The sequence below is a fragment of the Aquarana catesbeiana genome, linkage group LG04 (assembly GCF_042186555.1).
Source record: "Aquarana catesbeiana isolate 2022-GZ linkage group LG04, ASM4218655v1, whole genome shotgun sequence".
In the NCBI taxonomy this organism is placed as follows: Eukaryota; Metazoa; Chordata; class Amphibia; order Anura; family Ranidae; genus Aquarana; species Aquarana catesbeiana.
In genome coordinates, this window is record NC_133327.1 from 28,758,621 (window position 1) to 28,830,709 (window position 72,089).

At 44.4% G+C, this 72,089-nt stretch overlaps 1 long non-coding RNA gene across 1 annotated transcript; it reads right to left on the minus strand.

Moving 5' to 3' along the window:
* Nucleotides 1-12,124: 12,124 nt before the first annotated feature.
* Nucleotides 12,125-38,758, minus strand: LOC141141338 (uncharacterized). The gene is made up of 3 exons (XR_012244050.1): nucleotides 38,603-38,758; nucleotides 36,425-36,546; nucleotides 12,125-15,082 (listed from the first exon to the last, which is right to left on the minus strand). It is a non-coding gene; the product is annotated as an uncharacterized lncRNA (long non-coding RNA).
* Nucleotides 38,759-72,089: the final 33,331 nt, after the last annotated feature.

Consider the following 72,089-nt stretch of genomic DNA (forward strand, 5'->3'; position numbering starts at 1 on the left):
TCTAGGCTGTGCCTGAAATTAAAAAAAAAAAAAAAAAAAAAAAAGATCCTGGCTTCGATCGTAGCGGTGAGTCGGTAGAAGCACCGGAGGGCGGCGGGAGGGGGGGATGTCCCCTCTCGCCTCCCGTAAGAACGATCAAGCAGTGTAACAGCCGCTATGATCATTCTTATGGTGTAGGGAATTGCCGGCTAAAAAAGATGATATCTGAATGATGCCTGTAGCTGCACTCATCATTCAGATATCCCCGCACAAAGTCAAGGATGTTGTATGACGGAAGGCCGGAAGTGGTTAAAACGCTTTTTTTTTTTTTAACACAAAGTTGTCCATTTATACAATATTTCTAACACATAGCATGTACATACCAAAAATGACACCCCAAAATAGATTCTCCTACTCCTCCTGAGTACGGCGATACCACATGTGTGAGACTTCCACAGCCTGGCCACATACAGAGGCTGGGTATGGCTGAGCATGGCTGGGTATGGCTGAGCATGTCCGAGTATGGCTGAGCATGGCTGGGTATTGCAGAGTATCGCCGAGTATGACTGGGTATGGCAGAGTATGACTGGGTATGGCAGAGTATGGCTGGGTATGGCAGAGTATGGCTGGGTATGGCAGAGTATGACTGGGTATGACAGAGTATGGCTGGGTATGGCAGAGTATGGCTGGGTATGGCAGAGTATGGCTGGGTATGGCAGAGTATGGCTGGGTATGGCAGAGTATGGCTGGGTATCACCGAGTATGGCTGGGTATTGCGGGGTATTGCATAGTATTGCGGGTTATGGCAGAGTATTGCAGATTTTTGCGGGGTATTGCAGAGCATGGCTGGGTATGGCAGAGTATGGCAGAGTACGGCAGAGTATGGCTGGGTATCACTGAGTATTGCAGAGTATGGCTGGGTATCACTGAGAATTGCAGAGTATGGCTGGGTATCGCTGAGTATTGCAGAGTATGGCTGGGTATCACTGAGTATTGCAGAGTATGGCTGGGTATCACTGAGTATTGCAGAGTATGGCTGGGTATCACTGTGTATGGCTGGGTATTGCGGGGTATGGCAGAGTATTGCGGGATATTGCGGGGTATTGCAGGGTATGGCAGAGTATTGCGGGGTATTTCAGGGTATGGCAGAGTATTGCGGGGTATTTCAGGGTATTGCAGGATATGGCAGAGTATTGCGGGGTATGGCAGAGTATTGCGGGGTATTCCAGGGTATGGCAGAGTATTGCAGGGTATTCCAGGGTATGGCAGAGTATTGCGGGGTATTCCAGGGTATGGCAGAGTATTGCGGGGTATTCCAGGGTATGGCAGAGTATTGCGGGGTATTCCAGGGTATGGCAGAGTATTGCGGGGTATTCCAGGGTATGGCAGAGTATTGCGGAGTATGGCGGGGTATTGTGGAGTATGGCGGGGTATTGCGGAGTATGGCGGGGTATTGCAGGGTATGGCAGAGTATTGCAGGGTATTCCAGGGTATGGCAGAGTATTGCGGGGTATTCCAGGGTATGGCAGAGTATTGCGGGGTATTCCAGGGTATGGCAGAGTATTGCGGGGTATTCCAGGGTATGGCAGAGTATTGCGGGGTATTCCAGGGTATGGCAGAGTATTGCGGAGTATGGCGGGGTATTGTGGAGTATGGCGGGGTATTGCGGAGTATGGCGGGGTATTGCAGGGTATGGCAGAGTATTGCGGGGTATTGCAGGGTATGGCAGAGTATTGCAGGGGTATTGCAGGGTATGGCAGAGTATTGCAGGGGTATTGTGGGGCATACCAGAGTACTGTGGGGCATTGCAGAGCATTGCAGGGCATGCAGAGTAGTGGGGATGGCTGAGCATGGATGGCTGGATGTCTCTGTGCAGCACTGTGGGCACTACACATGCAGCCCACAATGCTGCAGCCATCCATCCATCCCCCTCTCCGCTCACAGTGTACCGATCGGTACACAGAGGGGAGGAGAGGAACCGGCGTCATCAGATGACGCCGGTTTGTTTACATGTGATCGCTCCATCATTTGACGGAGCGATCACATGGTAAACGCCCGCGATCAGCGGCCATTTACCGGGATCTGTGATGCGCCGGGTCCTCAGGACCCGGCGGTCACGGATGCTCTTGAGTGCGCGCCCTAGGCGGTGCGCGAGAGCAGAATTCCGGGAGGACGTCCCTGGACGTCCTCCCAGAGTTAAACAACCGCCCTGTAGCCGTCATTTGGCTATGGGCCGGTTATTAAGTAGTTAAAGCCACAAGCAGTTTTAAATGACTTTTATTCCTTTAAAAATGTCATTTTGTACAGGGACTGTTCTAAGCTGTTCTGTTTACATTTTTCTTTTCTTTCTTCATTTTCAAAAACAAATAAGAGCTGCAAAATACTCACCATGCCTCTCAACAAATAGCTTGGGGTGTTACTGTAACAGAATACAGAATTCGGCGGGGATTCCTCCTTACACTTCTTTATCCACCTATCTGCAGGGATTGTGATGTCGAGGTCCTGTGTGGCAGGTGAGATGCGGTGGAGATGGGCAGTTGTGGTGGTTGGTGGTTAGGTCTTTTTGGCCGGTACATATACTATAATCCTCTCATTTGATATTTATTATTATTATTTAGTTCAGGTACTTATATAGCGCTGTCAATTTACGCAGCACTTTACATATACATTGTACATTCACATCAGTCCCTACCCTCAAGGAGCTTACAATCTAAGGTCCCTAACTCACATTCATACAAACTAGGAACAATTTTAGACAGGATCCAATTAACCTACCAGCATGTCTTTGGAGTGTGGGAGGAAACCGGAGTACCCGGAGGAAACCCACGCAGGCACAGGGAGAACATGCAAACTCCAGGCAGGTAGTTTCGTGGTTGGGATTTGAATCAGCAACCCTTCTTACTGCTAGGTGAAAGTGCTATCCACTACACCACTGTGCTGCCCTGATATTGATCATTCTAGGGGGAGCTGTACCCACGCTAACCCCTGCCTATAATATACCGCTGAATTGTGGGTGGGGGCACCTTCAGCCTATCAGGGGACAGGTATGTGACCAATTTGAGTCACCAGGTGGACTTTGTCCACTTGGATGGGTGTGACTTGTTCTGGTGGGTGTCGTTTTAGGTGTGGGCATGTGGATACATATAGAGGTAACCATAGGAGACAAGCCACTGACCACTTAGGCTCTGAGGAAGAGGGTAAGTTCTTCCACCCCAAACTCACTCATCCATGTTTTTATGGACCTTGTTTGTGCACTGGTGTTGGAACAGGAAGGGGCCATCTCCAAACCATTCCCACAAAGTTGGGAGCATGAAATTGTCCAAAATGTCTTGGCATCCTGACACCTTAAGAGTTTCCTTCACTGGAACTAAGGGACCAAGCTCAACCCCTGAAAACCAACCCCACACCATAATCCCCCCTCCACCAAATGATTTGGACAAGTGCACAAAGCAAGGTCCATAAAGAGATGGATGGGCGAGTTTGGGGTGGAGGAACTTGACTGGCCTGCACAGAGTCCTGACCTTAACACGATAAAACACATTAGAATTAGAGCGGAGACTGCGAGCCAGGCCTTCTCACCCAACATCAGTGCCTGAACTCACAAAGCGCTTCTGGAAGAATGGTCAAACATTCCCTTATGCCCCGTACACACGGTCGGACATTGATCGGACATTCCGACAACAAAATCCTAGGATTTTTTCTGACGGATGTTGGCTCAGACTTGTCTTGCATACACATGGTCACACAAAGTTGTCGGAAAATCCGATCATTCTGAACGCGGTGACGTAAAACACGTACGTCGGGACTATAAACAGGGCAGTGGCCAATAGCTTTCATCTCTTTATTTATTCTGAGCATGCGTGGCACTTTGTGCGTTGGATTTGTATACACACGATCGGAAATTCCGACAACGGATTTTGTTGTCGGAAAATTTTATAGCCTGCTCTCAAACTTTGCGTGTCGGAAAATCCGATGGAAAATGTGTGATGGAGCCTACACACGGTCGGAATTTCCGACAACAGGGTCCTATCACACATTTTCCATCAGAAAATCCGATCGTGTGTACGGGGCAATAGACACATTCCTAAACCTTGTGGACAGCCTTCCCAGATGAGTTGAAGCTGTTATAGCTGCAAAGGGTGGGCCAACTCAATATTGAACCCTACGGACTAATGCCCCGTACACACGGTCGGATTTTCCGATGGAAAATGTGTGATAGGACCTTGTTGTCGGAAATTCCGACCGTGTGTAGGCTCCATCACACATTTTCCATCGGATTTTCCGACACACAAAGTTTGAGAGCAGGCTATAAAATTTTCCGACAACAAAATTCGTTGTCGGAATTTCCGATCGTGTGTATACAAATCCGACGCACAAAGTGCCACGCATGCTCAGAATAAATAAGGAGATGAAAGCTATTGGCCACTGCTCTGTTTATAGCCCCGACGTACGTGTTTTACGTCACCGCATTCAGAATGATCGGATTTTCCGACAACTTTGTGTGACCGTGTGTATGCAAGACAAGTCTAAGCCAACATCCGTCAGAAAAAATCCTAGGATTTTGTTGTCGGAATGTCCGATCAATGTCCGACCGTGTGTACGGGGAATTAGACTAGGATGCCATTACAGTTCATGTGTGTGTAAACGCAGGCGTCAAAATACTTTTGGTAATATAATGTATATACCATAAATGTAAATATGGAGAGAGAGAGATGGAGAGAGAGAAAGAGAGAGAGAGAGAGAATGAGAGAATATCTATAGATAGATAGATAGACAGATAGATGGATAAAGATATATAGATAGATACAAAGATCCCAACTGTCACTGATTTGGAGAGACTGTCCCTGATTTGGAGCAATGTCCCTCCGTTGCTCTTTCCCCCTCATTTGTCCCTCATTTTGGTCTAATCTATATAGTTGTATATAAAATGCACTTTTTATCTTTCAAAAAGTGTTTCCCAGAACTAAACTTTTCATCCAAAATCTAAATTGCTGCATTTGTAAATTTTAAAAGCCAATATAAAGGAATACTAGCGGTAAAAAAAAGCCTTTGTGGATTTAATTAACCTTTTTTTTGGTTAATTGTCCTTTAGGGGGTGTGGCAGGAGGCGTGTCCTATGCCTACATACGTTTGCTAGTAGGTGTCCCTCATTTCCATCTCAAAATGTTGGGAGGTATGTAGATATATAATTATTTAGTTAGTTATCATACATGTTCATACATGTAATTACATGTACTTTTAAATTTTGGTTTCACTTTTTAAACTTGGCAGCACTGTAATCTCACAATATCTCATGATACCACATGTGTGAGACTTTTTGGGAGCCTAGCTGCATACGGGCCCCCGAAAACCAGGCACTGCCTTCAGGCTTTCAAAGAGTGTAAATTTTTGATTTCACTACTCACTGCCTATCACAGTTTCGGAGGCTATGGAATGCCCAGATGGCACAAAACCCCCCAAATTACCCCATTTTGGAAAGTAGACCCCCCAAGCTATTTGCTGAGAGGTATAGTGAGTATTTTGCAGACCTTGCTTTTTGTCACAAAGTTCTGAAAATTGAAAAAAGAAAAAAAAAATTACATTTTTCTTTTCTTTCTTCATTTTCAAAAACAAATAAGAGCTGTAAAATACTCACTATGCCTCTCAGCAAATAGCTTGGGGTGTTACTGTAACAGAATACAGAATTCGGCGGGGATTCCTCCTTACACTCCTTCACCCACCTATCTGCAGGGATTGTGATGTCGAAGTCCTGTGTGGCAGGTGAGATGCGGTGGAGATGGGCAGTTGTGGTGGTTGGTGGTTAGGTCTTTTTGGCCGGTACATATACTATAATCCTCTCATTTGATATTGATCATTCTGGGGGGAACTGTACCCACGCTAACCCCTGCCTATAATATACCGCTGAATTGTGGGTGGGGGCGCCTTAAGCCTATCAGGGGACAGGTATGTGACCAATTTGAGTCACCAGGTGGACTTTGTCCACTTGGATGGGTGTTACTTGTTCTGGTGGGTGTCGTTTTGGGTGTGGGCATGTGAATACATATAAAGGTAACCATAGGAGACGAGCCACTGACCACTTAGGCTCTGAGGAAGAGGGTACACCCTTGAAATGCATCAGCCGTTTGTGATGCCATCTGACCCCTCCAATATCAGGTATGGGTTGCAGGCGTTCAAAGACGCAGTCTCACCTATTGATAAGCCTCTTTTACACGCTAGTTTGTGAGTATGAGTATTGCTGTTATAGCTTTTAATAAAATCTACCATTAGTAATGCACAAGGTAGGTGCGCTCTCCTTTCCTCCTTTTTTTGTTTCAGATTTAAGAATACCCATTGTTCTGAGGATGGCAGCAAGACTGCAGGCACTGTTTGATTCAGAGGGTTGGTCGCACCACTTATTCATAGACTAAGCACCCAAGTGCAGGAGATTATTGTTGTTGTTTTGCTGTCTACCAACAAGAAGGTACCATTCCTCCCACTGACACCTACAATGGGACAATTTTTCTTCCAGTGACACCATTGATAGGGCACTATTCCTTCCACTGACACCAATGATGGGGCACTATCCCTCCCACTGACACCAGCAATAGGGAATAATTCCTTCCACTGATATACACAATTAGGCACTATTCCTCCAATTAATACCAATGATGGAGCACTATTCCGCCTTCTACTGACCATGAACACTATGTAATTTTTTTTTACTCCCGCTGACACTGAGGCATTTTTTATTCCCACTGGCTACTCCGGCCCCCCTAAAGTTTGAAGAAAAGTCAACCAGCCCTTTGTTTAGAAAGTTTGCAGACCCCTGGTGTAGAAGAAATGGATTAATTGAGGTTGGAAGCTCTAAAGATGATGTAAAACTTCTTTTAAATGTTCTGTGTTTTGGCACAAAGACGCACTATTGCAGTTTACATATAGAAAAGCATATTTGTGGTAGATAAATTTGTTTCAAAATAAGGACAGAACACTTTATTTTTATATATTGTGTAAAGTAAAATATTTATGCATTATTTGAACCCCTTTAAAATGATAAGGTTATGAAAATGTATTATAAAAAAGCCCTTAATGTTTATATATAACATTTAGCAGATGGTCTTGGTCATTGTGTAATGAGTAGGTCTTTGTAGGGTTGCACTTATTGGGGTAATATTATGAGTACTGACAATAAATCATCAGATTCCAGCTCCTCTTATAATTGGATGATCAGATAAGTGATATGCTATATTCAACTACACACTGGTGCTCATTTATTAGATTTGAAACTTTACACCATAAATTATTTTAAAGGGAATCAGTGACTTGGGTTCATACATTGCCAGGAGAGAAATCATGGTGCACTGGCTTTCTACCAAAACCCTTTCCCTGGGATTACTTTCAACTATTAAAATACTGACGAGGAGGGAAAGAGTTGATAAGTGGACATTACATACATGACATTAAACATATTAAACATATGGAGGACCTTACCAGTTCCCTTAAGGGCACTGATGAATGAAACACTTTGTAACTCTTGGTTTCAATGGATAGACTTCATCAATGCAGAGGAATATTAACGCTACTTGAACTGAGAAATGTTGAAACTTACCACCACAGATTCTCTCTCCCCCCCCCCCCCCCCCCAAAAATATTGTTCTTCCTTCTCAATCTCCCTCTCCTTCTCATCGCAGCACACAACCATTCTGTCACAAACGGCCAGTTTATGAATTAGAGATCTGAAGATATCACTGGTCGTTACACTGAAATATCTCCGTCCCAGATTCTCCAGCTCAGAGGTGGAGAATCTGGGAGAGAAGCTGGTGCGTTTAGAGGAATAAGACTTCTTTCTTCCTATATATCAGCACTAGTGGGTTAAAAATCAATATACATAATATATATACTATATTATCAAAAGTATTGGGATGCCTGCCTTTACACGCACATGAAATTTAATGGCATCCCAGTCTTAGCCCGTAGGGTTCAATACTGAGTTGGCCCACCCTTTGCAGCCATAACAGCTTCCACTCTTCTGGGGAGGCTGTCTACAAGGTTTAGGAGTGTGTCTATGGGAATGTTTGACTATTCTTCCAGGAGCACATTTGTGAGGTCAGACACTGATGTTGGACGAGAAGGCCTGGCTCGCAGTCTCAGCTCTAATTCATCCCAAAAGTGTTCTATCGGGTTGAGCTCAGGACTATGTGCAGGCCAGTTAAGTTCCTCCACCCCAAACTCGCTCATCCATGTTTTTATGGACCTTGTTTGTGCACTGGTGTTGGAACAGGAAGGGGCCATCTCCAAACCATTCCCACAAAGTTGGGAGCATGAAATTGTCCAAAATGTCTTGGCATCCTGACACCTTAAGAGTTTCCTTCACTGGAACTAAGGGACCAATCTCAACCCCTGAAAACCAACCCCACACCATAACCCCCCCTCCACAAAATGATTTGGACAAGTGCACAAAGCAAGGTCCATAAAGAGATGGATGGGCAAGTTTGGGGTGGAGGAACTTGACTGGCCTGCACAGAGTCCTGACCTTAACATGATAAAACACCTTAGAATTAGAATTAGAGTGGAGACTGCGTGCCAGGCCTTCTCTCCCAACTTCAGTGCCTGAACTCACAAAGCGCTTCCGACATTCTTCTCACAAAGAATGGTCGAACATTCCCATAGACACATTCCTAAACCTTGTGGACAGCCTTCCCAGAAGAGTTGAAGCTGTTATAGCTGCAAAGGGTGGGCCAACTCAATATTGAACCCTACGGACTTAGACTAGGATGCCATTACAGTTCATGTGTGTGTAAACGCAGGCGTCAAAATAGTTTTGGTAATATAGTGTATATACCATAAAGAGAGAGAGAGAGAGATAGAGAGAATGAGAGAATATCTATAGATAGACAGATAGATGGATAAAGATATATAGATAGATACATAGCTCCCAACTGTCACTGATTTGGAGAGACTGTCCCTGATTTGGAGCAATGTCCCTCCGTTGCTCTTTCCCCCTCATTTGTCCCTCATTTTGGTCTGATCTATAGAGTTGTATATAAAATGCACTTTTTATCTTTCAAAAAGTGTTTCCCAGAACTAAACTTTTCATCCAAAATCTAAATTGCTGCATTTGTAAATTTTAAAAGCCCATATAAAGGAATACTAGTGGTAAAAAAAAGCCTTTGTGGATTTAATTAACCTTTTTTTTTTGGTTAATTCTCGTTTAAGGGGGTGGGGCAGGAGGTGTGTCCTATGCCTACATACGTTTGCTAGTAGGTGTCCCTCATTCCCATCTCAAAATGTTGGGAGGTATGTAGATATATAATTATTTAGTTAATTATCATACATGTCCATACATGTAATTACATGTACTTTTAAATTTTGCTTTCACTTTTTAAACTTGGCGGCACTGTAATCTCACATTATCTCATGAGATTCCAGGCAGCCCACCTTCTTCTATACAGATCTCGGCCATTTTCAGAGGAAAAACGTCTCCTCTGTTCTTCCTCTGAGAACTGAGGTTCTCGGATTCATAAACAGGCTGCAGAGGAAATCATTTTCCTCTGAGAGCTCCTGAGAACTGAACTGAAAGAAAATGTCTCAGTTTAATAAACGTACACTTTGATCATTTTCCCTTTATTTGTATGTATTAAAACATAGCTCCCAACTGTCCCTGATTTCGAGGGACTCTCACTGATTTGGAGCAATGTCCCTCTGTCCCTCATTCCTCCTCATTTGTCCCTCATTTTGGTCTGAACTATATAGATGTATATAAAATGCACTTTTTATCTATCAAAAAGTGTTTTCCAGCGCTAAACCTTTCATCTGATTTCTAAAATTTGTAAATTCCAAAAGCCAACATAAAGGTATGATAGTGGTAAAAAAAAAGCACTCGTGGGTATAACCAATCTTGTTTTTTTTGTCCAATTCTCCTTTAAGGGGGCGTGACAAAGGGTGTGTCCTATGTCTGCATACTTTTGCTGATAGGTGTCCATAATTCCCATCTCAAAAAGTTGGGAGGTAAGTTAAAAGGCATTTAGGTGTTCAATGATGTTATAGCAACTTCCTGCCATGTGTTCTCTGCTTCTGTTGGTCTCCTTGTACTAATTATGAAATGTACCAGCCAGAGGCAGAAACAGAATGCAGAGCATACTTATCAGTCACAGTGGAATATGTGTACTTGGACAGATCAGAGAAAAGCAAAGCATTATTTATGTCAGATTACCCAGCTATGAACTAAACATTTTGGGAAAAAAGCGTGTGAAAAGAGAAAGTTTTGCAGTTATTTTATGTTTGTCTGTTAGCAATTTTGTTTTACATTTATGAATGGATTTCTGTTTGTTAGGAAAACCATTCATAGTTCTGAGCTTGGAATGACTACACTGGACTGATAAGTCACCATTGTCCTCACTTCAGCTTTCTACATTCATATGAATGTTTTTGGTCACCTTACATAACCAATAGTTCAGAAGATAGTCAAAGCCATTTATACCAGTGATCCCCAGAGGCTGCTGCTCTGCAAGTTGGAGATGGAGAGGAGTGCTCTCAGATCAAGACAGCACCACCACCATGTTAAAAGAGGTTACAGGATTTGCCTACCCACATTTTCTGCTGCCAGGACCGGAGCAGTCTAGGGAGCAGGTAGTGTGAACTGGAGCTTCACTGGCAGGAAGGAGAAGATGGAGGGGAAGAGCACAGCCAACACCTCCTCCTAGTTCCCACTTCCAGAACTTGGGTGAAAGGAGTAATGATGCAACTGTCACTATGCTTGTCAGCCTGTAGTAGAGGGACTTTGTCACACAGCATCCCTTTTCCGCACAATAAACCACTGTGCCAGGAGCAATTGCCCCTCTTGCCCCTCCCCCAGTCCCTACCTTTGTTTTAATTTTCGAATTCTAACTGACTTCTCAATGTCCAAAAGTGTCAGCACCTTTAATTTGACCTGGCGACACTGTAGGTAGCATCCTAGCTGGTTCACCAACTTTCCTCTCTTGCTGGTTCTAGTGCCCTCTGTTCTGTTTCTTAGGTTTCAGTACATCCTTCTCCAAGAGAGTCAGTAGGCCTTGTAACAACAAGGTTCACCCCTGGATCTCGATCATTGGTATCTTCCATCAACAGGAGGACAGTTCAAGGACCACTTCAGGTCTATCTCCAGAGCAAATGGAAGGCCCCACAAAGGCTTTTGGGCCTAATAGCATAGTTAGGTCCAACAGACCCTTCCCAGGCCTCAGGCTGGAAGAAGTGAGAAACCATAAGGCCTGTTTCAAATATTTACTGTATTTCCTCCCCCAGCATGCACCAGTGGCCATGAATCCCCTACTGGGTTGGCAAAAAGAAATATAAATATTCATTAGTCAGTCTTGTTATGAAATCTCATTTACCAGTGGTACCTACTGGCAACAGTGAGAAGTCACAACCCCACTGAATTTAGGGAAAGCCCAAGTGAAAAACTATACAAATTAGTCTAGAATGATTGCCACACAGTGGAAAACTAAATGTGGGTAGTAGTCCCTGTTTAAGATAGTGGGCTTCAGGAGGTTGGAAAATAGCAGACCTACCTGGCAGAACACAAGAGGAAAACGAAAGGGGCAAAAAAGAATTGGTAAGCTGAAATATACAGTGGAACCTTGGTTTATGAGTAACGCGTTTGTTTTTTTAAATTCTGACTTGGTTTGCGAGTGTTGTCTTGTAAAAACGAGCAGAATTCAAGCAAATTGGTGGTGCAGTACCGCATTTGGCCAGAGGTGCGGGGGCACTCGTAGTGGTTCGGAGCCATTCGGAAATACTTAGAATGACTCGGAAATACTCGGAAACACTCCGTTCCCGAGTGTTTCCGAGCCTTTCCGAGTTCAGCCGAGCTGTCCCCAAGTATTTCCGATGCTCTCTGGCGCCCCCCACCTCTGGCCATATGCTATATTGCATATAATAGAATTTAATGCGGAACAAATTATGTTCGCTTCCATTGACTTCTATGGGGAAACTCACTTTGATATGCGAGTGCTTTGGATTACAAGCATTCTCCTGGATTATGCTCGAAATCCAAGGTTCCACTGTAATCGTTTTTTGGTTTTGAGTTTAATGCCACTTTTACTGTAATGGTTACAGACCCAGGAAGCTTGTTATTTTGCTGTCCAGCCATATATTACACAGAAATAAGAGACTCTCAGCCCATCTTTTGCTATACGGTGATTATATTTTTATTTTTATACAGGAAAAACAAAGAGGAAATGTAAGACATATAAAGGGTTATGCAAATATCTTTGTCCTCAATGGGGAGATTTCCCCTCACTTCCTGACTGGTTGATGGGTGAAGACTGAACAGGAAGTGAGAGGACATTTCCCTTAACCAGGACACAGAAGCAGTTTTTTTTATTTTTTATTGCTTTTGTTCTCAGGATGGAGATTTCTCTCTTGCTTCCTCTTTCATAAGTTAAAATAGGGAAGTGAAAGGAAATCTCCCAGATAGGGACATAGACAGCAATAATAAACCAGACAGAGGCTTTAGCCCTTCCCTTCTATATCTTAAAGTGCTTGTAAACCTCAGGGATGAAATTTGAACAAAGCATATCCCTCTATAGTATGTATTTGTCTCAATCTAGACTGACATTTCTGTCTGCTGTCTCGTTCCTCTGCTATCTGCATGAGTCACTTCTGACAAGTTTTCCTGAAATCAAAAGGTAAAAAGGTGACAGAGGAGAGAGCTCCAGCACACCGCCTGTAATTGACAGTCTCACCTCTGTGCTGTATGAAGGGAGTGTATCACTTCTTCCCTCACATAATCTCTCACTTAGCGCTGCAGAGTGTAACTTCAGCTCCCCGCACCCTGTTTTCTGACAGCTCAGACAAGCATTAACAATTCTGGACTTTGAAAGCATGTAGAGAAGAGAAGACTCCAGATAAACAGGTACAGCTTATGTAGGATGATTTGTTTCATCTCTGTGTATCACCTGAGACTAGTCACTTCTCTGGGTATATGTAAGTGTTTACAACCACTTTAAACGTAACCACCAGCCGCTGCAGTTGTACTGTGGCAGAATGGCACGGCTGGGCAAAGCGACGTTTTGTAACGTCGCTTCGCCCTGTGGCCACTAGGGGCTGCTCGCTCCCTGGAGCCGATGCAAGTGCCCGGCGGTCACGATCACTGCCGGGCTCCCACGATCGCTGCTGACACACGGAGAACCGGGATCTGTGTGTGTAAACACACAGTTTCCAGTTCCCTGAGGGGAGAAGAGACAGATTGTCTGTTCATACAGAGTATGAACAGCGATCTGTCATCTCCCCTACACCCCTTCAGTTAGAACACACACTAGGGAACACAATTAACCCCTTCATCGCCCCCTAGTGTTAACCCCTTCACTGCCAATGACATTTTTACAGTAATCAATGCATTTTTATAGCACTGATCGCTGTATAAATGACAATGGTCCCAAAAATATGTCAAAATTGTCCGACGTGTCCACCATGTCGCAGTCCCAATAAAAATTGCAGATTGCCGCCATTACTAGTAAAAAAAAGTTTATAATAAAAATGCCATAAAACTATCCCCTATATTGTAGACACTATAACTTTTGCGCAAACCAATCAATATACGCTTATTGTGATTTTTTTTTTTTTTTTTTTTTACCAAAAATATGTATAGGAATACGTATCGGCCTTAACTGAGGAAAAAATAGTTTTTATATATTTTTGGGGGTTATTTATTATAGCAAAAAGTAAAAAAATTTGCGTTTTTTTTCAAAATTGTCGCTCTTTTTTTGTTTATAGCGCAAAAAATAAAAACCGCAGAGATGATCAAATACCACCAAAAGAAAGCTCTATTTGTGGGAAAAAAAGGATGTCAATTTTGTTTGGGTGCAACGCCGCATGACCGCGCAATTGTCAGTTAAAGCGACACAGTGCCGAATCGCAAAAAGTGCTCTGGTCAGGAAGGGGTAAAATCTTCCGGGGCTGAAGTGGTTAAAATGCTTTTGAATGAAGCTGGGTTTTCAGAGATGCGATAGAATAATTCCTTAGGGTAGCAATAAGCGTAGTTCTATAAAGCCTAACAACATATTTACCGTAACTTCAAATAGTTTGTTTGGGCCAAGCTAGTCTAAATTAGTTATTTCCTTGAATAACAGATATATCTGCAGGGAGCGCTGTATAAACCTTACATTGCATCAACTACATACAGTATACAGCAGTGTGTATTGGAAGCAGTATTGGCATTTCCCATCCTTTTTCTGTAACAAAGTCCATTTGGGCTAAGTACTGCTCGGCCATATACAAGAACTTTGTATTATAATAGAATACAAGGTTTCCTCTGATTGGCCGAGGTGGAGATCAGGATATCGTCCACCTACCTCTCCATCTCATTCATAAAATGAGGTGGACTGGAATGTACTCATTCATAAAATACAAAAAGTCCTGCGAATGGCCGAGCCAACCCAGTTTTGTTCTGGGAATGGGATGGAAAGTCCCTGCCCTACTGCTGTTAATAAAGGAAACAGTTCATTTGGGCCAGCTTCACCCAAACAAATAATTTAAAGCCACCCATGATAAACAATGAGCTGGACTTGGATTCCTTCTCATCTAATTAGTACAGTGACCTTTATTCTTATATTCAAAGCATTTGCGGCATTTGTTGGGAAAGCAGCGATACACATCCATCTTGTAATTCATTTTTGCCAAACCATCCCAAATTTTCTCTTTTCCTATTTTTTTGTTTTTGATATCCATACCATATACTAAACTGTATACAAATGCTTTGTTGTTGTTATATTTATCAAACACCGGAAGTTTCTGGATAATATTCCTGTTGTTCGTTGTGTTGGTGCATATGCCCACACATGGGGTGTTAAGACTGTAGAAGATGGCACAGGTTGCATTAGGATTAGTATTCACCAATTGCTGGACAGCGGAGACATCGGATCCATTTGGTGGAAACAGCAGACGATATTCAGCATGAAAGCCAGGGGCGCCATAAGTTGCCAAAACCATTTGTCTTCCTGTGTAGATTTTCTGCTCATTATTTAAGGCATCAGTAATTCCAGCGGCATCTTCATTTTGCAAGATTTGGAGATTGTTGTTATTGGAAGAGAGACTGTCACATTCTTGTTTGGAGAAAACAGCAACATAGGCATATTGCCTTGTATCAGCCCTAAATATATTTAAAATGGATTAAATGATTAAAAAAGAAAACATTTTTGTAAGCCTTCAGTTTAAACTAGCTAAAGATATTCCCAATTTGCATCAAAATGAAAGGTGTGCTAAATTGGCTTTTTTTCTAAATCAGCAGCACCCTGAGTAGAAAAGCCTGACCTCTGTCAACATGTTGCAGAGAAAAAACATTGCTCTCTGTGTGGAAGCAGTGGTCTGTCTGCAGAGGTCTTTAGCGTAACCCTGCTGAGTCAAAACCAGAGCTTTACAATCTCATAGTTCCCAACTGTCCTGAATTTCCCAGAACATTCCCGGGATTTAGACCTTTTTCCTGATTTTAGCATTTCCCGGGAAATGTGTGTTTTCCAGATTTTTCGCAGTCACCGCTAGAGGTCCACGGCCAGCAGTGGCAATGTCTCAGCTGGCCTCAATTTTACAGAAGACCAGAAGTAACGCCGAGGAGAAAGAGGAAGCGGAGCCGGCCGGGTGGCTGCCAATAGAAATTGAGCTGCTGCCCACACCCCGCTGCCGGTCTGTCTGTGACCTGTTGTGGGAAAGGCCGCAGGGTCAGTTTCTATTGGCAACCACCCAGCCGGCTACGCCTCTATTTTGTTCCACTGGGTCTGTTACTTATGGTCTTCTGTAATGGTGAAGACTCCGCTGCTGGGATACCTGCTGTAAAGGGGGATCCACTGGGGACACCTAATGTAAATGGGGCTCCACTGGGGGATACCTGATGTAAAGGGGGCTCCACTGGGGGATACCTGATGTAAAGGGGGCTCCACTGGGGGATACCTGATGTAAAGGGGGCTCCACTGGGGGATACCTAATGTAAAGGGGGCTCCAATGGGGGATACCTGATGTAAGGGGGGCTCCAATGGGGGATACCTGATGTAAGGGGGGCTCCACTGGGAGATACCCGATGTAAGGGGGGCTCCACTGGGGGATACCTGATGTAAAGGGGGACACTGCGGGGGGGACCTGATGTAAGGGAGGGCTTCACTGGGGGACACCTGATGTAAAGGGGGCTCCACTGGAGGACACCTGATGTAAGGGGGACACCTCTAGGGGAAACCTGATGTAAAGGGGGCTCCACTGGGGGACACCTGATGTAAGTGGGACACCACTAGGGGATACATGATGTAAAGGGGGCTCCACTGGGGGACACCTGATGTAAGTGGGACACCACTAGGGATACATGATGTAAAGGGGGCTCCACAGGGGGAAACCTGATGTGAGGGGGACATGGCTGGAGGATACCTGATGTAAAGGTGGCTCCACTGGGGGACAGCTGATGTAAAGGGGGCTCCACTGGGGGACACCTGATGTAAGGGGGACACTGCTGGGGGACACCTGATGTAAGGGGGGGGCTTCACTGGGGGACACCTGAAGTAAAGGGGGCTCCACTGGAGGACACCTGATGTAAACTGTCCACCAAATAGAGCTTTCTTTTAATGGTATTTAATCACTGCAAGGTTTTTTATTTTTTGCTAAAAAAGGAAAAAAAAATACTGAAAATTAAAAAAAAACTTTCATAGTTTGTTATAAAATTTTGAAAACAGATAATTTTTCTCCTTCGTTGATGTGCGCTGATGTGGCTGCACTGATGGGCACTGATAGGCTGCACTGATGGGCACTGATGAGGTGGCACTGAGAAGTGGCACTGATGGGTGGAACTGATGGACACTGATGGTTGGCACTGATGGGTGGCACTGAAGGGCACTGGTAGGCACTGGTAGGTGACACTGATAGGCAGCACTGATCAGCAGCACTGATGATGAGACACTGATGGGCATTGATTGGCAGCAATGGTGGGCATTGATAGGTGGCACTGGTGGGCAAAGGTAGGTGGCACTGTGGGCAGTGGTAGGTGGTACTGGTGGGTACTGATAGGTGGCACTGGTGGGCACAGACAAGGCAGCGGTGGCTCGCTGTGTGAGGGACTAATGTCCCTGACAGAAGCAGGTGATCAGCTTTTTTTTCCCTCACGCTGACAGCGTGAGAAAAAAAAAAAAAGATTACGATCTTCTGTTTACATCACGTGATCAGCTGTCATTGGCTGACAGCTGATCACGTGGTAAGGAGCGCTGACAGCACATGCTCGGGAGGACGTCTATTGATGCCCTCCCAGCAAATAAGGCCCGCGCTGTAGCCGTCATTCAGCTATAGCACAGACGGGAGGTGGTTAAAGTGTTTCATAAAAGTCCTAAAAGTGCTAAATTGCTGCATTTGTAAATTTCAGAAGCCAGTATAAAGGAATAGTAGTGTTAAAAAAGTGGGTTTAATGAATCATTTTTTTGTACAATTCTCTTTTAAGAGGGTGTAGCAGGGGGTGTGCCTTATGCCTACATTCTTATGATAATAGGTGTCCCTCGTTCTCCTCTCAAAAAGTTGGGAGATATGCAATCAGGATGGTTCATGAGTTTCACTTACTGCAAAACTATAGGTCTGATTAAGCAGAGAGACATATCATTCCAGCTAAAGGCCTGCACCCAATGTCGGAGGAATGAAAGGGAGGTATGCCTGTAATGGGATCATAGGCGTGCGCACAGGGTGTGCCGGATGTGCCTGGGCACCCTAATCCTCCCCTGTGCCAGCCAGGGGTTTATTCTGGTGAAATTGCTGGGTTCACTAATGAACACCCACTAGCGGTGACAGTGCTGCCAGTGAGACAATTCTGATTGATATGTATACTCCTAGAGACTGACCTATGAGAACTGCAGCTGCGGAGTAAGCTGACAGCTGGCCGCATTTCCTGATGCTGCCTCTAAAGTTCCGGCAGCAGATCTCTTACTGTAGGTGGCGGAGTGATACAGCTGCGCTCCGCCTGCCCTCCAGTGCCTCTTCTGCTGTCATAGGATAGGAGGTCAGCAGCATCTAGTGGGGAGCATGGCCGAATCTAGAGGGTAGATTTCACTTCCCTTACAATACTCAGCCAGCAGAAATCCCCCTTTCTCCCCCCAAATGGTACAAACAGGTGAGGAGAGAGGGCTCGATCCACTTTGGCTCCTCCAGCCCCCATCTCCTGTGTCTGCCCCGCTGCTGGAAGATCTATGGGGGCTGCTACACTGATTCCCCTGTGTGATCCTGCAGATACCAGCCTTCGGTGAGTGAACAGTCCCCCATCTCCCTCCCCTCTCTCCCTCATCTGCCCCCCCCCTCCCCCCTTCCAGGAGCTGACAAGTTGATTTCTTGTCCAGCTAGCACTTAGGGATTACTTAACTCTGATGTCAGGGGGCACTGTGCCATTCTCCAATGTTAGGGGCACTGTGCCATTCTCCAATGTCAGGGGCACTGTGCCATTCTCTGATGTCAGGGGGCACTGTGCCATCCTCCAATATCAGGAGCACTATGTCATTCTCTGATGTCAGGGGCACTGTGACATTCTCCAATGTCAGGGGAACTGTGCCATTCTCTGATGTCAGGGGGCACTGTGCCATTATCTGATGTCAGGGGGCACTGTGCCATTCTCTGAAGTAAGGGGCACTGTGCCAGGATTCTAATGTCAGGGGCACTGTGCCAGGATTCTGATGTAAGGGGGCACTGTGCCATTCTCTGATGTAAGGGGCACTGTGCCATTCTCTGAAGTAAGGGGCACTGTGCCAGGATTCTGATGTCAGGGGCACTGTGCCATTCTCCAATGTCAGGAGCGCTGTGCCACTCTCTGATGTCAGGAGCACTGTGCCATTCTCTGATGTCAGGAGCACTGTGCCATTCTCTGATGTCAGGAGCACTGTGCCATTCTCTGATGTCAGGGGGCACTGTGCCATTCTCTGATGTCAGGGGGCACTGTGCCATTCTCTGAAGTAAGGGGTACTGTGCCAGGATTCTGATGTAAGGGGGCACTGTGCCATTCTCTGATGTAAGGGGCACTGTGCCATTCTCTGAAGTAAGGGGCACTGTGCCAGGATTCTGATGTCAGGGGCACTGTGCCAGGATTCTGATGTAAGGGGGCATTGTGCCATTCTCTGTTGTAAGGGGCGCTGTACCGGGATTCTAATGTAAGTGTGCACTGTGCCATGCTCTGATGTAAGGGGCATTGTGTCATTCTCCAATGTCAGGGGCACTGTGCCATTCTCTGATGTCATGGGGCACTGTTCCATTCTCTGATGTAAGGGGGCACTGTGCCATTCTCTGAAATAAGGAGCACTGTGTCAGGATTCTAATGTCAGGGGCACTGTGCCAGGATTCTGATCTAAGGGGGCACTGTGCCATTCTCTGAAGTTATGGGCACGTGCCATTCTCTGAAGCAAGTGGCACTGTGCCAGGATTCTGATGTCAGGGGTACTGTGCCATTCTCTGATGTAAGGGGGCATTGTGCCATTCTGTGATGTCAGGGGCACTGTACCAGGATTCTAATGTAAGTGTGCACTGTGCCATGCTCTGATGTAAGGGGCATTGTGCCATTCTCCAATGTCAGGGGCATTGTGCCATTCTCTGATGTCAGGGGGCACTGTGCCATCCTCCAATGTCTGGAGCACTATGTCATTCTCTGATGTCAGGGGCACTGTGACATTCTCCAGTGTCAGGGGCACTGTGACATTCTCCAGTGTCAGGGGCACTGTGCCATTCTCTGATGTCAGGGGGCACTGTGCCATTCTCTGATGTCAGGGGGCACTGTGCCATTCTCCGATGTCAGGGGCACTGTGCCATTCTCCGATGTCAGGGGCACTGTGCCATTCTCTGATGTCAGGGGGCACTGTGCCATTCTCCAGTGTCAGGAGCACTGTGCCATTCTCTGTTGTAAGGGGCGCTGTACCAGGATTCTGATGTAAGTGTGCACTGTGCCATGCTCTGATATAAGGGGCATTGTGCCATTCTCCAATGTCAGGGGCATTGTGCCATTCTCTGATGTCAGGAGCACTGTGCCATTCTCTGGTGTCAGGGGCACTGTTCCACTCTCTGATGTAAGGGGGCACTGTGCCATTCTCTGAAATAAGGAGCACTGTGTCAGGATTCTAATGTCAGGGGCACTGTGCCAGGATTCTGATCTAAGGGGGCACTGTGCCATTCTCTGAAGTAAGGGGCACTGTGCCATTCTCTGAAGTAAGGGGCACTGTGCCAGGATTCTGATGTCAGGGGCACCGTGCCATTCTCTTAGGTAAAGGGGCACTGTGCCAGGATTCTGATGTCAGGGGCACTGTTCCATGCTCTGATGTCAGGGGCACTGTGCAAGGATTCTGATGTAAGGAGGCACTGTGCCATGCTCTGATGTAAGGGGGAACTCTGACCCTCTGTGGGCAATCTGGTTCTAACTGACACTGGCTGGCAGGGTCACAAACTGACACTGATGTCACTAGTGACACTAATACATTGATCAGTGATAATACTGTACACTGTCTAAACTATGTGGCATGTTCACCAATGCCAGGAGCATGGCGGACAAGATGGGTGAACTAGAGATACTGTTGTACAAGGAGGATTTGGATTTTGTGGGAATTTCAGAGACCTGGTTCAACAGCTCTCATGATTGGCTGGCAAACATTCAAGGGTATACACTTTACCGCAAGGATACAGAGGGTAAAAAAGGGGGAGGGGTATGCCTATATATCAAGAATAATGTACAAGTGAATGTGAGAGATGACATCACTGAGGGAGCTAGGGAGGAGGTGGAATCCTTATGGGTAGAGCTCCAAAGGAATGAAACTAAGGGGAAAATAATACTGAGAGTATGCTATAGGCCCCTAACCTGAGGGAGGAAGTGGAGACAGATCTCCTATCACAATTTGGATTAGCAGCAAGGATGGGAAGTGTTATAATGGGGGATTTTAATTATCCAGACATAGACTGGGTGGAGGGAACCGCGCATTCATTTAAGGCTCGCCAGTTCCTTAATGTCTTGCAGGACAATTTTATGGGTCAGATGGTAGACGCACCAACTAGAAATAAAACATTACTGGTTCTACTAATTACCAACAATACAGACCTGATCACGGAGGTGGAAATACAGGGCAATTTAGGTAACAGCGATCACAGGTCAATTATTTTCAGTATAAATCACACAAATAGGAAACCTAAGGGGAATACAAAGACACTGAATTTCAAAAGAGCCAACTTCCCTAAACTACAAACCTTGCTAAAAGGCATAGATAAAATATTAGGAACAAAGAATACGGAGGAGAGATGGGTTTGCTTTAAGAGTATATTAAATAAGGGCATTAGCCAATGTATCCCATTGGGTAATAAATTTAAAAGAGCGAACAAAAGTCCTGGATGGCTTAACTCCAATGTAAAAATGCATATAAAAGCAAAGGAGAAGGCCCTCAAAAAATACAAGGTTGAGGGATCATCCTCAGCATTAAGACTTTATAAAGAATGCAACAAGAAATGTAAGGGTGCAATTAGGACGGCTAAGATAGAACATGAAAGACACATAGCGGAGGAGAGCAAAAAAAATCCCAAGAATTTCTTTAAGTATGTAAACAGTAAAAAAGGGAGGACAGACCATATTGGCCCCATAAAGAATGAGGAAGGACATCTGGTTACAAAGGATGGGGAGATGGCGAAGGTATTGAATTTATTCTTCTCCTCAGTCTTCACGAGTGAATCGGGGGGCTTCAGTAACCAAAAATGCAGTGTTTATCCTCATGACACAACACAGGAAGCACCTCCATGGTTAACAGAGAACAGAACTAAAATTAGACTTGAGAAACTTAACATTAATAAATCACCGGGACCAGATGGCTTGCATCAGAGGGTACTTAGGGAACTCAGTCAAGTTATTGCCAGACCGTTGTTCCTAATATTTACAGACAGTCTACTGACTGGAATGGTACCAGTTGATTGGAAAAAAAGCCAATGTAGCACCAATATTTAAAAAGGGCCCAAAATACATCCCTGGGAATTACAGACCAGTTAGCCTAACATCAATAGTATGTAAAGTCTTGGAGGGGATGATAAGGGACTATATACAAGATTTTAGTAATGAGAACGGTATCATTAGCAGTAATCAGCATGGATTCATGAAGAATCGTTCTTGCCAAACCAATCTACTAACCTTTTATGAGGAGGTGAGTTGCCATCTAGATAAAGGAAGGCCCGTAGACGTGGTGTATCTGGATTTTGCAAAAGCATTTGACACATTTCCCCATATACGTTTACTGTACAAAATAAGGTCCGTTGGCATGGACCATAGGGTGAGTACATGGATTGAAAACTGGCTACAAGGGTGAGTTCAGAGGGTGGTGATAAATGGGGAGTACTCAGAATGGTCAGGGGTGGGTAGTGGGGTTCCCCAGGGTTCTGTGCTGGGACCAATCCTATTTAATTTGTTCATAAACGACCTGGAGGATGGGATAAACAGTTCAATCTCTGTATTTGCAGACGACACTAAGCTAAGCAGGGCAATAACTTCTCCGCAGGATGTGGAAACCTTGCAAAAAGATCTGAACAAATTAATGGGGTGGGCATCTACATGGCAAATGAGGTTCAATATAGAAAAATGTAAAATAATGCATTTGGGTGGCAAAAATATGAATACAATCTATACACTAGTGGGAGAACCTCTGGGGGAATCTAGGATGGAAAAGGACCTGGGAGTCCCAGTAGATGATAGGCACAGCAATGGCATGCAATGCCAAGCTGCTGCTAACAAAGCAAACAGAATATTGGCATGCATTAAAAAGGGGATCAACTCCAGAGATAAAACGATAATTCTCCCACTCTACAAGGCTCTGGTCCGGCCGCACCTGGAGTATGCTGTCCAGTTCTGGGCACCAGTCCTCAGGAGGGATGCACTGGAAATGGAGCGAGTACAAAGAAGGGCAACAAAGCTAATAAAGGGTCTGGAGGATCTTAGTTATGAGAAAAGGTTGCGAGCACTGAACTTATTCTCTCTGGAGAAGAGACGCTTGAGAGGGGATATAATTTCAATATACAAATACTGTACTGGTGACCCTACAATAGAAATAAAACTTTTTTGCAGAAGAGAGTTTAACAAGACTCGTGGCCACTCATTAAAATTAGAAGAAAAGAGGTTTAACCTTAAATTACGTAGAGGGTTCTTTACTGTAAGCGCGGCAAGGATGTGGAATTCCCTTCCACAGGCGGTGGTCTCAGCGGGGAGCATTGATAGCTTCAAGAAACTATTAGATATGCACCTGAATGTCCGCAACATACAGGGATATACAATGTAATACTGACACATAATCACACATAGGTTGGACTTGATGGACTTGTATCTTTTTTCAACCTCGCCTACTATGTAACTATGACACTGACTGGGAAAGGGTTAACATCAAGGGGCAATAAGGGGTTAACCGTGTGTCTAACAATGTGTAAAGTGTGCTGCTTTTACTTACTAATCTGGCTGTTTTTTCTCCCTGCTTTTCAGGGAGAAGATAGGGCCAGATCATGACTCCTATGTACACAGAGTTCTGTGTGTTTGTGTGAAATAAATACACTATATATATATATATATGTATATATATATATATATATATATATATATATACACAGCCCTCAAAAATTCTACTCGCCTGTTCGCATTTTGCGAGTGGATTTTGAGGGCTGGCGAGTGTGGGCTGCCTGGGAGCGGTGGGGGGGGGGCGAGTACTGCCGGCAGCCTGGATGGTATGGGAGCAATTCTCCCAGCGATCGTAGGGGAAGAGAGAAGAGAGCCGCCGCCTGGTTGATTAGAGCGCGGGGAACATAACAGCTTTCATTTCAATAGCTGTGTTGTCCCCGCCACGCGCCATCATATACAGCCCCTCCCCCCTATCCGGGCAACTTTGATAGACAGATCCCCGTCCTAGGATTGGACGGGTGATCTTTCTATCAAAGTGCCCGGACAAGGGGGAGGGGCTGTATATGATGGCACGCGGCGGGGAACACACAGCTATTGAAATGAATGCTGTTATGTTCCCCGCGCTCTAATCAATCAGGCGGCTGCTCTCCTCTCTCTTCCCCTGCACAGGTAGGCTGCACGGGGGACACAGTCTGCACTGGGGGGGGAAGTCCGCCCTTGGGAGGACACAGGCTGCACTGGGAGGGGCACAGTCTGCACTGGGGGGACACAGTCTGCCCTTGGGGGGGACACAGTCTGCCCTGGGGGGGGACACAGGCTGCACGGGGGGGGCAGGCTGCACTGGGGGGGTACACAGGCTGCACTGGAGCTGGAGGGGCAGTCAGCACTGGGAAGGACACAGTCTGCCCTTGGGGGGCACAGGCTGCCCGGGGGGGGCACAGGCTGCCCTGGGGGGGACACAGGCTGCACTTGGGGGGGAACAGTCTGCAGTGGGGTGGGGGGGGCACAATCTGCCCTTGGGGGGACACAGGCTGCACTGGGGGGATACAGGCTGCACTGGGGGGGACAGACTGCACTGGGGGGGGCACAGACTGCACTGGGGGGGACAGGCTGCACTGGGAAGGACACAGACTGCACTGGGGGGGACACAGTCTGCACTGGGGGGGACGCAGACTGCACTGGGGGAGACCCAGGCTGCACTGAGGGGGCACAGGCTGCACTGAGGGGGCACAGGCTGTACTGGGGGGGCACAGGCTGCACTGTAGGGGGCACAGGCTGCACTGGAGGGACACAGGCTGCACTGGGGGATGACACAGGCTGCACTGAGGGGGGATGACACGGGCTGCACTGGGGGGTATGACACAGGATGCACTGGGGGGTGACACAGGCTGCACTGGAGGGGGAGGGGGCGACACAGGCTGAACTGGGGGGGACACAGGCTGCACTGGGGGGCGATGACACAGGCTGCACTGGGGGGGACGACACAGGCTGCACGGGGGGGTGACACAGGCTGCACTGGGGGACGACGACACAGGCTGCACTGGGGGGACGCAGGCTGCACTGGTGGACACAGGCATTGGTGGACACGGGTAGGCTGCATTGGTGGACACGGATAAAGTTATTGTTAACCACTTCAGCCCCCTTCCTGACCAGAGCACTTTTTACAATTTGGCACTGCGTCGCTTTAACTGCTTATTGCGCGGTCATGCAATGCTGTACCCAAACGAAATTTCCTTACTTTTCTTCCCACAAATAGAGCTTTCTTTTGATGGTATTTGATCACCTCTGCGGTTTTTATTTTTTGCGCTATAAACGGAAAAAAACGAAAATTTTGAAAAAAAGTGATATTTTCTACTTTTTGTTATAAAAAAAATCCAATAAACTCAATTTTAGTCATACATTTAGGCCAAAATGTATTCGGCCACATGTCTTTGGTAAAAAAAATGTCAAGCGTATATTTATTGGTTTGCGCAAAAGTTATAGCGTCTACAAACTAGGGTACATTTTCTGGAATTTACACAGCTTTTAGTTTATGACTGCCTATGTCATTTCTTGAGGTGCTAAAATGGCAGGGCAGTACAAAACCCCCCCAAATGACCCCATTTTGGAAAGTAGACACCCCAAGGAAATTGCTGAGAGGCATGTTGAGCCCATTGAATATTAATTTTTTTTTGTCCCAAGTGATTGAATAATGACAAAAAAAAAAAAAAATTACAAAAAGTTGTCACTAAATTATACATTGCTCACACAGGCCATGGGCATATGTGGAATTGCACCCCAAAATACATTCAGCTGCTTCTCCTGAGTACAGGGATACCACATGTGTGGGACTTTTTGGGAGCCTAGCCGCGTACGGGACCCCGAAAACCAATCACCGCCTTCAGGATTTCTAAAGGCGTAAATTTTTTATTTTACTCCTCACTACCTATCACAGTTTTGAAGGCCATAAAATGCCCAGATGGCACAAAACCCCCCCAAATTACCCCATTTTGGAAAGTAGACACCCAAAGCTATTTGTTGAGAGGCATGGTGAGTATGCAGCTTTCATTTGTTTTTGAAAATGAAGAAAGATAAGAAAAAAAATTTTTTTTTTCTTTTTTCAATTTTCAAAACTTTGTGACAAAAAGTGAGGTCTGCAAAATACTCACTATACCTCTCAGCAAATAGCTTGGGGTGTCTACTTTCCAAAATAGGGTCATTTGGGGGGGGGGGGGGGTTGTGCCACCTGGGCATTCCATGGCCTCCGAAACTGTGATAGGCAGTGAAGAGTGAAATCAAAAATTTACGCCCTTAGAAAGCCTGAAGGTGGTGCTTGGTTTTCGGGGTCCCGTACAAGGCTAAGTTCACAAAAAGTCTCACACATGTGGTATCCCCGTACTCAGGAGAAGAAACAGAATGTATTTTGGGGTGTAATTTCACATATTCCCATGGAATGTTTGAGCAATATATCATTTAGTGACAACTTTGTGCAAAAAAAAAAAAAAATGTGTCTCTTTCCCGCAACTTGTGTCACAATATAAAATATTCCATGGACTCGACATGTTTCTCAGCAAATAGCTTGGGGTGTCTACTTTCCAAAATGGGGTCATTTGGGGGGTTTTGAACTGTCCTGGCATTTTATGCACAACATTTAGAAGCTTATGTCACACATCACCCACTCTTCTAACCACTTGAAGACAAAGCCCTTTCTGACACTTTTTGTTTACATGAAAAAAAATTTTTTTTTTTTTTGCAAGAAAACTACTTTGAACCCCCAAACATTATATATTTTTTAAAGCAAATGCCCTACAGATTAAAATGGTGGGTGTTTCATTTTTTTTTTTTCACACAGTATTTGCGCAGCGATTTTTCAAATGCATTTTTTTTTGAAAAAACACACTTTTTAAAATTTTAATGCACTAAAACACACTATATTGCCCAAATGTTTGATGAAATAAAAAAGATGATGTTAGGCCGAGTACATGGATACCAAACATGACATGCTATAAAATTGCGCACAAACGTGCAGTGGCAACAAAATAAATACATTTTTAAAAGCCTTTAAAAGCCTTTACAGGTTACCACTTTAGATTTACAGAGGAGGTCTACTGCTAAACTTACTGCCCTCGATCTGACCTTCGCGGTGATACCTCACATGCATGGTGCAATTGCTGTTTACATTTGACGCCAGACCGACGCTTGCGTTCGCCTTAGCGCGAGAGCAGGGGGGGACAGGGGTGCTTTTTTTTTTTTTTCTTTATTATTTTTTTGCTTTTTTATCTTACTTTTAAACTGTTCCTTTCATTTTTTTTTAATCATTTTTATTGTTATCTCAGGGAATGTAAATATCCCCTATGATAGCAATAGGTAGTGACAGGTACTCTTCTTTGAAAAAATTGGGGTCTATTAGACCCTAGATCTCTCCTCTGCCCTCAAAGCATCTGACCACATCAAGATCGGTGTGATAAAATGCTTTCCCAATTTCCCAATGGTGCTGTTTACATCCGGCGAAATCTAAGTCATAAAATGCTCGTAGCTTCCGGTTTCTTAGGCCATAGAGATGTTTGGAGCCACTCTGGTCTCTGATCAGCTCTATGGTCAGCTGGCTGAATCACTGCATTCACAGGTTCCCTGTTGAGACAGGACAGCCAGAGAAAAACACGGAAGACGGTGGGGGGGGGCATTCCCTCCCACTGCTTGTAAAAGCAGTCTAGAGGCTAATTAGGATTGGATTCCCAATTAGGATTGGCGAATGCAGCAGGAAGGGCACTATGGGCACAACGGGCCTGTTTGTCTTCTTGGTGGCAGCGGGACACTACTTGTGCTTGCCACCTCACCAGCTCGAACTGCACTTATGGGACTCGCCATGTCACCAAGTGTTACTGCAGTGCTGGTTTGACTACGACTGGGGTGTACTAGGCTGCTGGTGCTTGCCAGTTCACCAAAACGCTACCAAAAAAATGGTTAGCGATCGCAGGGATCAGGCCTGACTCTACGAACGCTGCAGTTATGTGTTTAGTGTTTTGTAAGTGTCAGTGATCGATCGATACTGCACTTGGGTGGGCTGGGCTGGACTGGGCGGAGGGGCAAAACGCAGGTGCTAGCAGGTATCTGGGCTGATCCCGCTAACACTGCGTTTTGGGAACCCTAAACTGCTGGGGACGCTAGTATAGATCTGATCGGATCAGATATTGATCCGTTCAGATACTATAGCACTAAGGGAGGCGTATGCTGCATGCGTGGGTGTTAGCGGTACTGGCTCTAACCTGACGCTGCCTGGGGCGACACATATCACCGCCGGGCGATCAGGGGGCTAAACCTTTATTCGGTAATAAACAGCGGGTGCCCTGACACTATAAAAAATAAACGAACTAACCAGCGTCACCCGTAACACTTATACGGTGATCACTGGTGAAAGGGTTAACTAGGGGGCAATCAAGGGGTTAAAACCTTTATTCAATGGTCTATGGGGGTCCCTGTCACTATAAAACGCTGACGGCGAACCTAAATATTTACCTCCCTAACTAGCGTCACCAGTGACACTAATACAGCGATCAGAAAAATGATCGCTTAGTGACACTGGCGACGGGGGGTGATCAAGGGGTTAAAACTTTATTGGGGGGGGGTTAGGGGGGCTAACATTAACTGCCCTACCACACTAACTGTCACAAACTGACACCAATGCAGTAATCAGGAAAAAAAAAACTGCTTGGTGTCAGTGTGACAGGGGGGGGAGGGGTGATTGGGGGTGATCAGGGGGGTAAAGGGGGGTGTATTGTGTGCCTGGCATGTTCTACTGTATGTGTGTGTGTTGTGCACTCACATTGCAGTCTTCTCTCCTCGACACTGGAACGGAAAATACCGAGCCGAGGAGAGATGACATAATTTCCTCTGCTGCTGTTTAGCATACAGCAGCAGAGGAATGATCCCATTGGCTGGGAGCGATCGCGAGGGGGGCCATGAATGGATGGCCTCCCCCTCACCTCCGATCGCCAGGGGACAAACGCCGACCGCCTCGGGCACCGGGGGGTCTAATCGGACCCCCCACCCTTGGGAGGCAGATCACGTACAGGTACGTGATTCTGCCTGCCTGTGCCATTCTGCTGACGTATATCGTCGTGAGGCGGTCGGCAAGTGGTTAATATTTATTTTTATAACTTAATTCTGCATAAAACATTTAAGTGTAATTTCATGAGATAATTTATGAGGGCGTGATTAGGGCGGGGTAGGGGTTGGGCGGGGCAACTGGTGGCGAGTAACATTTGAGGCCTGGCTAGTAGCTCAGGACTTGAAATTTTGAGCCCTGTGTATATGTGTATGTGTGTGTATATGTATATGTGTGTGTGTGTATATATATACACCGTATTTATCAGTGTATAACACGCATAGGCGTATAACATGCACCCCAATTTTAGGAGGGAAGTTTAAGGAAAAAAAAAACTTACATTTTAAATAAAGAACTTTGAAGCAAAATTAGAATCACAGCTAATCAATGCACTCTGCTCAGTACTCATCTGCAGCCTCTAAATTGCCCATCAATGCACCCTGCTCAGTGCCCATCTGCTGCCATTAATTTGCCCAACAATGCACCCTGCTCAGTGCCCATCTGCAGCCTATAAATTGACCAGCAATGCAGCCTGTTCAGTGCCCATCTGCAGCCTCACCTTTCCCATCATTGCACCCTCGCCAGTGTTGGATTATCCCTGCTGCCTCCGAGGGAAGAGGAGGAGCGAGTGCCGCTGTATTACACAGAGCCGCGATCTCCTGTGTACCCGGCGATCACAGCCACGCCTCCTGGCCCTGCTCATATGATAGACAGAACAGTTGCCCAATGAGGGGCCAGGAGGCGTGGCTGTGAGTGACGGAGCGCCGAGTACACAGGAGATCACGGCTCTATGTAATTCAGAGGCACCCGCGATTTTCCCCTGATTTTAATTTGTAAAAAAGTGTGTGTTATACGCCAATAAATACTGTGTGTGTGTGTGTGTGTGTATGTATATATATATGTATATGTATGTGTATGTGTGTATATATATATATATATATATCTATATCTCTCACAAAAGTGAGTACACCCCTCACATTTTTGTAAATATTTTATTATATCGTTTTATGTGACAACACTAAAGAAATGACACTTTGCTACAATGTAAAGTAGTCAGTGTACAGCTTGTATAACAGTGTAAATTTGCTGTCCCCTCAAAATAACTCAACACACAGCCATTAATTTCTAAACCGCTGGCAACAAAAGTGAGTACACCCCTAAGTGAAAATGTCCCAATTGGCCCCAAAGTGTCAATATTTTGTGTGGCCACCATTATTTTCCAGCACTGCCTTAACCATCTTGGGCATGAAGTTCACCAGAGCTTCACAGGTTGCCACAGGTGTCCTCTTCCACTCCTCCATGACGACATCACGGAGCTGCTGGATGTTAGAGACCTTGCGCTTCTCCACCTTCCCTTTGAGGATGCCCCACAGATGCTCAATAGGGTTTAGGTCTGGAGACATGCTTGGCCAGTCCATCACCTTTACCCTCAGCTTCTTTAGCAGGGCAGTGATCATCTTGGAGGTGTGTTTGGGGTCATCATGTTGGAATACTGCCCTGCAGCCCAGTCTCCGAAGGGAGGGGATAATGCTCTGCTTCAGTATGTCACAGTACATGTTGGCATTCATGGTTCCCGCAATGAACTGTAGCTCCCCAGTGCTGGAAGCACTCATGCAGCCCCAGACCATGACACTCCCACCACCATGCTTGACTGTAGGCAAGACACACTTGTCTTTGTACTCCTCACCTGGTTGCCGCCACACACGCTTGACACCATCTGAACCAAATAAGTTTATCTTGGTCTGGGTCGATACTAGCTAATTTGATCTTCGGTATCATGGCATCCAAATCGGCCAATCAACAGTTCTTCCAGAAGACGTCATTGTGACAAAATGCATAGAGGTGGAGCTTCTGGCACGTCACTTCCGGTAATTGGAATGCACGACGGCTCCTGGTTCCTAGTTAAACTTACGGGCTGTATTAGTGCCGATTGGGCACCATTTCATGTAAAAGGCTATCTGTCTATTTTATGTGATAGTCAAACAAAGTGTGGCGTTCATTTGTATTCAGCCCTCTTTACTCTGATACCCCTAACTAAAATCTAGTGGAACCAAGTCACCTAATTAGTAAATAGATTCCACCTGTGTGTAATTTAATTGCTGTATAAATACGGCTGTTCTGTGAAGCCCTCAGAGGTGTGTTAGAGAACCTTAGTGAACAAACAGCACCATGAAGGCCAAGGAACACACCAGACAGGTCATGGATAAAGTTGTTGAGACGTTTAAAGAAGGGGTTAGGTTATAAAAAATATCCCAAGCTTTGAACATCTCATGGAGCGCTGTTCAATCCATCATCCAAAAAAGGAAAGAGTATGGCACGGCTGCAAACCTACCAACACGTGGCCTTCCACCTAAACTGACAGGCCAGGCAAGGAGAGCATTAATGAGAGAAGCAGAGAAGCAGCAGCAGAAGAGGCCCATGGTAACTCTGGAGGAGCTGTAGAGATGCATAGCTCAGGACAATTATTAGTTGCGCACTCCCCAAATCTGGCCTTTATGGAAGAGTGGCAAGAAGAAAGCCATTGTTGAAAGAAGGCCAGTTTGCAGTTTATGATAAACCATTTGGGGGACACAGCAAACATGTGGAAGAAGGTGCTCTGTTCAGATGAGAGCAAAGTTTAACTTTTTGGCCTAAAAGCAAAACGCTGTGTGTGGCGGAAAAATTAATACTGCACATCACCATGAGCACACCATCCCCACCGTGAAACATGGTGGTGAAAGCATCATGTTGTGGGGATGCTTTCCTTCAACAGGGACAGGGAAGCTGATCAGAGTTGATGGGAAAATGGATGGAGCCAAAAACAGGGCAATCTTATAAGAAAACCTGTTAGAGTCTGCAAAAGACTTGAGACTGGGGCAGAGGTTCACCTTCCAGCAGGACAATTAACCTAAACATACACCCAGAGCTACAATGGAATGGTTTAGATCAAAGCATATTCATGTGTTAGAATGGCCCAGTCAAAGTTCAGACCTAAATCCAAATGAGAATCTGTAGCAGGACTTGAAAATTGCTGTTCACAGAAAATTTCCATCCGATCTGACAAAGCTTGAGTTATTTTGCAATGAAGAATGGGCAAAAAATTCACTCTCTAGATGTGCCAAGGTGGTAGAGACATCCCCAAAAAGACTTGCAGCTGTAATTTCAGTGAAAGGTGGTTCTACAAAGTATTGACTCAGGGGGGCTGAATACAAATGCCCCCTATACTTTTCACATATTTATTTGTAAAAAAAAATCCATTTATAATTTTCCTTCCACTTCACAATTATGTGCCACTTTGTGTTGGTATACATAAAATCCATTCACGTTTTTTGTTGTCACATGACAAAATGTGGAACATTTCAAGGGGTATGAATACTTTTTCAAGGCACTGTATATAGTTTGCACTGGTGGGATATAATTGGTAACCACTAGCGCCCCTATATGTTATATTACTATAGTTACAGTACATACTGTACATGGTTAGTCTGGTTGAAAAAAGACACAAGTCTTTAACCTGTTCCCAGCCCGTGTCAATAGTACAGTGACAGTGTATAGTATTAGGACTAATCACTGTATTAGTGTCACTAATGTGTCACCGTCATTACTAGTATGAAATAAACAAATAAATAAATAAAAAATTCCAGTATAAATCCCATAACAGCACTATAACTTTCACACAAACCAATCAATTTACACTTATTGGGATTTTTTTTTACCATAGACATGTAGCAGAATACATTTTGGTCTAAATTTATGAAGAAGTTTTTTTTTGTTAACATTTTATTGGATATGTTTAGAGCAGAAAGTTAAAAAAAATAAATATTTTTTTTTTTTAACGTTTGGTCTTTTTTTGTTTATATAATAAAAAATTAACACCCGAATGGTGATCAAATACCACCAAAAGAAAGCTCTATTTGTGTGAAAAAATAGCAAAAATGTAATTTACATACAATGCTGCATAACCGGTTCACAAGTTAAAAGAGAAATACGTGATTTGGATTTTTTTCTGAATCTTACTTACACTAACACTAAGAGATGAGCGATCATTCACTGCCGATCGCTCAGTTCTCAGACCTTCCTGAACAGAGAGCTGGTGACTGAGTCATCGACTCACTGCTCTGCCCCCCCCCCACGTTCAATGGAGCACTGAGCTATGGAGGGGGCCGGAACAGCCGGCTCAGGCTCTCAGCAGCCAAGTGCCGGTCCAGGCATGTGGGTGGATTCCGACCATATGGTCACAATCTTTCCCAAGCCTGGACCAGCTCTGTGACATCAGCCGACAGTGGACTTCAGTCTGCTGTCTGCTGAAACGGGTCACGAGAGTGCAGAACAAATTGCACTCCTGTGACCCACTGGAGAGGTACAGCCAAACAAGCTTTTTCTGTACTTCTGCTTTAAAGTAGTGTAGTGCTGAATATCAAAAAAAAAAAAAATGCTCTGGTCATAAAGGGTTTCTTGCAGGGGATGCTCAAAATCTGAATGGTATCTAAGTGCAGATTTCTGGGAAAATCAGTAAGCCAATCACACAAGCAGGAAATTACATTTCTGGGGGGGCATTCTATACACCATCTGTATACAGAACGTCTCCAGGTTGCCATATTGCTTTCCATTTTATGGAAAATCACAGCTCTGCAGATTGAAAAGGAAAAGTCATTTGAAACAATTAACATTAACTTACAATAAGAGTTGGCTAATAATTTCACAACATATGCAATATTTTTTTAGTTTATATTTTGTCCCCACAAAAGTGGAGTTTCCTGTTAAGATACCAAATAGATATATGCTTTTTTTTGTAAGACAAACATGGATTTATTTTTGTGATTGTCTTGCAAACATGAATTTTTTTATTTAATTCTTAGAAACAAAGTAACAAAACTTAAAAAAAAATCCTTTTTTTCTTTTTTGACCAGAGTTTGTTTGAAAACAAATAATGTCACTGTAAAATAAAAACATACATTTTATTTCCTTATTTATGATTATGTCACAAAGTATTGCAAAGAATTTTCATTTTTGTTTTTTTGTTTTTTATACTATTTTTTTTTTTTTAATTCGGATACAAAAAATGAGCAAAAAAACCCCCAAAACCCCAAAAAGTTTTAGGCCTCATGCACACCTTAGCTCAAAAATGTCTGTTTTCTCCTCCTGGAATTTAGCAGCCGAAAAACACTTTAAAAAGCGCGTTGAGGCGCCATGAACACTAGCATTTTTTTTAAACTCCTAAAAGCTATTATTAGCATTTTTTGTTCTGCTCCTAGAAGCCAAATAGTGTTATCCTATGTGTCCATGCACACTACTTTAGGCTATTAGCGTTTTTTGAGCTTTAGCGTCTAGGAGCAGAAAAAAATTGTTTTTGTAGAGTTTCCTGGAGCGTTTTTCCAGCAGAAACGCTCCTAAACGCTGCTAAAAGCTCCTAAATGCTACTAATAGAGTTTTTTTTAGCTTTTTTTTCCCTTTTACTGCAAAAATGGCAATAAAATGCTAATACTCCTAAATGCTCCTAGATGCTCTTAACCACTTAAGGACTGGAAGATTTCCCCCCTTAATAACCAGGCCATTTTTTGTGATATGACACTGCGTCGCTTTAACTGACAATTGCACGGTCATGCAACGCTGTACCTCTGCGATTTTTATTTTTTGCTCTATAAACAAAAAAAGACAGACAATTTTGAAAAAAAAAACTATATTTTTTTACTATTTGCTATAATAAATATATCCAAAAAATAAATAAATAAATAAAAACAAAACAAATTTCTTCATCAGTTTAGGCCAATTTGTAATCTTCTACATATTTTTGGTAAATAATATAAGTGTGTATTGATTGGTTTGTGCAAAAGTTATAGCGTCTACAAAATAGGGGATAGATTTATGCCATTTTTATAATTTATTTATTTTTTACTAGTAATGGCGGGGATCAGCGATTTTCAGCGGGACTGCGACATTACGACGAACAGATCGTACACTTTTGACACTTTTTTGGGACCACTGACATCTATACATTGATCAGTGCTATAAAAATGCACTGATTACTGTATAAATGTCACTGGCAGGGAAGGGGTTAACACTAGGGGACGATCAAGGGGTTAACTGTGTTCCCTGGGAGGTGTTTCTAACTGTGGGGGAGGGGACTGCCTGGGAGTTGAGAGAGATCGCTGTTACTGATCACTAGGAACAGCAGATCTCTGTATACTTCCCTGACAGAATGGGGATCTGTCTGTTTACATTGACAGATCCCCATTCTGCTCCTCTTTCCTGCGATCACGGGTGGCCGGTGGACATCGCGGCCGCCGGCCACGTGCATCAGCTTCCCCCGCTGCGGGCGCCTGCTATAGCTTTTTAACCACTAGCTGCCTGCCCACTGTCATATGACGGTGGGACGAGGCAGCTCTTGTTCTGGGCGGACGTCATATGACGTGACCGCCTTCCCGAGCCAATAGGGGGCGCGCGCGTGCCCGACGGCCACAATTGCCCAGCAACCGAGCAGGACCGTGGATCTGTGTATGTAAACACACAGATCCATGTCCTGTCAGAGAGGAGAGGAGACCGATGTGTGTCCCTTGTAAATAAGGACACCGATCGGTCACCTCCCCCAGTCAGTCCCCCCACAGTTGGAATTACCTCCCTAGGACACACATTTAACCCCTCGATCACCCCCTAGTGTTAACCCCTTCCCTGCCAGTCACATTTACACAGTAATCAATGAATTTTTATAGCACGGATCGCTGTATAAATGTGAATGGTCCCAAAAATGTGTAAAAAATGTCCAATATGTCCGCCGCAATATCGCAGTCACAATAAAAATCGCAGATCGCCGCCATGGCTAGTAAAAAAAAAAAAATAATAAAAATGCTATAAATCTATCCCCTATTTTGTAGACGCTATAACTTTTGCGTAAACCAATCAATATACGCTTATTGCGATTTTTTTTTTTTTTACCAAAAATGTGTAGAACAATATGTATCGGCCTAAACCGAGGAAAAAATTTGTTTAAAAAAAAAAAAATTGGATATTTATTATAGCAAAAAGTAAAATGTGACAGCGCTGAAAGCTGAAAAATGGCTTGGGCAGGAAGGGGGTGAAAGTGCCAAGTATGGAGGTGGTTAAAGGGCCGACGTACAGCTGCGGCGATTTGCGGGAACGTGCCGACCTGCCGTTGTATAATGACGGCGGGTGGTCGGGAAGTGGTTAAATGCTCCTAAAACGCTGCTGAAATGCTACTCCAAAGAGCTATTACCAGCATTTTTTTTTTTTATACAATGCTTTTTCCAGTGTTTTTTTAGCTTAAAAAAAACGCTAGTGTGCATGGAACCTGACTGTATGTGTGTTAGGACACTGTTGAGCATTTTTTATGCTCTTGATCTTGAGGGAGATGCAATGAAGCAACATCTCAATGGTCCATCTATTGAGAGAGTGACTCCATACAAAGATAAGTGACCTCTTGATCCTATTGCTGGCGAGTTGCTGTGGGCGATGGGATTGTTCTTGTGACATGGGACTTAATCACTAATATGGTTACATGAATAGATCTTTATACTTACAGTTTGAACGTTTTCTTGATGTATTCTATTGCAGTGTGCACTTGTGTCTTGTTGAGCGGTGTGACACTCACAATGCAACTCCCAATAAGCAGCAATGCTAAGATGGCACGTTCCATTTCCATCTGCAATGACAATTATTTCATGAAGATTTATTATATATTATTAGAAGTTTAAAGATGTATTTGGGATCTTTAAGGTGCTAAATTAGAACTAAATCATTTATAAAAAGTAGAAATTTATTAGAGCATAAAAACAAACATACAAAAGGTAAATATTGATATTACAGTACTAATACATGTGCTGACTGATTTCATCTCTACATGTTTCGCCTTGGTGATTGGCCATCGCGTGCACGCCCGCCGCGAGCCCTGTGAGTGTGATCGTTGGTCCCGCGGACTTGATGTCCACGGGGATACCCGCAAACATCTCACGTAGAGGAAGAATGGGGAAATGCTAATGTAAACGAGCATTTCCCCGTTCTGCCTAGTGACAGGACACTGATCATAGCTCCCTGTAATCGGGAGCAGTGATCAGTGTCGTGTCACACATAGCCACACCCGCCCACAGTTAGAATCACTCCCTAGGACGCACTTAACCCCTACAGCGCCACCTAAAGTTAACCCCTTCACTGCTAGTCAGTTTACACAGTAATCAATGCATTTTTAATCACAGTGATCGCTGTATAAATATGAATGGTCCCAAAATAGCGCCAAAAGTGTCCAATGTGTCCGCCATAATGTCGCAGTCATGATAAAAATCGCTGATCGCCGCCATTACTAGTAAAAAAAAAAATTATTAATAAAAATGCCATAAAACTATCCCCTATTTTTTAGTCGCTATAACTTTTGTGCAAACCAATAAATAAACGCTTATTGCGATTTTTTTTTTTTTTTACCAAAAATATGTAGAAGAATACATATTGGCCTAAACTGAGGAAAAAAATGTTTTTTTATATATTTTTGGGGGATATTTATTATAGCAAATAGTAAAAAATAATGCTTTTTTTCAAAATTGTAGCTATTTTTTTGTTTATAGAGCAAAAAATAAAAACTGCAGAGGTGATCAAATACCACCAAAATAAAGCTCTATTTGTGGGGAAAAAAGGATGTCAATTTTGTTTGGGAGCAGCATCGCACGACTGCGCAGTTGTCAGTTAAAGTGATGCTGTGCCGAATCACAAAAAGTGCTCTGGTCTTTGGGCAGCCAAATGGTCCGGGGCTTAAGTGGTTAACATTGCTTCTACTGGTGACTTTACAATAAATTAATATTCAAAAGGAATGTTTAGGTGTGCTGGTAATATGCAATCTATCTATCTATCTATCTATCTATCTATCTATCTATCTATCTATCTATCTATCTATCTATCTATCTATCTCTTCAAATTTCTATTTCCAGAAAAGGTTAATATATTTGTTGACCTGTGAAGTGAAGAGAGCCAAGCAGTTTTGTCAAAAGGATAATAAAGCCTTCCTTCTTTTATGCACAATGGAGAAACAGAATGGCTTTTCTCTCTCCTTGGAATTGTGCTGTATTGTAAGTGCTTAATTGCACTGCAATAGTAAGGTGAGTTTGAAACTATAGAAAGCAATGGAGACTACAAAGAATGCAGATAGTGAACATGGTTCAACCAGAGATGACAATATAAAGGTTAAAAGAGAAGTTTGGGAATATTAAAAAAAAAAAACATTTATACTCACCTTGGTGGATGCAGCATTTGTCCCCCGCTGCCTCTACACCGAGAACTGAGTGATTGAAGACCGCTGATCACTCAATTCTTGGTCTTCAGAGAGCACTGGCTGCCCCATCAGCACTCACTAGAACACCAGCCTATGGAGGGGACAGAAGGGGCTGGCTCAGGTTCTGGCTAAGCCAGCTGCTGGTCCAGGCATCTGGATGGAACCTGACATTAAAGTCAGGCTCTCTCCAGGGTCTGGACCAGCAGAATGACATCAGCTAACAGCAGGCTTAAGCTGAATATGGGTCGCAGGAGTGCAGAACGAAGTGCGCTCCTGTGATCGCCAGGAGAAGTAGGGCCAAAAAAGAGCTTTGACTCTACTTCTCCTTTCATTTTGATCTGTATAAGAAAATACATCTAAATACTACTACTACTGCTGCTACTACTAATACTAATAATAATAGGAAGAAGAAGTATGATAATAGTCATAAAAATAATCTTACCTGAGAAATAATTTCTTCCTTCTTTTGGGAATATTCTTCCACAATGATACTTTATTGCTACCCCTGCAATAGAGCTTGAAGTTCTCCTGGCTTTTCTGTGAGAAAAAAAACGGGTACACAAAGCTGAGAGCTATTCAAAAAGGTCCTAATGAATACAATAGAATTAAAGAACTTTTCTGAGGTAAATCCTGCTTTTATAAGAAGAATGGCATGCGTCATTGACCATAACCACCATCAAACCACCCTAAAAGTATATGTCAAAAATAGCACTTCCTCAATTAGTAAAAAACATTTTTTTTTCAGAAACACAAGTGGTCAAAAAGTATCATCCATTACCCACATCTTGTATCTTGTTGTATAATTAGTGCATCAATTACAGATAGGAACAATTTTATACTCTAGGCTACTCAACTTCAGCATTGTCTGTCTTTTATATACCGTATACCACACATGGGAGTAAGTCACATATGTGCAAGTCACAAGCAAGTCTCAAGTCTTAACCTTCAAGTCACAAGCAAGTCCCAAGTTACTGTGGCGAAAAGCAAGCAAGTCAAGTCGAGTCCCTGCTAGAAGTCAAGCAAGTCAAGTCATTTATTTTGGTCAAGTCACAAATTAAGTCAAAATACTGATCTACCCCATTTCCACCTTTAAATGAGTTAAAAGTCAGTTTTCAGCAAAGGTTTTGTTTTATTTTCAACATTAACAAAACTACTTAGTGCTTTTTTTCTTGGCATATTAAAGAAACACTTTGAATGCCCAAACAGCAGACAAGGAGCAGAACACTCAGCAATTAAATGGCTAACAAGCCTGAAAAAATGTAGTCCTTGCTGAGGGGGAAAATAACTAAGCTCAAAGTTTGAACTTGACACAATGCCAACATCTGGACACTTGAATGGTGATGAGAATAGCCACTTAAAATGCATTGCATTTTAAAAAAATTAAATTGGAAAGTACTTTCTCGCTCAGTTGTGAGCGATGGGGTCGCATTATGACCCCACCATGGCTGAACACACGTTCAACAGGTGCACTTGATGCAGGGACTGACATAACTCTTACCGCTACCCTGAACAGCTCCAATGGCTTTTGGCAAATGCTGATTGGCTCAGAGGCGGTGGTGGGCGGAGTGTGTGGGTAATATTTTCAGGGGGGTGGTGCCAAGTCATTGCAAGTCAAATAGCCCAAGTCAAAGTCAAGTCGCAAGTCATTAGTGACAAGTCAAAGTCAAGTCGAGTCATTTATTTAATTTTGTCAAGCAAGTCCTCAAACAGGTAACTCAAGTCTGACTTAAGTCTGACTTAAGTCAAGTCATGTGACTCAAGTCCCCCACTTCTGCTGTATACCAAGGTTGGATGAATGGTTATATACATTTAAATTACTAGTCAAAAAGATCTGTTTTTTTAACTCTATAGGAGGGAGACTGAATTCACAAAGTAACCATATTTTAGAAGTATATTATCTTGAAGTTTGTAACCTTAGTTTGTGACAATCCCCATTTGCCCCCCATTTATGAAAAAAAAATAATGACTTAGCGCCACAGACCACAAAAAAAAAAAATTAAAAAGAAAATAAAAAGAAATCAGCGAATGCTAGTATAGGGATCAACCAGCTGCGGTGTTAACGTAAGCTCAATGGCAAAACTTTTAGTGATATGTGTAAATATACAGTGGGGACGGAAAGTATTCAGACCCCCTTACATTTTTCATTCTTTTTTATATTGCAGCCATTTGCTAAAATCATTTAAGTTTTTTTTTCCTCATTAATGTACACACAGCACCCCATATTGACAGAAAAACACAGAATTGTTGACATTTTTGCAGATTTATTAAAAAAGAAAAACTGAAATATCACATGGTCCTAAGTATTCAGATCCTTTGCTGCGACACTCATACATTTAACTCAGGTGCTGTCCATTTCTTCTGATCGTCCTTGAGATGGTTCTACACCTTCATTTGAGTCCAGCTGTGTTTGATTATACTGATGGGACTTGATTAGGAAAGCCACACACCTGTCTATATAAGATCTTACAGATCACAGTGCATGTCAGAGCAAATGAGAATCATGAGGTCAAAGGAACTGCCTGAAGAGCTCAGAGACAAAATTGTGGCAAGGCACAGATCTGGCCAAGGTTACAAAAAAATTCTGCTGCACTTAAGGTTCCTAGGAGCACAGTGGCCTCCATAATCCTTAAATGGAAGACGTTTGGGATGACCAGAACCCTTCCCTTCCTACTGAGCTATCGGGGGAGAAGAGCCTTGGTGAGAGAGGTAAAGAAGAACCCAAAGATCACTGTGGCTGAGCTCCAGAGATGCAGTTGGGAGATGGGAGAAAGTTGTAGAAAGTCAACCATCACTGCAGCCCTCCACCAGGGTCGGGGCTTTATGGCAGAGTGGCCCGACGGAAGTCTCTCCTCAGTGCAAGACACATGAAAGCCTGCATGGAGTTTGCTAAAAAACACCTGAAGGACTCCAAGATGGTGAGAAATAAGATTCTCTGGTCTGATGAGACCAAGATAGAACTTTTTGGCCTTAATTCTAAGCGGTATGTGTGGAGAAAACCAGGCACTGCTCATCACCTGTCCAATAATGTCCCAACAGTGCAGCATGGTGGTGGCAGCATCATGCTGTGGGGGTGTTTTCAGCTGCAGGGACAGAACGACTGGTTGCAATCGAGGGAAAGATGAATGCGGCCAAGTACAGGGATATCCTGGACGAAAACCTTCTCCAGAGTGCTTAGGACCTCAGACTGGGCCGAAAGGTTTACCTTCCAACAGGACAATGACCCTAAGCACACAGCTAAAATAACGAAGGATTGGCTTCACAACAACTCTGTGACTGTTCTTGAATGGCCCAGCCAGAGCCCTGACTTAAACCCAAATGAGCATCTCTGGAGAGACCTAAAAATGGCTGTCCACCAACGTTTACCATCCAACCTGACAGAACTGGAGAGGATCTGCAAGGAGGAATGGCAGAGGATCCCCAAATCCAGGTGTGAAAAACTTGTTGCATCTTTGCCAAAAAGACTCATGGCTGTATTAGATCAAAATGGTGCTTCTACTAAATACTGAGCAAAGGGTCTGAATACTTAGGACCGTGTGATATTTCAGTTTTTCTTTTTTAATAAATCTGCAAAAATGTCAACAATTCTGTGTTTTTCTGTCAATATGGGGTGCTGTGTATACATTAATGAGGAAAAAAATGAACTTAAATGATTTAGCAAATGGCTGCAATATAACAAAGAGTGAAACATTTAAGGGGGTCTGAATACTTTCCGTCCCCACTGTACACTGTGTTAGGTGTTTGACATTATCCAACCATTGGTCCATAATTGAAATACAATTGAAAAATGAATAAACAAGTCCCATGGTGCTATAATAAGTAAAGTGCTTGTGCTCATAACATTCAATGAAGGACAGGTGCTCCACTTGTGCTCAGTTCAGGTGCCCCACATAGACGTATGCTCACCCTGGATATTGACCACCTATCTCTACATGAACTCACATCTTATGGTGCCTATATCCTGGCAGCCAGTATATGCAAGCATATGTGTAACCCACATCTTGTATCTTTTTGTATTATTTGTGCAACAATTACAGATAGGAATAATTTTATATTCTAGCCTATTCAGCTTCAGCAGCGTCTGTCTTTTATATACTGTATACCAAGTGTAGCCATGCCCCCTTAGGGGTTGTTGTGTGTAGTGGTTCACCCGTTACCCTGCCCAGCCAGACATCCGTCACTCAGAAACAGAAAACCAGTCCATTGCTTGTTTTGTTTTGTTTATTTGAGGGGAATTAAACTTGGATAGGGATGAGGAAATGATGGGATGCCCAGGAAAATTTAGTGCAAAGTTGCTTAGGACTCTTATATACACTTCCTGTATATACGCTTCACTCTTCTCTCTCCAGCAAACACTTGCTGCTCACTGTTTTCTCCTGCACTTCACTTGCTGCAGACTGTTCCTCCACCAGCACTCCCCTTGGTGTCACTCCTCCAGACTAGCTAGCACCGCCTTGGTAGGTCTACCACCATTTCAGCCAGGCATCAATGAACTGCCTTTTGCGGGCAGGGGCCATGGGCCATTTGGTGTAGAGTAGTTCAGGTGATAGCCGTCCTTTGCTCAGCTACCATTCCCAGATAGCTCTCTACAGACCCTGCCAACCAGCCTGGCTGCAAATACCCCTTTCCACTGCCCTTTTTCCACAGTCCTCTCTCCACTGGTTCTGCACCCATCTCTCAAACTGCAATCTCCTAGTTCTCTCAGGCGTGCCTCCCCAGTCCTCCTGACTGTGCTCACTCACCATGTAGTCCTCTATGGAGACTCTTAGAGTGTTCTCTCCTCTGTCCTCTTTTGTCCTGCTATCTCATGTGCCTCTGTTTCTAGGATCTCTTCAATCCTCCTGGATGCACCCGAGCCCCAGCCCAGGGTCACCCCTACCAGACTGGGGAGCTCCCTGTGGGCCTGACAGCCTCCACATTCTCTCACTCTATCTCTTCCAACTCCTCCCCAGCTGGGTTATCCCCAGATATTTAAGGAGGCCTGCCCCCTGTCAATCCAAGTTTGGAATTGGTCAGGGCTCCTTAAAAAGGAGGTCCAGCCTGGGTGAGAAAAATTAAAAGTCAGCAGCTACAAATACTGTAGTTGTTGACTTTTAATATAAGGGCACTTACCTGTCCAGGGAGCCCACGATGTCAGCACTCCAGCCGATCTTCAGATCGACTCCTGGGTGCTGCCGCCGCCATTCCTGGTAAGGGAACCAGGCAGTGAATACTTTCGGCTTCACTCCTGGTTCCCTACTGCGCATGGGTGAAGCACGCTGCGCATTCTAATTGGGAACGAGGAGGTGGCGTGAACTCTTGGGAGATTGACCCGTCTCCGGAAGTGGGGAAAGGGACCTGTCAAAAACAGGTCCCCCATTCCCCCTGAAAGGTGCCAAATGTGGCATCGGAGGGGGGGAGGAAGCATATAAGCGAGAGTTCCACTTTTGGGTGGAACTCCTCTTTAAGATACCACAGGGAGCTCCACCTCTCTCCCCCGCCTCTCCTACTAGAAAATGGAAGAGGGAGCTAACTGAGAAGTGACACTGTCTGTGAGTCATCAGCTGCTGCCCTGAGCCACTCCCAGCCCAGCCCGAAAGCAAACAGGCCTTGGCATCCAGCTAGGTCTGCCTAAATTTACCTACACTGCCAGAGAAAACCTCACTCTAGCACCTCACTAACTAGAGGGTGCTACACAAGGTTGGAGGAATGGCTATATACATTGGAATTCCTAGCCAAAGAAATGTGATTTTTACTTTATAGGAGGGAGATTGAATTCACAAAGTAACCATTTTTTTTTACAGTACTGTAAATATAATCCTAGAACATTAACAGCTTAAGGAGCGCCCCACGTACATTTACTGTGGCAAGGCAGCCCTTGAGCACAAAATCACGTACCTATACGTTATTCCTTCTTCGGGGTCTTGGGCACGCACGCGCTCCCCGCTTCCCTTCCCCAGCACCTGAAGGATATCCATGTGTTGCTCAGAGGTTTAAGAGCTTAGATCTAGGCCCCAAATAAACAGCGACTAAACAACACAAAAAGGGGAATGTACTGCAAAATACACGGGTATCTGGTATGGGAATACTAAATCAAAGTAAGGAAACAATAAGATAGTCTTCCGGCTACCAGGCAACATGCATATAAAGAAAATTAAAGAGTAACTGGTCCCAAGATGAGACTGAACCCTAACCTTGGCTAGGTCCGTAGCGGATAAGGCCAGAGCCCATTTACAGAAAGGAGAGGAAGGGAGGAAGAAAGAGTAGAAGAGATGGGAGGGGGTATCGAGAAAGGTGAGCCGACTGGGGGAGAATGTGAGCGAGCTTGATTAACTCGAGGTCATGGGTAAAGGGTAACACTTATGAAGGCTGCCAGGTTTGTTTGAATTTTTCGGTGTGGTCCAGGAGTACACTCGCCAGCTTCTCCTGATTCATAATGCAAAAAATCTTTCTTTTCACTAGTAGCATCGAGACAGATGTTTTTTTCCAAGCTTTAGCTAGAGTAATTTTGGCTCCCAGAAGGATAAAGGAAATGAGGCTTTGTGTACTCCTGGAGGCTTCCTTCACTGGAAAGTTGAGAAGAGCAATTAGGGGGGATGTTGGGATGGAGATCATAGTGATCTTATGAATCCAAGAGAAGATTTTGTTCCAGAAGTTCCGTATTCTAGGAAAACCCCACCACATGTGATGCATGTCTCCTCTGAGATCACATCCCCGATAAGATAGGGGGGATTATATTGGGTATAGTTTGGCCGGTTTTGATGGAACTAGGTAACATCTGGATATCACTTTTATACTTGCTTCTATGAGGCTAGAATTAAGGATGCCCTTGTATGATTGGAAAAAATTCCTGTGCCAAGTTTCTAGTTTCCAGTGGTGGGATAGATCCTCTTCCCAGGCCAGCATGTAGGGTGCCTTGGAGCGCGCAGAGGACAGCGCCCTGTAGATCACCATAATTTCACCCTCTGCTCGTCGGCCACACCACTGTTCATAGGCAGTGATTTGAGGACTATTGGTTAGCGTTTTACAAAGTTTGTGCAAGAAGTTGGAGATCTGGGTGAATCGGAAGAACTCAGAAGGTGACATATCTAGGTTACTAACATAGAATGCTTTGGAGAGCAGGCCCATAGGCCTAAGGAAGTGTCCTATTCTATATAGCCCTTTGTCTAGCCACCACTTGAAGGCTTTGATGTTTAGACCTGGTGGGAATGCTGGGTTTTGAAATAGGTGCTGTAGTGGTTCTGTGGGGGAGGTCAGTTTGTTGTTATCCTTTAGGTTGTCCTAGAGGGCGAACGAATGTGAAAGTGTTGGGGATAAAATTGTGGGTCTCAATTTCTTGGGGCACCATAGGAGGTAGTCCAGGGTATGTAACGGGACCGCCTTTCTCTCGATATGTATCCAGTCAGGTTGTTCCCAATGTGAGTAGACCACCGATATCTGAGACAGTTGGGCTGCTTGAAAGTACCATAATAAATTGGGAAGACCTAAGCCCCCCTCTTCTCTTGACTGGTAAAGGACCGCCTTTCAGAGCCTGTGTCCCCCTTTGCCCCATATATTTAATGAGCTTAGCTTGAAACTGTTTTAGGCTGGCCTTGTCTATGGGGATCGGGAGGGCTCTGAAGTAATATTAAATGCGAGGGAGTAGAGTCATTTTTAACATATTAATTCTGCCCAACCAGGATAGGGAGAGCCTGGCCCACCGGGACAAGTCATCCTCCAGTTTTTTGTATAGTTGGGGGGTAGTTTGCTTGGTGGAGGAGTTCAACTCTGGGGGTTAGCTTGTTCCCCAAATAAGTAATAGATGATTCATTTCAGGTGAATCAAAAGCTCTCCCTAAGTCTGGTGATAATAGAATCTGGGAGATTAATTTTAAGTGCTTGGGATTTATTATAAGTAACCAGGAGACCCGAGACCGCCCCAAAGTCGTCTAGGAGCCGACATATGTTAGGGAGAAAAGTTAGTGGAGACAAAACGGAGTAGGATGTCGTCTGCGAACAAAGTGCATTTGTGACATCGGGATCCGCATTGAATGCCTTGCATGTCTGGATTATTTGTAATGGCTATCACTGGGGACTCGATTGCTATTGCAAAAATCAGCGGTGAAAGCAGGCATCCCTGTCTGGTGCCCCTAGATATGGGGAAAGATTCTGAGTAAAATCCGAGTATAAAGCGCGCATGATATTGAGGAATGATTCACCAAATCCCCAGCATTTTAGGGTGGAGAAAATGTATGAAAATAGACTGAGTCTAAGGCCTTTTGGAGGTCTAGGGAAAGGAGACAGCCCTGCCTGGGAGAGTCATTGTCCCAGTTGGAGTTGAGGAGGAAAAGGATGTCAATCGCGTGGCGAGTTTGATCTGGGCCCTGTCTCCCAGGGATGAAGTCCACTTGGTCCTTATTAATATATAAGCTAACGAAGGAGGCCAGGCGGTCTGCAGGGATTTTAGTCACAATCTTTATATCATTATTAATGAGTGAGATCGGTCTATAATTGCTTACCGAGCTGGGGTCTTTGCCTGGCTTGGGGAGAACTGCAATATATACTGTGTTAATTGAGCTATCTAGTTGGCCACCCTGGCGCAGGGCATTAAAGAAGTGACCCATGAAAGGGGCGAGAGTTGTGGAGAAGGCTTTGTACTAGGGTACTGAAAATCTGCCCGGGTCAGGCGCCTAGTGTGACTTTAAGATTTTAATAATTGCACAAACTTCCTCGGAGGAGATAGGGGCTTCCAGTTTTAGGTGGTGTCTGTCCTCCAGAGTGTGAATCTGAGTGTTATCAAGAAATTGATCTACCGTGTGTAGGGATCTCCTTGGCTCTGATTGGGTCACTCGGGATGGATTTGTTGAGTTTTCAGCGCTTAAAGGGTTTTTGGCCCACCGGGCGCTGCAGGGTCAGAAAAACCATAGAATGATCCGACCAGATGGCGTCTCTGATATAGGACCTAGTATTCAATGGGACTGAGGCTGATGCAATAAAGATTTGCTCTATCCTTGCAAGGGATATGTTGGGGGCTTGTGTAATGTGTATAATCCCGTAATGTCGGGTTGACTTCTCTCCAAATATCCACCAGGCCGTGATGGAAAATTAGTTTGGCTATGTGCAGACTCTGTTTGGTGGGTCTAGTGAGACGTTTGCCTGGGGGGCGTGATTTGTTTAATCCCTGATCAAATGCTGTATTGGAGTCTCCCCCTTTAACTACCGTACCCTCCAACATTGGGATCAGGGTTTTTAGCATGTTTTGAAAAAAGGCTAGTTGACCTTTGTTGGGGGCATAGTACGAGATGAGAGAGTAAAGTTGGTCATTGAGTTTCCCCACTACTAGGATATACTTTCCTTCTGGGTCTTTAAGCTCTGTTTTAAGGAAAAATTTGCCCCTGTGTGAGATGAAGATGCCCACTCCCTTAGTCTTGTCATCAGCATTGGCCAGGTAGAAAGAGGGGAATTTGGAGTGGATAAAGGATGGGCAGTAGCATTTAGGGAAATGCGTTTCCTGTAGAAGGACAACATCCGTCTTTTGAAAATGCAGATGTTGGAAAACTTTACGCCTCTTGGCCGGGGAGTTCAATCCTTGAATGTTATGGGAGACTACCCTAAGGGGGAGCTGCATTGGGGGGTCATTAGCCATTGAGCAGAGGGGTGAACCACACTGGTGTACTAGAAGAACTTACCTCCATGTCCCCGCGGGCTCCAAGGCAGCCCACATGCCAGATAAGGACCTCTGAGTATGCTTGCGTGCATTGGTGGGTTCTCCCCCAGTTGGTTTCTGCAAAAGAACAACAGTTAATACATCTCTGGGGGGAGAAGGAAGAAGGAGAGGAAAGAAAGACGAGAGACAAGGGAGTCTCTCGTAAAATGGAGGGGACAGAAACCTCCATCCATAAGCATATGCAACACTATAATCTGTCTGTGAGTAGGGATCAGTCCTGTCAAGAGAAAGGTACAATACCTGTTCTGCAAGACAGGAGGGGGTGCATGAACACCACTCCAGCAATAGATGGTTTTAAAATTTCAGGGCACTAGGCCCACTCATATCACGGGCACCTTAAACAAATAGTGCCCTGAGGCATAGACAAATAGGAAAAAGGAGGATAAGAATTTAACAATAATATTTCCTTTTAGCAAAAAATAACCTGGTTCAGCTAAAACCGTTGGGTCTTGTGGGTATGGGGGGGGGGGCTGGGGATAAAACAAAAAAGAGAAGGTGGGGGGAGGGGGCACGGGGGGAGGGGGTAGAGGAGGATAGGCTGGAAAGGGGGATTGTAGGGAGCGGGGCAGATCAAAACCTTTCAAATTATGTGGTTAGGATCAAGGGGTTGGCCAAGCGCAAGGGCTAGTCCACCCCTCCATCCCGCCATGAGTATTAAGGCAATATGATAAAGCAAATGGAGGAAAACCTGAGTCAATGTCCTCCCACAAAGCATACTCAGCTCATGGAGCTCTGTTAGGGAGTTCATGTCCTTCCAACAAATAGCAGGGAAGAACAAAGAAAAAGGGAGAATGGTGGACAGTCATCCGAGGTGGCTCAGGGAGGGACGGTTTCCCTTGACTTCTTTGATCTTACGGACTCCCAGACCGGGTGTAAACGGCTAGTCGGGAGTTGTCTCTTTGCCAAGTTGGTAGTCGGTTCAGGCTGAGGATAATTCGGATAATGGAGGATGAGGCCAAGCTTTAGCAACAGTTTTTCTCCTTCCTGGAGGGATCTGAACGTGTATGCTTTGTGGAGTTTAAGTTGGAATGGGAAGAGCCACCAGTATTTGATTCCTTTGTCCAACAGGATCTGGAGCAATGGTTTTAGGGATCTCTGTTTTCTAATGGTGGAGGAACAACTCCGCAAAAATTTGCAGTTGGTGGCCCTGAAACACAAGCTTAGACATGGCTCGCGATTTACGCATCACCTCCTCCTTAAAAGAATAGAAATGTGGATTTACCACGATGTCTCTGGGGAGGCCGTCAGCCCTTGGGGGCCTAAGCGCTCTGTGAGCTTGGTCCAGCTCCAATCTATGCTACGGAATGTCAGGGAGTAGTTCCTTGATAAAAGCACGTATTGTTTCAGGGACATCCTTATAGGATTCTGGGGGCCCCCTAACCCTGAAATTATATCTCCTATTCCTGTTCTCAAGGTCATCAACTTTAGCATTGTCAGTCTCGAGTTGATCCTGTAGGAGTTGGATACAGTCAGTATTTTGGTTTGTTCTGGCAATGGTGGCTTCTAGGTTGGTTTCTATGATCTCCATGCGGGTTCCTATGGAATGGAGGTATACTTTAATATCACTTGTGATCTTGTCAGCAGTGTTATGCAGTCCCCTGTCTAGGAGATCTGCAAACTTGGCAAATAGGTCTGCCACGTTCACTGGCTGTAATAGACCCGAGTCCCCGGGCTGTGGTGGCTGTTGGAGCTGGGGAGGACCAGCATCCACGGGAGAGAAGTCCAGGTCAGCAAGGGACTGTTTTTGAGTGATTCAGTGGAGGCAGGGGATGCGGATTCCAGGGGGTGTTACTTACTGAAATTCCCTGCTGCAGCATAGAGGAGGAGGAAGCGGCCTGTACACTGGTGAGGCTAGCATTTGCTGAGCATTGTGGCATGGCCGCCATCTTGGATGTCCCGGTCTACAACTGTGCGGCCTCAAAAGCTGGCTTCAGGCTTCACCTCGCTGCGCCCGAGGACATCGGGGGAGTCCTTGAGATGTCTGCTGTCCGTGAGGGGTTGAACCAGGTGGGGATCACGGGTGTCCATGGAGCGGGAGGGCCTCAAGCTGCCGGGGTGGGACGGAGCTCCCAGACTAAGCGTCCATGTCAGGGGCCACCGCGCATGCGCCTGTATTCATATTTTTAGCTCCTACGTACATTATTTTACTTTTTTTGCCCACCCCTGTATTTTTTTAATGTCTTCTTGTAAAGTTGATATGTCCTGTTGTGAAGTTATTGCCCTATTTAGCTTTGTATCATCAGCAAACACTGATATTGAACTATTTATTCCAACCACTAGGCTCTGTGAGTAGGCACTGCCATGTCACTCGATTCACAGAGCCTGCCTTCTGAACTACAGAGGTGCAGAGATGGGGTTTCAGGAGGCGGAGTTCGTACAGGAATTGATGCTTGCAGACAGCACGGTACCATGCAACATGTAGTCCTTAGAAATTGAACGTAAAGAGCTTCAAACCATGCAGTGAATACGGGAAGTTGTGGAAGGAGGTGGCCAGCAGAGAGGCAGTACTAATAACATGAAAGGAGATTTTTCAGGTAAGATTATATTGGATTGTCAATCATAACTATTGTTTGTATTAATATTACAATGCTGATGTTATAAAATGAAAGTTTATGCTATGACCATAGAATTACTGTACTTTAATATGAGTGCAAAGCTTTAGTCACTTGTAAAAGTGCTGTAAAGTGAGGATTCTTTCAAAAATAATACAATGAATAGTTTTTATTTATTGATTAACTGCCCATTGCATAAACAGAGAAAACTTAAATGAAATAAATATTTGATGTGTCCACCCTTGCATTTAAAACAGCATCAGTTCTCCTAGTTGCTCTCTAGCTCCCTTGACTTCTCCTCAGATGCTTGTCTTCAGGACTTCTCCAGAGCCTCTTCCATCCTCTGGAACTCCCTACCCCAGTCTGTCCAGCTTTCTTCTACTCTGTCCACTTTTAGGCTATCCATGAAAACTCTTAAGCACAGCCTATCCTGCCTTCAGCTAACAACCGAATCTTTCATTTCTCCCATAAGTTCTCCCATCAGTTCTTCCCTCACTAATAATTCCTTTTGTTCAACTTCCCCCCATTATATTGTAAGCCCTCAGGAGCAGGGCCCTCCTAACAAGGGGGAATAATTGCGACCTGGCCCCATGCGCCAAAGGGCCAATGCGGCCTCACTGTACACCTGGATAGGAGGACAGCAGGGGCCACATATAGAGGAACCAATGTCCTCCTTCTTCCCTCTGCAGCTGTGGAGGATGTGTCAGGATGGAGAGCTGGGAAGGGACCGATAAATATATAATTTACTGGCCCCTTCATTTTCTGAATGAACAGAGTCAGTGATCAGTACCGGTCACTGATTCTGTAAATTCGTAGCTGAAACATAGTAAACTGTGTTTACTATGCTTCAGTGTCAAGTACCTGGTCAGAGGCTAAAATGCTGAGAGAGCTTCCTTTGCAGCTGAGTTCAGGGCACCCTTGAAGGTTGTGACAGGAAGTGTCAGGAAGTGTTCAAAGAAGCAGGGGTTACCAGCTGCGACATGCTGAGTGATGAGATGTCTGTTGGATGGCGGCTGGATGAGTAGGATCCACTGCTGGGTAGGAGTCCCTCAGATGTACCAGATGAGACTGGGCAGAAGAGAGAGCCAGGAGCAGGGTCAAGAGCCAGACCAGTAGTCATACACAGAATATCGGCCAGGGGTAAGGCAGCAAGCAGGGTCAGGAGTAAGCAGAGGTCATACACTAGTAATCAGGCAGCAGCAGAGTCCAGAAGAGCAAGCCAGAGATCATACATGAATCATCAGGCAGAAGCAGAATCAAGACAGGTCAAAGGCAAGCTGGGTCGACTCCACATCTGGTGGGATTGCCCACACCTACAACCATTCTGGAAGAAGGTCCATGACACAATTATCCAAATCACTACGTACACTCCAGACTTTTCACCCGCCCAATGCATGCTTCATCACACGTCTATATCATACTCGGCGTACAAGAAATCATTCACACTCCACCGCATTAATGCCGCAAAACAATGTATACCTGTCCTGTGGAGAAGCACCATTCCTCCCAAAATTACTGACTAGCTGCAATGTGTAGAACGCATAGCAGACATGGAAAACTTAATACACCAAGCGAGAGAAAATCAGACGAAATATCGGAAAACATGGGCATGCTGGCTACACTTCCGTGATTCCTCTGATTTTCGGGAACTACAACACAATGCATGACTTCTTTATGTAGTGGAAATAAATAATTATTCCATACTTAAGTTTACATGTTCCACTGAGACTAAAGCTCCGCCCCCCACACTTACCCCTCTTTCTCCTTCCCTAATTTCACATGCTAACCCTCCATGCAGTATAAAGAAACTCATACTATTGCAACAACTACTCATACTATTGCAACAACCTTCATAAGCAGGGCCTACCTAAAGGTATTATGTAAAAATACTCTTTCTGAAGGCCCCATATCTACGGCATACTTCACAAAACCATCTTGCCTATGGTGAAGGCCAGTTAAGCCCGTGAATAAACCATTACTATGGATTTGAATCATAACTACAACCGCCCCTCCCTATCACAGTATGATCCCGTTTGGGGTGTTTGGGATATGGGACGGCCCGCTTTGGTTTACCAGACGCTCTGGTGCAAGTCTTCGAGGATTACCCTCCTAAACCTTACCGCAGTGACATTGGTGTTCACAATACACTACGCATGCCACAAACAATACGAGTATAGACTATATTTCAAGTGTATAGGTGTGCTGTTTATGAAACCTGATCTTTATTGATGTTTCTAAAGTCAATTGTAAAACTATCTATACCTGATGTAATGATTACAAACCTGTTGTGCCTGTTTGTATAACTTGAAAATCTAATAAACTTTTTGGAAAAAAAAAATAGGGCAAGCCGGGTCGGTAACAGGAAATCCAATAATAACAGGAACAGGAATTTAGGAACACATGGGGGAGCTGAAGATCATCCAGCAACTAGTGGCTGATGCTGCTGGCTTTAAAAAAGCCACTGGGTGCCAGAATCTGTCACGCATTGTGTGTGCACTTGCACATTAACCTTTGCGGCCGATTACGTCCCTGCGCGCATGCACATTTGCATTGGCGAATTCCTGCATGCCACTCTGCGATTCCGTTGGGCATTAGCAGATGTGACAGTTCTTCTGCATTCTCTGACATTCAGTTTGTGAATGAATGGGAAGCTGTCTATTAGGGATGAGCCCGATGTTTGAGTTAAACGCAAGTTAAGTGTGTCCTAGGGGGAGTGATTCTAACTGTGGGTAGAGGGTCTGTGTGTGACATGTCACTGATCAGCGCTTCCGATTACAGGGAGAGCTGATCAGTGACAGTGTCACTAGGCAGAACGGGGAGATAATTGTTTACATTAGCATCTCCCCGTTCTTCCTCACCATGAGACAATCGCGGGTATCCCTGCGGACATCGGATCCGCGGGACCCGCCATAGCTGTCACGGAGCTACCGGCGCATGCGCACGGCCGCGAGCCTACTCTTAAAGGGCAACGTACAGGTACGTTAATCTGCCTGTACGTGCCCTTCTGCCACAGTATATCTGCATGAGGTGGTCGGGAAGCGGTTAACCACTTCAATACAGGGCACTTTCACCCTCTTCCTGCCCAGACCAATTTTCAGCTTTCAGTGTTCTCACACTTTGAAAGACAATTACTCAGTCATGCTACACTGTACCCATACAACATTTTTATAAATGTTTTCACACAAATAGAGCTTTCTTTCGGTGGTATTTAATCACCACTGGGTTTTTTATTTTTTGTGATATAAGTGAAAAAACTGCGAAAAAACTTTTTTTTTGTTTCTATTATAAATAAGTGCAAATAAGTAACTTTTTAAAATAAATTTGGGCCAAAATGTATACTGCTACATATCTTTGGTAAAAATAACCCAAATCGGTGTATTTTATTTAGTCTGTGTGAAAGTTATAGAGTCTACAAACTATGGTTCAAATCATTAAAAAATTATCACACCTGGCGGCCTATCTCATTTCTTGACTCCCTGAAATGTCAGGACAGTACAAATAACCCCCCCCCCCCCCCCATGATCCTTTTTTGGAAAGTAGATAGGCCAAGGTATTTAGTTAGAGGCATGGTGTGTTTTTTAAAGGTGTAATTTTTTCCCACAATTCTTGGGAAAATTAAGAAATACATTTTTTTTTTACACAAAATTGTCATAATAACAAGTTATTTCTTACACACAGCATATGCATACTTGCAATTACACCTCCAAATGCATTCTGCTACTCCTCCTGAGTATGACGATACCACATGTGTGAGACTTTTATGCAGCCTGGCCAACATTCAGGGAGCACCGTCAGGCGTTCTAGGAGCATAAATTACATATCTAATTTAGTTTCTACCTATCACATTTTTGAAGGCCCTGGAGCAGCAGGACAATGGAATTATTCACAAAATGACCCCATTTTGGAAAGCAAACACCCCAAGTATATTCTATGAGGCATGATGAGTCTTTTTCTTTTTTTACACAAAGTTGTCAATTTATAAGATTTTTCTAACACATAGCATGTACATAGCAAAAATTACCCCCAAAATACATTCTGCTACTCCTCCTGAGTATGGCGATACCACATGTGTGGCCACATACAGACGCAAAACTTGCAGGGAGCACCTTCAGGTGTTCTAAGAGCATAAATTACACATTTAGTTCCCTGACAACCTATCACACTTTTGAAGGCCCTGGAGCACTAGGACAATGTAATTACCCACAAAATTACCCCATTTAGGAAAGCAAACACCCCAATGTATATTCTATGAGGTATGGGCTGCAGATAGGTACTCAGGTACTCTCAGGGCTTTTTTTCTCAGAGAATAGGTGCAGGAACTCCCCCCGTCTGAGTCACCCCTTGTCTCTGCCCTTACCCACCTCTGACCACCGTCCCTTGATTCCACCCCCTACCCATCTACCAGTACTGCCCCTTTTAGAGAATACAGAACCAAGTATCATTTTGTGGTGCTAAATCATTTGTATGGAACATGTTAATGATAGAAAGAAAAGCAGTAAAATAGATCCCATGCAGCCAGGAACAATAGAATCCCAGCAATAGATCCCCACACAACAATAGACTCCCCCAGCAACAATGAACTCCACCCCAACAACAATAGATTCCCTGCAGCAACAGTAAACCACCCACAACAAAATATCACACCCAGTAACAAAATATCCACCCAAGCAACATTAGAACCCCCCCCCAGCAGCAACAACAGGTCTCCCAGCAGCCAGCATCAATAGATCCTCCAACGGCCAGTAAAAATAGACCTCTCCCTCAACAGTAGATCCCTTCCAGCAACATAAGACCCCCCCAGCAACAATAGATTCCCCATCAGCAACAATAGACCCTCACACAAAATCAGATCCCCACCAGTGACAATAGATGCCCCAGCAGCCAACATCAATAGACCCTCAAGCACACCCTACACCCCATGCTATTACATACATTCAGTTCTGGAGGTGCCGGAACTGTGTTCAAACGCGTTCCCACTGAAAAAAAGCCCTGGGTACCCTGATGAGCTACAGATAGGTACTCAGGTACTCTGATGGGCTGGAGACAGGTACTCAGGTACTCTGATGGGCTGCATATAGGTACTCTGGTACTCTGGGCTGGAGACTGGCACTCGGATACTCTGATGGTCTGGAGATAGGTATTTGGGTACTCTGGGCTTGACACAGGTATTAGGATACACTGGGCTGGAGACAGGTACTCGGATACTCTGATGGAAAGGTGACAGGTACTTGGGTACTCTGATGGCCTGGGGACAGGTACTCGGTTACTCTAATGGGCTGGTGACAGATACCCGGGTACTCTGATGAGCTGTAGACAGGTACTCGGGTACTCTGATAACCTGGTGACAGGTACTTGGGTACTCTGATGGCCTGGGGACAGGTACTTGGTTACTCTAATGGGCTGGTGACAGATACTTGGGTACTCTGATGAGCTGTAGACAGATACTCGGGTACTCGGATGGGCTGGTGACAGGTACTCAGGTACTCTGATGGGCTGGTGACAGGTACTTGAGTACTCTGATGGGCTGCTGATAGGTACTCGGTTACTCTGATGGGCTGCTGACATGTACTCGGGTACTCTTATGGGCTGGTGACAGGTACTGGGGTACTCTGATGGGCTGGTGACAGGTCCTTTTTATTTGGGGGGCAATCGGGGCACACTACTGTACTGTTACAATAATTTTTCCAGGTCTCCTCCCCACACACTGAGGAGGAGAACCTGGTAACAGCACTAGAGCCGTTTGTTGATATTTGTGATCGGGCTGTGATTGGCACAGCCGGTCACGTGGTAAAGAGCTCTTTACCCTGATCGGGGATGTGCTGTGTCTGAGGGACATACCTCATCACCGATCGATGCGTGGCCCCAGGTGCGCGCACGAGCGATGAGGACGAGGACAACACATGTGACCGGTTGTGATTTCATTGGCTCTTTACCCTGACTGGGGATGGGCTGTGTCCCGAGGGCGCGTGAGAGCGGAGCGAAACAGGCGGATGTCATATGACGCCCACCCAGAGGGATGAGATGTTCCCGCAGGCGTCATTTTACAATACGCCGGGCGGGAACCGGTTTATCTCCTTTCTCTGTCTCAAAGGTAAAACATCAGAGGTCTGCTTAGACCCCTGATATTTCACTAAAGCCCCACAATGGGGCTCCTAAAAAAAAATTAAAAAAAATAATACAAAATACAATTGTAAAAAAAAAAAAAATCAAATAATATGGTACATAAATAAATAAAAAAACTACTGACACTGTTCACTGCCCTACTGACCACGTCCACTGCATTACTGACAAAGTCCACTGCCATGCTGATACTGTCCACTGTTCTCCTGACTGACACCTTTCACAGTCCTATTGACACCAGTGAGGGAACTACCAGGGTCGCAAAGGTCACACAGGCGACTGGGCCCTGGAATTTCACCCCCGTTGGAGGGCCCCAAGAAAGCATTCATAATCATAATAATAATGATTATATATGTACATAGGTTGTTTGAAAACATCCAGAAACCAACCACAGTTCTTTCATAGATTTAAGCTGCCTCAGTGGCCTTTGTCTCCTCATTTAATCCCAGACAGAGCAAATGGATCCATGCTTACTAAAGAAATTAGGCAGGTACAAGTGATAAAGGAATTTTCACGTAACTTAATAAGTGTGGAGAAAATTCACTTTGAAAAGAATACAGAATCACCTGCAAGGGGAAATAACTACTTCAATTCTCTGGACATACTACATATGTTCAGAGAGTGAAGGATTAAACACAAGTTCATGGCTGCCATAGCAGCCATGAGCTTGTTCTTGTTTCTTCTCAGCTGGTCTCATGGCTATAAAGTAAAAGTGATCTGGGAGGATATATAGTCCCTTCCCCTGCTGCCATCCCCCATGGTTCCCAGGCTCTCCCATCATTACCGGGAGTCCAGAACCACATTGAAGGCTTTCAGGATGCTGAGCGGGAAGAGACCAAGGAACATCCAATCATCAATCTCCTCTAGTCCTTAGCATTTTTGATTTCAGAGCTGTAACATCCATTGAAGCAGCTAATGTAGCACGATCTGTTCTCAATTATCTGCTGTTAAGAGCAGGGGACACACTGGATGCCTACAAGACCCCTGTCTTTATGTCTCCATAAGGAGTACCTGCCCGGGGGGCTTGTTAACCTCCATGTATTAGCAATTAAGGTAAATGAAAAAAAAAAATAAAAAGTTAAAAAAATTATACTAAACTTTATTAAGAAAAAAATTAAACATGACTATCGTTGGCCTGCACACACCTGCAATTGTGTATGTAAACTGCGATTGCAACACTTATGTGATTCTTGTGAACCTTAGAGTGAGGGCAACAATTCTAGGGCCATAATTCAAGAATAAAAGAGAAGTTAGGCATTTAAAAAAAAACAACTATACTCATCTAGGTGGATCCAATGCTGCACCTGTCCCCCGCTGGCTCTACACTGAGAACTGAGCAATCAAACATTGCTGATCGCTCAGTTCTCCCCTTCTGCTCTGAACAGAGAGCCATGACTGTCAGTCAGCGGCTCTCTGCTCTCCCCTCCAGCGCTCACTGGAGTCCTGGGGTGTGAAGGAGGCGGGTGGGGCAAGCTCAGGCTCTCAGCAGATTGCTGAGATGAGCCTGGTGCTGATCCAGGCTTCTGGGTGGATCCTAACCATATGGCCCGCTGTTATCTGAAAATGGGTCACAGGAGTGGAGAACGAACTGCACTTCTGTGATCTATAGGAGAAGTATGGCCAAAAAAGCTTTCCCCTTCTTCTCCTATAACAGTCTAAACTAATAAGATGTAAAGGCTTTGAAAGCATCTAGGGTTGCCGCCTCATCCGTTTAAACCCAAACACATATGAATTACATAGGTTCTGAGGCTAATTTAATGCAAATAAGGCACCAAGTGAGTTTAATTACCACCTTAAACAGCCACAGAACCTGTGTTATTAATATGTGTTTGGGTTTAAAGGGATGAGATGGCAACCCTAAAAGCATCGTTTTTCACAATATCACGGGTGCACACAATTTTAAGACTTAACATGTTTGATATCTATTTACTTGATGCAATCCAATATTTTATATGTTATCCCAAAATTATATATTATATTGTGTGCTTGCACTAAACCCTACCCGAGTCTGGTAGGGGGTTCTTCCCTGGATTGGGCCCCAGAGTTAAGAAAATGTTGTGTGGATTTAGATACTGTACATTCTTATCATGTATTATAATATAATGTTTCTTATCATACAGTATATTATTCCTATCATTTAACAACATACTTTACATTTCTATTGTCTAAAAAAAATCTACTGTTAAAAAATTTTTTTTTTTTTGCTGTTTAGATATTTGGTGTACACACACATGAAGAAAAACTTACAATACATCATGTCTTTTTCAAGGCGATAGTTTCACATCCTTTTCACACCTATTGTCACAGCACAGCTTCACCCAAAATAAACACGATAAAGAACACTAAGTGGGGGCTGTGAGGGCTTTCTATACTATTTGACAATAGCTTGTCTGGAGGCTAAATTGAGAATTAAACATACACTATATTGTCAAAAGTTATCGGGCACCTTTACATGCACATTAACTTTAATGGCATCCTAGTCTTAGTCTGTAGAGTTCAATATTGAGTTGGCCCACACTTTGAGGCTATAACAGCTTCAACTCTTCTGGGAAAGCTGTCCACAAGATTTAGGAGTGTGTCTATGTCAGGCACTGATGTTGGAAGAGAAGGCCTGGCTTGCAGTATCCACTCTAATTCATCCCAAAGGTGTTCTATCGGGTTGAGTTCAGGACTCTGTGCAGGCCAATCAACTCCCTCCACCCTAAAATCGCACATCCATGTCTTTATGGACCTTGTTTTGTGCACTGGTGTGCAGTCATGTTGGAACAGGAAGGGGCCAAACTTAAATAAAATAAATATTTGGTGTGTCCACCCTTGCATTTAAAACAGCATCAGTTCTCCTAGTTGCTCTCTTGCTCCCTTGACTTCTCCTCAGATGCTTGTCTTCAGGACTTCTCCAGAGCCTCTTCCATCCTCTGGAACTCCCTACCCCAGTCTGTCTGGCTTTCTTCTACTCTGTCAACTTTTAGGCCATCCATGAAAACTCTTCAGCAAAGCCTATCCTGCCTTTGGCTAACAACTGAATCTTTCATTTCCCCCATAAGTTCTCCCATCAGTTCTTCCCTCACTGTTATTTCCTTTTGTTCCACTCCCCCCCCGTTATATTGTAAGCTCTCAGGAGCAGGGCCCTCCTAACAAGGGGGAATAATTGCGACCTGGCCCCGTGCGCCAAAAAGGCCAATGCGGCCTCCCTGTACACCTGGATAGGAGGGCAGCAGGGGCCACATATAGAGGAACCAATGTCCTCCTTCTTCCCTCTGCAACTGTGGGGGATGTGTCAGGATGGAGAGCTGGGAAGGGACCAATAGATATTTAATTTACTGGCCCCTTCATTTTCTGAATGAACAGAGTCAGTAAACAGTTCCGGTAAATTCGTAACTGAAACATAGTAAACTGTGTTTACTATGCTTCAGTGTCAAGTACCTGGTCGGAGGCCAAAGTGCTGAGAGGGCTCTCCTTGCAGCTGAGTGCAGGGCACCACTGAAGCTGGTGACAGGGAGTGCTATGTCCAAAGAAGCAGGGGTTGCCAGCTGTGACAGGCTGAGTGATGAGATGTTTGCTGGATGGCGGCTGGATGAGTAGGATGTACTGCTGGGTAGGAGTCCCTCAGATCTACCAGATGAGACTGGGCAGAAGAGAGAGCCAGGACCAGGGTCAAGAGCCAGGCCAGTAGTCATACACAGAATATCGGTCAGGGGTAAGGCAGCAAGCAGGGTCAGGAGTAAGCAGGGGTCATACACTAGTAATATACCTATCTATACCAATCTATACTGATCACAATCGGGAAACACGCTGGATGGGCAGACAGTGTCAGCGCCTCTGGTTTTAACCCTTTGTTTGGAATGCGAAGATAGCCTACATATTACCAATGTGAGTGCAATGGTATTAAAATACGTTATGTAACTTTATCTATAGAGCTTATTATGTACGGATACTTATGATCTCATATTTCCAATTTAGAAACTTTTGCTATAACTCACACCCACACCCACCCCTGAAGAAGGAGGCTTAATATCTCCGAAACGCGTCGGGTGCAAAGATATTGGTATCAATATTCAACATATGGATAATTGCATAAATCGCATTTTTCTTCATTGTTTGTTATAGCCATATTTGTTGATGTTTTTAAGATGTTTTTGAAATGAATAAATAACTTTTTTATGTATTACATACCTTCTCCTATATCTATATATACGTGCCTTTAAAGTCCACCATTAGGGGAACCCTCTCTCTTTTTCGTTTGACTATTTAAAAATTGGATGTGGCACACTCTTGCAGTTAATTGACCGACTAACAATCCCTGTCTCATACACTAGTAATCAGCCAGCAGCAGAGTCCAGAAGAGCAAGCCAGAGGTCATACATGAATCAGCAGGCAGAAGCGGAATCAAGACAGGTCAAAGGCAAGCTGGGTTGGTAACAGGAAATCCAATATTAACAGGAACAGGAATTTAGGAACACATGGCGGAGCTGAAGATCATCCAGCAACTAGTGGCTGATGCTGCTGGCTTTAAAAAGGCCACTGGGTGCCAGAATCTGTCACGCATTGTGTGTGCCGAGGGGAGCGCATGTGCGCATGTGCGCACTTGCACATTAATCTTCGCGGCCGATTATGTCCCTACACGCATGCACATTTGCATTGGCGAATTCCTGCGTGCCACTCTGCGATTTCGTTGGGCATTAGCAGATGTGACAATTCTTCTGCAAACCATTCTCTGACATTCAGTTTGTGAATGAATGGGAAGCTGTCTATTGATTCTGTGCAGCTGACGCTGTGAAGATGGAGATTAAAGGCTGTGTCCTTAACCACTTCCATACAGGGCACTTTCACCCTCTTCCTGCCCAGACCAATTTTCAGCTTTGAGGTGTTCTCACACTTTGAATGACAATTACTCAGTCATGCTACACTGTATCCATTCAACATTTTTATAAACATATTTCACACAAATCTTTCTTGAAAAAACTGCGAAAAACAATTTTTTTTGGTTTCTATTATAAAATTGTGCAAATAAGTAACTTTTGTTCATAAATGTGAGCCAAAATGTATACTGCTACATATCTTTGGTAAAAATAACCAAAATCAGTGTATAATTATATTATTTAGTCTGCGTGAAAATTATAGAATCTACAAGCTATGGTGCAAATCATTAAAAAATTATCACACCTGACGGCCTATCTCATTTCTTGACTCCCTGAAATGTCAGGACAGTACAAATAACCCCCCCCAAATGACCCTTTTTGGAAAGTAGATAGGCCAAGGTATTTGATTAGAGGCATGACGTGTTTTTTCCCACAATTCTTGGGAAAATTAAGAAATACCTTTTTTTTTTTTTTTACACAAAATTGTCATAATAACAAGTTATTTCTCACGCACAGCATATGCATACTTGCAATTACACCTCCAAATGCATTCTGCTACTCCTCCTGAGTATGATGATACCACATGTGTGAGACCTTTCCGCAGCCTGGCCAACATGCAGGGAGCACCGTCAGGCGTTCTAGGAGCATAAATTACATATCTAATTTAGTTTCTACCTATCACATTTTTTGAAGGCCCTGGAGCACCAGGACAATGGAATTACCCACAAAATGACCCCATTTTGGAAAGCAAACACCCCAAGTATATTCTATGAGGCATAATGAGTCTTTTGAACATGCCATTTTTTTCCACAAGTTTTTTGGAAAATGTGGAAAGAAAAAGAAAACCATTTTTTTTTCCCACAAAGTTGTCAATTTATAAGATTTTTCTAACACATAGCATGTACATAGCAAAAATTACCCCCCCCAAAATACATTCTTCTACTCCTCCTGAGTATGGCAATATGGCAATGTGTAGCCACATACGGTACAGACGCAAAACTTGCAGGGAGCACTGTCAGGAGTTCTAAGAGCATAAATTACACGTTTAGTTCCCTGACAACCTATCACACTTTTGAAGGCCCTGGAGCACCAGAACAATGTAATTACCCACAAAATTACCCCATTTTGGAAAGTAAACACCCCAATGTATATTCTATGAGGCATGGGCTGCACATAGGTACTCAGGTACTCTGATAATCTGCAGATAGGTACTCGGGTACTCTGATGGGCTGGAGACATGTACTCGGATACTCTGATGGGCTGGAGATAGGTATTTGGGTACTCTGGGCTTGACACAGGTATTAGGATACTCTGGGCTGGAGACAGGTACTCGGATACTCTGATGGAATGGTGACAGGTACTCGGGCACGAGGATGAGGACAACACATGTGACCAGCTGTGTTTTCATTGGCTCTTTACCCTGACTGGAGATGGGCTGTGTCCCGAGGGCGCGTGAGAGCGGCGAGAACAGGCGGATGTCATATGATGCCCACCCAGAGGGATGAGAGGTTCCCGCAGGCGTCATTTTACAATATGCTGGACGGGAACCAGTTTATCTCCTTTCTCTGTCTCAAAGGTAAAACATCAGAGGTTTGCTTAGACCCTTGATATTTCACTAAAGCCCCACAATGGGGCTCCTAAAAAAATTGTAAAAAATAATAAAAAATACAATTGTAAAAAATAAAATTGAATAAAATGGTACATAAATAAATAAGAAAACTACTGACACCGTTCACTGCCTTACTGACCACGTCCACTGCATTATTGACAAAGTCCACTGCCATGCTGGTACCGTCCACTGTTCTCCTGACTGACACCTTTCACAGTCCTATTGACACCAGTGGGGGAACTACGAGGGTCACAAAGGTCACACGTGCGACTGGGCCCTGGCATTTCACCACTGTTGGGGGGCCCCAAGAAAGCAGTCATAATTATAATAATAATAGTTATATATGTACATAGGTTGTTTGAAAACATCCATAAACTAACCACAGTTCTTTCATAGATTTAAGCTGTCTCAGTGGCCTTTGTCTCTTCATGTAATCCCAGAGAGAGCAAATGACCCAGGTTTACTAAAGAAATTGGGAAGGTACAAGTTATAAAGGAATTTTCACTTAGCTTAATAAGTGTGGAGAAAATTCACTTTGCAAAGAATATAGAATCACCTGCAAGGGGAAATACGGTAACTACTTCAATTCTTTGGACATAATACATATGTTCAGAGAGTGAAGGATTAAACACAAGTTCATGGCTGCCATAGCAGCCATGAGCTTGTGCTTGTTTCTTCTCAGCTGGTCTCATGGCTATAAAGTAAAAGGGATCTGGGCAGATATATAGTCTCTTCCCTTGCTGCCATCCCCCATGGTTCCCAGGCTCTCCCACCATAACCAGGAGTCCAGGAGCACATTGAAGGCTTTCAGGATGCTGAGCGGGAAGAGACAGAGGAACATCCAATCATCAATCTCCTCTAGTCCTTAGCATTTTTGGTTTCAGAGCTGTAACATCCAGGGAAGCAGCTAATGTAGCATGATCTGTTCTCGATTATCTGCTGTTAAGAGCAGGGGACACACTGGTACCTGCCCGTTGGGCTTGTTAACCTCCATGTGATAGCAATTAAGGTGAATGAAAAAAAAATAACAAGTTAAAAAAATTATATTAAACTTTATGAAAAAAAAATTAAATATGACTATTGCTGAGATGAGCCAGGTGCTGATCCAGGCTTCTGGGTGGATCCTGACCATATGGGCCGCTGTTGTCTGAAAATGGGTCACAGGAGTGCAGAACGAACTGCACTTCTGTGATCTATAGAAGGATGAGCTGAACACCCTCCGGTTCGGTTTGCGACAGAACATGCGAACAGACAAAAAATTTGTGCGAACTCGCGAACACCGTTAAAGTCTATGGGACTCAAACGTGAAAAATCAAAAATGCTAATTTTAAAGGCTAATATGCAAGTTATTGTCATAAAAAGTGTTTGGGGACACCTATTTCATTCCTCTCAGTGCTGGTTTCTGAGAGGTCTGGAGGTAAAGTGGGGTTGGAGATCCCAGCTGATGAGGAGCAAGGAGAGGTCCGCCTTGTTCTTTGATGTGGGTCTTTTAAGAGCTGTTGCCAACAGACTGCATGGGAGGTCGTCATATGTCTGGTCAAGCATGTGGTGCCCAAGCGGCTGCTGTTTTGGCCACACTTGATACGCTTCAGACATATAAACTGTGTTTACTATGCTTCAGTGTCAAGTACCTGGTCGGAGGCCAAAGTGCCGAGAGGGCTTCCTTTGCAGCTGAGTGCCCCTGAAGCTGGTGACAGGGAGTGCTATGTCCAAAGAAGCAGGGGTTGTCAGCTGCGACAGGCTGAGTGATGAGATGTCTGCTGGATGGCGGCTGGATGAGTAGGATGCACTGCTGGGTAGGAGTCCCTCAGATGTACCAGATGAGACTGGGTAGAAGAGAGAGCCAGGAGCAGGGTCAAGAGCCAGGCCAGTAGTCATACAGAGAATATCGGTCAGGGGTAAGGCAGCAAGCAGGGTCAGGAGTAAGCAGGGGTCATACACTAGTAATCAGGCAGCAGCAGAGTCCAGAAGTGCAAGCCAGAGGTCATACATGAATCAGCAGGCAGAAGCCGAATCAAGACAGGTCAAAGGCAAGCCGGGTCGGTAACAGGAAATCCAATATTAACAGGAACAGGAATTTAGGAACACATGGCGGAGCTGAAGATCATCCAGCAACTAGTGGCTGAAGCTGCCGGCTTTAAAAAGGCCACTGGGTGCCAGAATCTGTTGTTTGTGCCGAGGTGCATGCATGTGCGCACTTGCACATTAATCTTCGTGTCCTTAACCACTTAAATTCAGGGCACTTTCACCCTCTTCCTGCCCAGACCAATTTTCAGTGCTCTCACACTTTGAATGACAATTACTCAGTCATGCTACACTGTACCCATACAACATTTTTATACAAATAACCCCCCCCAAAAAACTTTTGGAAAGTAGATAGGCCAAGGTATTTAGTTAGAGGCATGGCGTGTTTTTTAAAGTTGTAATTTTGTCCCACAATTCTTGGGAAAATTAAGAAATACATTTTTTTTTTTACACAAAATTGTCATAATAACAAGTTATTTCTCACGCACAGCATATGCATACTTGCAATTACACCTCCAAATGCATTCTGCTACTCCTCCTGAGTATGACGATACCACATGTGTGAGACTTTTACGCACGCAGTCTGGCCAACATGCAGGGAGCACCATCAGGCGTTCTAGGAGAATAAATTACATGTCAAATTTAGTTTCTACCTATCACATTTTTGAAGGCCCTGGAACACCAGGACAAAGGAATTACCCACAAAATGACCCCATTTTGGAAAGCAAACACCCCAAGTATATACTTTGAGGCATAATGAGTCTTTTGAACATGTCATTTTTTTCTACAAGTTTTTTGAAAAATGTGGAAAGAAAAAGAAAACCAGTTTTTCTTTTTTTACACAAAGTTGTCAATTTATAAGATTTTTCTAACACATAGCATGTACATAGCAAAAATTACCCCCCAAAATACATTCTTCTACTCCTCCTGAGTATGGCGATACCACATGTGTGGCCACATACAGACGCAAAACTTGCAGGGAGCACCGTCAGGTGTTCTAAGAGCATAAATTACACATTTAGTTCCCTGACAACCTATCACACTTTTGAAGGTCCTGGAGCACCAGGACAATGTAATTACCCACAAAATTACCCCATTTAGGAAAGCAAACACCCCAATGTATATTCTATGAGGCATGGGCTGCACATAGGTACAGTACTCAGGTACTCTGATGAGCTGCAGATAGGTACTCAGTTACTCTGATGGGCTGGAGACATGTACTCGGGTACTTTGATGGGCTGTAGATAGGTACCCAGGTACTCTAATGGGCTGGAGACAGGTACTCTGGTACTCTGATGGGCTGCAGATAGGTACTCGGGTACTCTGGGCTGGAGACTGGTACTCGGATACTCTGATGGGCTGGAGATAGATATTTGGGTACTCTGGGCTTGACACAGGTATTAGGATACTCTGGGCTGGAGACAGGTACTCCGATACTCTGATGGAATGGTGACAGGTACTCGGGCACGAGCGACAAGGACGAGGACAACACATGTGACCGGCTGTGTTTTCATTGGCTCTTTACTCTGACTGGGGATGGGCTGTGTCCCGAGGGCGCATGAGAGCAGCGACAACAGGCGGATGTCATATGACGCCCACCCAGAGGGATGAGAGGTTCCCGAAAGTAACATTTTACAATACGCTGGGCGGGAACCAGTTTATCTCCTTTCTCTGTCTCAAAGGTAAAACATCAGAGGTCTGCTTAGACCCATGATATTTCACTAAAGCCCACAATGGGGCTCCTAAAAAAATTGTAAAAAATAATAAAAAATACAATTGTAAAATTGAATAAAATGGTACATAAATAAATAAAAAAACTAATGACACAGTTCACTGCCTTATTGACCACTGCCACTGCATTACTGACACTGCCATGCTGATACCGTCCACTGTTCTCCTGACTGACACCTTTCACAGTCCCATTGACATCAGTGGGGGAACTACCAGGGTTGCAAAGGTCACATGTGCGACTTGGCCCTGGCATTTCGCTACCATTGGGGGGCCCCAAGAAAGCAGTCATAATTATAATAATAATAGTTATATATGTACGTACATATGTTGTTTTAAAACATCCAGGAACTAACCACAGTTCTTTCGTAGATTTAAGCTGTCTCAGTGGTCTTTGTCTGCTCATGTAATCCCAAACAGAGCAAATGACCCAGGTTTACTAAAGAAATTGGGCAATAAAATATGGGGAGGACAGAGATAGTCAACTGAAAGCACCACATCCCATGATTAAATAATAAACAGAAACTAAAGGCTGTTTAGCCTAAAGGGGGGGGGGGGGGGAAGATCTTCCCCAGGGACTTTTAAGGTGCTATTTAATAAACAGTATATTCAAAAATTCTGTACAATCATATTGAATAAAATTAGTATTTTTATTGAATCACATTTAAAATATCCATGCCTCACTTGAAGAGTGAGACATGTTTGTAAGAACAGTACGACATGAACAATGTCACCCAAAATTATTCACATTAGACAGTGCAACAAAAAGCAACTACTTAAAGGTGCCAAGACAATCTGCCGCTCGACATGTTTCGCTCTAATACGAGCTTCTTCAGGAGTTTAAAGGCAATGATTGTGGTGGACTCCGAATGATGGGAAAATAGACAAAGATCAATACATACATTTGAACATGTATAGAAAACATCTAATGAATTTTGTAAATTTTTCAAAATTCCATTAACAGGGTAAAGATTGATACAGAGCATTTAAATGCATACATGTAGGTTTAGGTACTGGACACTTCAACCAAATATATGTAGAAAATCAAGATTTGTACATCTTACCAGGCTGTAGCACACCAATCCGTATCCATAGATACTTCAATAGAATGACAAACTGCTGCTAGTTTCAAACCGGGGGGTTCTCATATGTGAGGGGTATCGCTGTGAAGGAATTTTCACTTAGCTTAATAAGTGTGGAGAAAATTCACTTTGCAAAGAATACAGAATCACCTGCAAGGGGAAATAACTACTTCAATTCTCTGGACATACTACATTAGTTCAGAGAGTGAAGGATTAAACACAAGTTCATGGCTGCCATAGCAGCCATAAGCTTGTGCTTGTTTCTTCTCAGCTGGGCTTATGGCTATAAAGTAAAAGTGATATGACCGGCTATATAGTCTCTTCCCCTGCTGCCATCCCCCATGGTTCCCAGGCTCTCCCACCATTACCGGAAGTCCAGGACCACATTGAAGGCTTTCAGGATGCTGAGCGGGAAGAGACCGAGGAACATCCAATCATCAATCTCCTCTAGTCCTTAGCATTTTTTGTTTCAGAGCTGTAACATCCAGGGAAGCTGCTAATGTAACACGATCTGTTCTCAATTGTCTGCTGTTAAGAGCAGGAGACACACTGGATGCCTACAAGACCCCTGTCTTTATGTCTCCATAAAGAGTACCTGACCGGGGGGGCTTGTTAACCTCCATGTGATAGCAATTAAGGTAAATGAAAAAAAAAATAAAAAGTTAAAAAAATTATACTAAATTTTATAAAAAAAAATTTAGCATGACTATTGTTGGCCTGCACACACCTGCAATTGTGTATGTAAACTGCGATTGACCACTTATGTGATTCTTGTGAACCTTAGAGTGAGAGCAACAATTCTAGGGCCATAATTCAGGCTTCTGGGTGGATCCTGACCATATGGCCCGCTGTTGTCTGAAAATGGGTCACAGGAGTGCAGAACGAACTGCACTTCTGTGATTTATAGGAGAAGTATGGCCAAAAACGGAAAATTGTATCATACTTACAGTAATTTTCCTTTCCTGGTGCCTATCCATGGCAGCATACCTGTGATAAGCTCCACCCCAGACTCCTCCCCTCAGGATAGTTAATACACTATAAAAGTGACAACCATACTCCCCATTAGCATTCTCCTATTATATCGAATACCATGGGAGGGCATGTATGCTGCCATGGATAGGCACCAGGAAAGGAAAATTACAGTAAGTATGATACAATTTTCCATTTTCCTGGTGCCTCCATGGCAGCATACCTGTGATAAAATACATAGCTACAAAAAACTGGGTGGTAAATGCATATAAGGAAAAAAATATTAAGTAATCAAAAGAGCTGAATCAATTGTCCCCTTTCCAAACTCCGAGGAGAGTACCCTTGGAGCAAATGCTACAATGTCGTATGAACGTGAAATGAGATTTTCCAAGTAGCCGCTCTGCCCATTGTTTCCAGAGAGACGTTTTCAGGACGAAGAAGCTGCCCTTGATGAGTGGGTTCTAACCGTCGGAGGATCCAACCCTCTAGCCCTATAAGCTCTTGAACCAGCTTACACCTCCAGGAAGCAATCGCTCTTGAAGCTGTTTCCTTCCTTCTGTTCTCACCCCAAGGGAGTATGAACACAAAGTTTGATGCAGTTGAGGGCGCTGTAGGCTGTAGGTAACATCTTAGGACTCTGGAAATGACCAAACCTTCCAAAGATCCTGATTGTGGAACAGAAATGGTAAGTAGGACCAAAGCTTCCAAGAGAGCAACCTCCTTGTCTCTCTTACTGTCAATTTGCTGTAAATCCACTTGCTTATATTGTTAAGCCAAGAGTGTCAACTTTTTCTGGTATCCGGATGATGCCAAGAAAACAATGGGCACCGTTCAGGAAAGGAGTTTTTCTTACAGGTATATGAGAATTTAACCATGGGCTTTTAACATTTAGTCCCTTTGGTTTGGCCACCATCAAACATTGGCTTAAATTGGTCCCGCAACATTTATTCCTTAGCAGGCGACGCCCCGAATGTATCTTGATGACCCGTAAAAGGGTTGTCATACTTATTGAACATGCAGGAAACACCCTCTTGGGCCGCGTCTCCATTGCCGTGACTCCAAAGTCGCATCAAAGAAGTGGAGGCACCTTTTCCAAGTCACTGAATTTCAAAGACACCTAGATGGGAACGAGTTACATCAAGGACAATGGGCTGTGACCGAGGGAGTAGCCAAGGAAGGTACCTTGGGGACACAATCTTGCACTGTCTGCAGTTCCACTTTTACCAGAAAAGGATATGTGTACATTTCCTGCCTCTAAAGGCTTGTACTATCCTTTCTTTCAGAAGCTATCGCAACTGAATGGTAGTCTTGTGCGCCAGATTCCATTGACGGGACAATTCTGTTGGGGCGAAAGGCTGAGCCATCCGACAGCCCAAGACAAAGGGTAGATCCCAAGAAGGAAAAGAAAACTTCACAGGTGGTAGAATTGTCTTAACTGCTTTGAAGAATCTGGATGAAAAGCAAGTCTTCTCCCCATCTCTCTAGCGTTGCTATAGAAATAGCTGCTACCTGAACCTCCAGAGAACTTGGTCTTGAGACGAGGATATGTCCTGGTTTTACAAAAAACTAAGAGGAGTGAGGAAGAAGGGACCGTGAGATCTGAACACCTGTAAGTTGCAAACAATCTGAATCCATTCCAGCCTTTTGTACTCGGAACTCGTGGACGGTTTTCTGGCCTTCACAAGTGTTGACATTACTTTCGCTGAGCCACCTAGGGCCTTGGAAATTCCTCCCCCTGAGTATCCAACCATGCCGGCTCAATTTGTGAGGTGCTAAGCGAATAAACCTCTTTTGAGAGAGAGGATGGAGGTAGATTCGGAATCTTAATGATGCAACCGGCCCCGAGAAACAATGGCCGAGGGAACCGTGGCCTTTTTGGCCAGAAGGGGAGTATTGCCACCCCTTCGACCGGTTCCTCCGACAATTTGAGGAAAAAACTCAGAGAATACAGGTTTGGAAAAATGCCAAAGGCTGACTTGCACCGCCAAGGACCCGAGAGGGTATCTCCCGTATTCGCTTGAGGGTGAAGGCAGGCGCGAAAGTAAACTTGGTAACTTGGCCTCCATCGATGAGGCAAAGAGAATGACTTCCAGAGGACCCTGGAGAGTCATGACCCAGCTGAATATCGAGGAGCGAAGAGACCAGTCTTGCCGATTCCAGAACAGATGAACTGCCTCCTCGTATTGGTGATCTGGAAGGTAAACTGCCCCTAATACCAGCAGGTCCCCCCCCCAAAGTGAAGGGATTTTGTGAGTACCTTGTCATTGGCTATATGGCACTGCCAACTTTTTGTTCAAGCGAAAAAGGACCAGCCTCTGTTTAGGATGAACTCCCCAGTCCACTAGGGCTAGATAGGCCGCCCACCTCTTCCGGGCGTCCGAGGCTATTCTCGTAGTTGGAAAAACCCATCTTCCTAGTATCGGCCCTTCCACTGTGACGAGAAACCTCCTTGACAACCAAAAGTTCAGGAGCCAATGAGCCCAAGGCAGCATCGGGATGCAGAATGACATGATCCTGAATCAACCTAAACAACATGACGTCGAAAGGTGAGAGAGCGAGCTGACGCAACGTATCTTCTGAAAAATAGTTGCTCCCCTCTGGGTGGGCAAACACAATGTTCTGGAAGAGGCGATGAGAAGAGCATTTAGGTAAATGAATGAGTGGGATGGGAAGAGAAGACCCTCTTTTCCCCATTTACTAGGCACCCAAATTCTGGAAGGGATGAAAACAGGACTTCTCTTGTGAAACAGAGGCTGCTGCAGATTGAGGGAGCAATACGATGCCGACCAAGAAATGAAACACTCTCATACCTCTCCTCCTGAAAGGTGCTAGACCTGAGAACCCTATACAGGGGTCTGCATCTTTGTAGCCTGGGTTAGAACATCATCCTCGTTTGGCATGTTCAAACTAAAGTGTCTTTGAAGTACTACAAGCATTGAAAATAGGATCAAGGTTGAAGAGAGACCTAGAATTGACCCTTCTTCAAGGGGAACACGATAGGCTCCGTAGGTCTAATGGCATCCAAAGAAGACAATCACTGTTCAGCGAAGACTTGAAGGCCCCCACTGGCAGAAGCAGAGGTCGAAGGGGAGGCACTGGAATTGGAGATGTGCGAGACCAACCATCACCCTTGGACAAGAACATCTTGAGGTTCTTCTGAGATCCTGCAAGACTCACGGCTGCACTTGGACGATCGTTAGTAAGGATTCCAACTTGCAGATAATTAAGAGAATGAAGAGGAAAGGAGGATTCAAATCCACTCTTGGACTTCATTCCCCATGCGTTAAATAGAGCCGTTTGAGTC